At 31.5% G+C, this 60,948-nt stretch overlaps 2 protein-coding genes across 2 annotated transcripts in view; one reads left to right on the top strand and one right to left on the bottom strand.

Moving 5' to 3' along the window:
* Nucleotides 1-745: 745 nt before the first annotated feature.
* LOC139497438 (cell adhesion molecule DSCAML1-like) lies at nucleotides 746-30,096 on the top strand. The gene is made up of 11 exons (XM_071285661.1): nucleotides 746-1,607; nucleotides 3,539-3,632; nucleotides 7,147-7,266; nucleotides 10,525-10,635; nucleotides 11,897-12,175; nucleotides 13,251-13,508; nucleotides 19,767-20,063; nucleotides 21,989-22,285; nucleotides 23,672-23,977; nucleotides 25,170-25,475; nucleotides 29,780-30,096. The coding sequence occupies exons 1-11, from the start codon at nucleotides 981-983 to the stop codon at nucleotides 30,094-30,096; spliced, it is 3,012 nt and encodes a 1,003-aa protein (XP_071141762.1). The 5' UTR covers nucleotides 746-980.
* Nucleotides 30,097-51,269: 21,173 nt separating this feature from the next.
* The window catches only part of LOC139497191 (tubulin-specific chaperone cofactor E-like protein), a gene marked incomplete at its 5' end in the record, with an annotated part of 29,975 nt that continues 20,296 nt past the window's right edge, over nucleotides 51,270-60,948 (bottom strand). Inside the window, 3 exon segments of the mRNA XM_071285284.1 lie at nucleotides 51,270-53,049; nucleotides 54,417-54,585; nucleotides 55,796-55,932. Of these exon segments, the coding sequence (XP_071141385.1) occupies nucleotides 52,764-53,049; nucleotides 54,417-54,585; nucleotides 55,796-55,932 (592 nt within the window). The 3' untranslated portion in view covers nucleotides 51,270-52,763.

Genomic DNA, 60,948 nt, shown 5'->3' with positions numbered 1-60,948 from the left:
CTCGCACTTAAATAGTATTGTTATAACTCATTTATATATTGAATTTTATAATGCTTTTTGCAAAAATGTTTTTTGCAAAAATGTTTTTTGCAAAAACGTACACAATACTTTTTGTACTAGCATGATATTTTAGAACATTACTCGGTACTCTATTTCAAAATAACAAGCTTTTCAGAACCCTAGAGTATATTGATAGGAGATTAATAAAGGAACATAAAGAGCAAAAAACAAAAGTATAGGTCAATGTGCTAGTTTTCAAAGTATTATCCATAGAAATTTTGGGGGCAAAATGTTTTCTCTTGATTTTTTAAAGCTTGAACATTGACAAGTTTAAGTTCTCCAAGACTATTAAAAAATACCAAAGATTTTATATGTCTCTTTAAGATGGCTTATAATTATACATGTAAAAGATATGTAAATAGAATATTAGGGGGGGCGGGGGTAACGCATCCAAATAGAAAAAAACAGAGGATTCCGAAAATCTGAAAAAAATCCCCAAAACATGAGAAGCGAACATAATGAACTTTGATAAAAAAAAAAATTAATAAACTTGTTCATTGAGTATAATGTCTTTATTGTATTTATAACGAAAATTATTTTTTATATCTAAATGACAGAATTTGATTTCGTCGCCCTAATGTGTAATAGGAAATCAAACTACATTTCCTGCAGTGAACATGTATAATAACACTTGATTGTTAAGATTAAAAACATAAAATGTGACTGAAACGAAAACGAGAGAATATTCTATGTTTCGTATTATGTTGTGTCACATACATTAAATATGTAGTACTATAATGGCAATGAAGATTTGATTTGAATTGGATTGAATTTATTCTTTGAAGATCTACGGCAAGTGAGCATTTATGTAGTGTATATGTAGAATAATTGATAATAAATTATTTACAGTAAATCCAACCGAAATAGAGGAGGCTTGTAATAATTACTATCGACTTGTAGCATTTATAATTGACATTGCCATGACAGTTATACACAAGTATGTGAAAGTTTGCATATTAAAGGATTTAACATTTGAAGATTATCGTCTAAAAAATGATCACAAACTCGTACATCAATATTTTGGGTTAAACATAAAATGTTGTTCAGAGAAGTTTGTTCCACCGAAAAAAAATGGGCCAAAAAAAATTAAAATGAACGAATTTGATATACTGTTTAAAGAAGATCAAACAAAATCGAAACATAAGAATGAAAAAAAAAATTGGAAATGCTGCTGTGTCTATGTACCTAACCCTATAGAACTCAGTTCTATGGACATAACACTGACTCACAGCATTATTGACATTTGTGAAGAAGGCTTGGAAAACCATAAATATGAAATAAGTCGGATGAAGCAAATCAAAGATAAAAGAAATGAAATATTTCATATGTCAGATTCAAAATCAGTAGATCAAAAAAAATTTGAAGAAATGTGGAATAATTTATCTGATAGTGTTCAACTCATTGCAAACAAGATCAGCAAAGAAGAGGGAGAAAATGTTCAACAACAAATATCAGTCCAGAAAACACTGGTTAGAGTTTCAGAGGATGATATGAAGCAACTCCAACTATACCGTTATTACTGGAGGGATAAGTGTTTAGAATGCGAAGTAAGTGTTTTTTATATAAGGTTTGGTCAAAACAAGACTGTAGGTCACATATGGCAGAACGTTTATTCCCTACATTGCTTATTTGTATAGTTGACATGTTAAAACATATTTTAAACAAATGCAATTTCAAAAGGATAATTTATGCAAAAACGTAAGAAATGCAAACATTCAAATTCTAACCTCTCATTTACATTTTGTTCGCAATCGTCGAATATTAAAAAGGATTGTTGTATTCTGTTTGTTCATAAATATGCATTGGTTATGTTATAATGTTTAGCCTTTTGTCTTTTGGCATTGTGTCAACGTTTCGAATTAGTTTTATGAATATCCCCCCAAAAAACTGGTAGATTTACTAAATACAGAGAGATGACATGATTGTGTTTTAGGGACAAAATGTTGAACTAAGAACTTCAGTGTCGTCTGCTTTTCTGATATCAAAAATTTTAAATACTATATGATTTCATGTTTCAAATTGCTTAAACATTTTGAAATAAGCTTTTTCTTTAGAATTTTACTAAATATTAATACCTTTTGAAATCGGGTCAAAATATTACAACATTTGGTGCCTTTCATGTCCTGATAAGTGAAAAATGTTCAAAGACCATTAAGGTTTGTGTAATAGATCAAGTAATGAACCAAATTCAAGGCTGTATTTGATAAAAAATAAATGAACTTATCCTGCACAACTGTGTCAGGTTTTGAGACAGAAGAATTTGACATATTTGGAGTCTGAAATAAAAATAAAATCTTTATAAGACAAACTTTTTCTTATCTACCGTCTGTTTCAAAGCTCCCCTTGAAGTGTTTATTTATTTCCCTTATAGATAATATTAATGAAATTAGCACGTATACTTATTGATTGAGTTTGAGTGAAATAGTTAATTTAATATTCCATGATGCGTAGCCGAAGGCAATAGTTGTATCTGAGGGGACAATACACTTACTATTCCATGAATATCCAGTCAGTAAGTGTGTGTTTTATTTTTATCGAAAAACACAGCAGACAATAAAAGGCGGGGACTAATCAACTATTATAATCAGTATACATGCCGTAGCAAGGAAATCAAATATGCACTGTTAAAGTCAACGTTCTGTTCGAATTGTGACTGTTAAAATCGAGTTCGTCAGTCCAAATACACCCCTACACTTGGAAATTCCTGGTTACGGGCCTGGTATAAAAAACAGAAAACAAGTCATACTGGTTAACGTTTACTTCATAAATATTCTAAAATGCTAAGGCTATATCATGCATTGACGTCAACATTAGATACAATAAAATGCGACGTCATAACTTCCGCAGTATTATCAAAATCCTCCAATCCCGTAGTTGCATTTGAAATTCCGCGAAACATTATGACGTTTGCAGTCAAATAGTTTTATCTGGGTCAAAGAGATGGAAACAATAAACCTGTCCAATAAGTCAACACTTGCGATTTGTGTACTTATTTTATATGAAAAATGATACCTGAGGTATAATCAAACTCCGTAACCCACTTCCCAGTGAGTGCTTGTATTTAATATCTAACAGTACTCGTTTATTCTAACATTATACATACTACATCATCAAGGTGTCCTGATGAAACAAAATACTACTCAAGCAGGGTTTGATTGCAATCGACAGTACATAAGATTTACGATCACTATATAAATTACAATTTGAATGACGGTTTCGATGTGTCTGTGTCACAGTAAAAGAGAGGCAAAAGTGTATTCAAAACTCTTAATTCAATAAGACAAACAGCAGCATACAAAACACAACATAGAAAATTAATATTGAGAAACACGAACCCCAAACAAAACAGGGTTATTTCAGTTAAGTAGTTCTTGATATTTTTGTTGCACCTAATAAAAATATGTTCTGACTACTAGTAAATCAGACAGCAATCGATGCAATGTATTCAACTTAAAAAAAATAGCCTATTTTTTTGTAGCAACAACTGACTGAAGAGTTCGACAAAATCATTGACGAAGTTTTTAAAGAAATATTAAATGTGGACGATGAAACAGCACTATTAGGAAGTACAGGTAAAATTGTTAAACATATGAGTGATTTTTACGTTTTTGTTATCATTATAAGTACGTTCCTTATCGAACAGTGGCAGCTGAATTAGTTATATCGATTTTTCGTTTACCATACAGACAGCCTTTCTAAAACAAGATATGGTGACTTGTGCCTTTAGTTGATTCAGACTTTTCAATTGTGATATGACAAACATGTAGGGCAAGGAATGTACAATAGAATACTACAGTATATAAAAAATTAAATATGATTTCTATTTATATACTCCTGATTACTATTACATGCTTAATGCTAACACCTATATTTAAATGTAAACTGAAAGTAACTTAAAGCCAACCTTGATACCACATATTTAAGGAAATTATTATACGAATAAGTACAAGTAGACCAGAATCAAATGTCAAAATAACATTAAAGAATTCGCTACATATCCGTATAACTTACATCAACTGTTTGCCATGGAAATGCAGACTGCACTGATACAGTCATCAGTCGTAATCGTTTTAACTATTCAATTTATACACAGTCTATGGAAGAAGCGTATCGATAAAAACTTTTCTTATATCAACGACCGATATTGTCTAATATCAATTGTAAATATGCAGACATTCCATGTGGAAAATGTTGTTTTGGCAACGAAAAATTAAGAACATACTAACTTTAAAACTTATTGTTCAAATATAAACAAGAATTGAGTCTAAACATACATTCAGAAGTTAGTTAGAAGCTGAAGTTTATGTCCGTGTAAAATTTGAAGTGCTGTGTTTTTCTTATATACATAAATAGAAAAATGCTATTTTGTCTTATATCAATGCGATACTTTTAAAATATCATAGCGGTGTTTTTTTTATATCAATATTAGTACTTATTAGTATTTAAAATATACTGATGTACCAATATTTTGACAATGTCACCTATTATGTCTGTTTTGATCACGTATCGTTGTAAATATGACAGAATTTGATGAGATTGTCATACACGTGAGAGGTTAAGCGCTATACAACCAGGTTCAATCCACCATTTTCAAAATTTGAAAATGCCAGTAACGAGTCAGAAATATGACAGTTGTTATCCATTCGTTTGGTGTGTTTTAGCATTTGATTTTACTATTCGATAAGCGACTTTATGTTTTGAATTTTCTTCGGAGTTCAGTATTTTTGTGATTTTACTCCTTAGTAGTATTGCATGTACATAAGCAGTTTCAAGACCATTTCTTCAATTCAAATGGTTTTTGGTAGCATCTTACAAATTTTTCAATTGGTTTTGGAAGCAAAGCTTATTAAATAAGGGTTTAATAAACAATGTCGTAATCAAAAAGTTAAGTATCAATATGATTAGATATAGGAAGATGTGGTGTGAGTGCCAATGAGACAACTCTCCATCCAAGTAACTATTTGAAAAGTAAACCATTATAGGTTAAAGTACGGCCTTCAACACGGAGCCTTGGCTCACACCGAACAACAAGCTATAAAGGGCTCCAAAATTACTAGTGTAAAACCATTCAAACGGGAAAACCAACGGTCTAATCTATATATAAAAAACGTTGTTCACATATATAACATTTAGCAAAATTTATAATGAACGCACCGAAATAATATATATCCGATATGCTCGCAACGCACACATGGAAGAGTCTTAGGCTTTTTTATGGGTAACAAAGAAACTAACTTGTGACAAATATGAATCATACTGTCCTCGATTAGATTGATTCGACAAAATCTGACCTGTACTTTTTAATCTCCTTTGTATACAAATTAGACCTTTGGTTTTCCTGTTTGAATGGTTTAACACTAGTAATGTTTTTGTTCCTATATAGCGTGGTGTTCGTTGTGAGCCAAAGCTCCGTTTCTAAGGCCCTACTTTGATCTTTAATGGTTTACTTTAAACAAATTATTACTTTGATGGAAAGTTGTCTCATTCGAACTCGTGCACCATCTTCTTATATTTATAAATCTTTAAAATTTCCCTTTATAAATAACTGCTTTCCAGTCCTCCAACTGAACGATCTGAATTAATGAATATAGAAAAGATCTATATTCATTTCTAACATCAAAAGACATTTACATCTTATATTGTGTTCTTAACATTTTTTTTTAGTACTCATTGAAGAAATGAATTTATAACAAGCGATACGGATTGTTGTTTTGCACCAAGAAATGTTCGCGTATTTATACTATCGATTACTAGTCAAAAACGAAAGTCAAATCTCTGTGGCAACAATACATAGGAATGCCCTCACGGTCATCGCGATGTAAAAGAGCGTCCACGCGGCGAGCTGATTATATTCATAGATATATCGATTTATCAACGGGAAAAGTCTTTGATATCCAAAAAGAACTGTTTTCCTTCTCAATAATTTTTCTATATTAGTAATACATTCATTTTCTCTTTGACAAGATTTTTGATTTTCGTTGTATCTGTTGTCCAATTCATAGTCTGAGGCTACCGCAGTTGGTATTTTCAAAGTTCGAGACATCATCATTTGTACATTTTAATTTGTTTGGAATATTTATTTGAAATATATTTGAATATATTTATAATTTGGAGCTGTATTGGATTGGATTGTTTTAAGCAATGATATTTTTTGTCTATTTCGATATTACCAAGATGGATAGGCTATAGTCGTGTGACCAGTATATTAGAATCTAAAAGGTCGGTAGACTATTTGTAACCGCATTTAAATTCCGCCATTGCATCACTTCAAATAGAATTAGTCCGTTAAACCATGTGATTGAAAACAATAGACTGAACAGGTTGTTAACGCTTTCAACTATCAACAGGGTCAAGAACGTTTTCGAAATGATAAGTTCATGTAAGCGTTAATTTTGTTACAATTACGAAATTTTAGTGATATTGATCCTAAAACATTAAACCGGTCATGATCAAAGTTTTTGAATTATGTTTGCAGTTTTCTTGACATGCATTGTGACGTGTCATTGTATTCATTTTAAATTAGAAAACTATAGCAGTTATATTAGAAAAGTATCGCGTTCATAAATTTTTTATATTAAAAAATCTTCGCTATGATATAAGACAAATATCGCATTGATATTTTAAAATATAGCAGTATCCTTGACTTATAGGTGATTTTGTCTTAGCAAACAACTGAATTCATCCCAAATGCATTCCACTGAATTTGCTACATGATATTTATAGAATGTGTACATCTACAAATGATAAATCGTGCATTTATGTTTCATTTATTCAACAATTCAATTTTCTCGTTTAAATACACCTTGCGTGTTATTACATAAAATAATTCATGGATATTATACACCAGACGTATGTCGTGATAAATGTCACCCGGTTTTAAGAAAAGAGTCATAGCTTTATGCCCAGAAATCTGCCTTTCTTCGTACAAATGCTAACATTCGTCTGAAATTTCCCAAGATGCAATTCGTTGATATAAGACAATATCGCTCGTTGATATAAGAAAAGTTTTATTGAGTCGCTTCTTTTATTCGAATTTATTTGCAAAACAACATCTACGAATGTCAATATTTAACTCATTTTTTTTAGCAGAAAAGATTTTCTCTGAAGATGGTTTGTACGAAATTGAACTACATGGAAACGTTGCAATGAACAAATTGATTAACGAAAAGAACGAAACAGCCCGATCAGGAATTAAAGAAGGAAATTGTAAGCTTCACATAATTCTTTGATGCAATCTGTTTGAACAAGCTGTTTAAAGTTCCTGTATATTCTATTTTAACAAAGCTGCTGTTTAAAATAGTGGTGTAATGAAATATTGTGATTTTATCGTCATTTTTTTTGGGGGGGGGGGTGGTTATGATATCCTTTTCTAGATAATAAGGATGAATATGAAGTACATTGTACATGGGAGGATACATATTGTTTTGATTTGTTCGTGACAGTTTCCAATTTGATTATTTGATCATGAATTATAATACCAATTTAGCATTTTTTACAGCAGCAGACTTGTATATGTGCCATTAGTGTCTTTCATTGATGCTCTATATTTGCTATGTTAAAAAGTTCAAAATCTATAGCAAACGTTGAAGAGCTGATAAAACAAACAATGAAATAAAAATTCTTTTTCAAAAACAAAACGTAAAACAAACTAAATAATGTTTATAAAACTGATAGTGGCTTATAAAGGTACTTGACCGGGCCCAAAAATATATGAAAACATGTGATATAAGAACAACGTTGGAATGCCAAATGCATTCGATCACATTCCATTTGTCTATGGTAATATGTTATGTTAAACTGTTTCAGAAATGACATACAAGAAATGTATATCGCTTTGATTAACTTCTCCTTATTTTCTCTATTTCAATTGTTCTTTATAGAAAGGCTAGCGTTGAAAACCGAACTCGTCTACGAATTTGATGATAGCTACACGTTATACACATTATATCAAAAATCTGTCTTGAAAGATTTGGCAGTTACCAGGCAATATTCTATAGAATCAATATTTCGTTAAAACATAATTTCGGTACAATATGTGGTAGAGCTTCTAAAACGCGGACATATGCATATTATGTCTATATGTCTACAAAGTGGTGCGTCAATTACATCTATGGTTAACTGGATTTTTTTTGTTGAAATACATCGCCCTAAACTCGGAATTAAAAGATCACAAATACGATAGGAACATCTCGATTATCGTTATCATGTGTTACAAATCCGCAAACAATTTAAATGTAAAGAAGTCAGCACAATACACATGTACTATATAGATGATGTTCTTTCACTAAATAATTCAAAAGGACTAGGGGCTATAAGGGCCATTTTTGGCCCCACCCCCAAATTTCATTTAGTTTGTCATATTGTAAGTCTATATCATAGACCTTCTGAAAATAATTGAATTTTGGGTCTAGCTTGTTTATTCTGTTGCCTAGCAACCAATATAATGGAGGAGTTAAACTCATCAAATATGATTATTATACAGCTTTAATATATCTATATTTGAAATTAAACCTGCTTAGCATGTAGTGAACTTTACACTTGTACACTATTTAAATATTACATAATTGAATGCACATTTTTGCCAAATTCACTGTTGTTTCTTCCTAGCAACACATCTGTGCCCATGGCAACCGCAATTTGTTTTCTATTTTACAAGATTTAATTTTAAATATGTTGCAACAGAAAGGCAATCTAAGATGCAAATTGTAAAAAGAAACAAACTCCAAGGTAAATATTGAGAGGAAAAGCGATATTGAAACATCAACTAACAAAACAAAACACCGGCTATTGCTGATATATACAGATTGTGCATCTAGTGCTGGGTGGGGTCTCACTTATCAGCGACAAGAAGAATAATAAAAAGCCAAGAACACATATTTGGCGTTAAGAAATCTTAATATTAGTTATCTAAAATAAATATATACTGACACATGCATTAAAGGGTGTTTTTAAATGTCAGTGTATTTCCATTACAGTAGATATGTTTCAGGTAGGGGTAGGGGTTGGAGGGGGCACTCCTTTTTACAAGGTGATAGAACGTGCTTCTGGAAAAGTTCACCTTTTTAAGCTTAAAATAAGTGAAAAGTTGAGAAAACTATCAGATATACATGTATATGATAAGGACAATAAAGTTCCCATAATTTCGTTGACTGTCAACTTGTTTGGTGTTCCTGCTGTGTCTTTATCGACCAGTTTTTGACTTTTGACACTTAAGTATAACTCTTTTACATAAAACCACATGAACCAAATAAAGATGGGAAAAGGTGACTATGTTGAACGCATCTATCCCATCCAACTAGAGATAAAGGATACCACAAATGCAGTTAGGTCGCCCTCATATTTTGACTTACATCTAGAAATTGACAATGAGGGTCGGTTGAAAACAAAACTTAAAGACAAAAGAGATGATTTCAGCTTTCAAATTTTGAACTTTCCATTTCTAAGTAGCAACATTCCAGCAGCACCTGCATACGGGGTATGTATCTCGCAATTGGTATGATATTCCCGTGCTTGCATTTTCTATCCTGATTTTCTTGATAGAGGGTTGCTGTTCACAAGGAAGCTATTAAACCACGAGTTTCAAATGGTGAAGTTGAAATCATCCCTTCGTACATTTTACGGACGCAATCATGAGTTGGATGACCGTTATGGAATAACCGTTTCAGAAATGATATCGGATATGTTCCTTACATCGTATTTACAATCCCCTTCCTTTTCATGAATGAAGCCTACCGAATTATACTATTTACCAGATCGGTTATCTCATAAGCAACACGACGGGTTCAACATGTGGAGCAGGAGCTGGTTATCCTTCCGGTATCCGCGATCACCCTTTGTTTTTTGCGGGGTTCGTGTTGCTTATTCTTTAGTTTGTACCTGTTGTGTCATGTGTACTATAGTTTGTCTTTTTTCATTTTTATCCATGGTGTTGTCAGTTTATTTTTGATTTATGAGTTTGACTGTCCCTCTGGTATCTTTCATTCCTCTTTTACTATAAAATATTCAATGAGAATTACTGAAGTAAACGACGAATATTTTATGCATCACCTTTGACTACAATAATGTGTGTAAATATCTTCACACATTATTGACAATTTTAATCTTTTACCACATAATGTGAATGCATTATGTGGTAAAAGATACAAATTGTCAATGTGAAAAAAAAGTTTCTTTTCCATTCGACAGTCATAGAAATGGAAGGAAAGGTTAGTCATGAAACCAGATTTTGTTCATCTTTTTTGAAGGGAAAAAAATGCAAAGACCTGTTGGTGACCTTCTGCTGTTGTCTGCTCTATGGTCGGGTTGTTGTCTCTCTGATACATTCCCCATTTTCATTTTCCATTTTATCTTGTTTTCCATTTGTTTAATTCTAATGCATTTGAACATTTGATTTTGACATTTGATTTACTGTTTTGATGATTTTCTTGAGTTTTTGGTATTTTTGTTATTTTACTTTTTCAACAGCGTCCATACAAACTAGAATTGATGCAGACATAAATAAAATAAGTGAAAATAAGGCTGTCAAAGACAACGACGATGACAGTATGGACGCGACTACATCAACGTCCATAAAAGGTAAATCATCAAATGTTAAGAAAGTTCGCTGCTTAGTCTAAAAAATTAATAGCTTTCCATAGCACTAGTATATATTGAAAGAGGATCAACTGAGGAATCAAAAAAAGCTAAAAAAAAAATATAGGGGTTAGTAGGCTTGTTTTCGAGATATTAGCTATTTAAATTATGGCGTGAATATGATCTCTCTTGACTTTTTAAAGCTTTATCATTGCACAGTTAAAGTTCTCAAAAACTATTAAAGATAAATAAGATTTAATAAGACTTTTACAAAAGGCTTATAATTATACATGTAAAAGTTTTATTAAAAGAAAAATGGGGGTTCATGGGCAAATTGGCAACGCATTCAAATGGATAAAACCAGAGAATTTCGAAAATCTGACAAAAATTTCAAAACATGATAAGCAAACATTCTTTAGTAAGTAATCGTTCTTAAACTCCCATCCACACACATGTAAACTATTTAATGGAGTTGATAAAACTGATTTCGTAATAATGATATGCCAATTTATAATATGGCTTTAACATAAGAGAATAAGAGAATGATATATTTCAACCCAATATCCTTATCGTTTGTTGTTTGTCGCATGTGTCTCTGATAAGTGTGAATATATCCATCGAACAAAAATTCAGATTAACATTCGGGTTACTGGTCAATTTAAATTTAAAGCTAGTCTTCGAGGTCGAGTTAAGTATTCAAACCATAAGTATAACTGATTATTATCAGGTTTCGAAATGAACCTCTTGAGATACGTTTAAATGTGGGGAGTGAGCCTAAATTCGAATTTAATTTTGATTTAAATTAATTTGTTTTGAAAGAGTTCAAATTTAACACGAATTTGAGACTTTAGACAAAAACAAGTTTTGAAATTCGAGTTACTAAAAATGAGTTCAATCGCAGAAAAAGAACTTCCGCTCGGGCTTTCAAATAAGGGGCTAACTAAAATGCGTACATTATTAGGAACAAGCAATCAATATAAAAAAAAAAAATACACACAAACACATAAATTTGAGAACGTTAAGTAAAAGTTCTCCTACCAATGATTCTGTTTCATATATCTTTCAAATAAAATTTCAACCAAATTTCTCCTGTGTTACAAAAAAGATGAGAAAGATATATTGCATTTAAACAAAATAAACACGGATACAAAAGTCATTAGCCTCTCACCTCTTTCGTCCATTTACAGGTATTGCTTGTTCTGCAACTTGCGTTTACTTATTTATTAACATAACTTTCATTTATCTTACATGATATATTTTACAGATTCAAAACTGATACCAGTTTTGTTCAAAATTGAAGTACCAAATGACTGGGACACAGAAAAAGCAATCAAGGCTTTAGAATTGATGAGAACGTCAAGTACTGACGACAAAGACATAAAAATAAAGTCATATGCACTCTATGACTTACAGATAATAGCTGAAATAATAAAAAAGAGGTTAACAAAACCAATAATCATGAAATTTATTAACAAAATGTTAAAAGGAATTCAGCCTAACACTACGGAAAAAGAACTTATCAAAGTCTCAATATTAGCACCAGGTACTTTTCTTACCTTTTATACGACCACAATTTTGTTTGGGGGGTGGGTGTGGGGGGTCGTATAAATATTAAATGTAATAATTGTCGTCATCGTCTGTGTCGTGGTCGTCATCCAAAAACACATTTGGTTTCCGGACAATAACTTAAATTTAATGTATCTTTATGAAAAATTTTAAAGAGGTTCATTTCTTCTCCTCTAAAAAAATAGAAATTAATTATTTTTTTATTAAGTCTTAGAAGACATCTTTAACTGCATTTTTTTCGAATTGTTTTTTAAATAAGTTTGACCACATTTTTCACAACACTTTGTCAAACATTTAATCACAATCTAAATTCAGACAGTCTCAAGCGTGAATATTGTGTCCAAACTAGTCCAAACTGTTCAGGGTTCAACGTCTTTGGTCGTTTCCGGCTGGTCTCAGCGAAGCATTTATTTAAAAATACTGCATACTTTTCACTGATGTTATATTATTTTGTCAAAGGTTCTGAAAGCATCTTTCACGTAAAACGGCGATTCCTAACATGCAAAAAAAGATCGCAAAACAACACAGGGATATTTAAACTTATAAGTCGAAGAAAAGAACCATGTCGAAATTGATAAGATTTCACGCGTTTCAAGTCACTGTGAAATGAAATCAACATCTTGATTATTTGATTGCTAAACATGCAGTGATATCTTATCCTTAATCCACAATGAAGCCGTTCTACCATGTTTGAAGTGAAAATTTCAGCGTCAATTACAAGTTATGAGATATGAGCAGATCAATCACACACCCCTGAAAATTATGAATGATTTATTTAGTAAAGAACATTTCTTTGATGTTGTACTATGCATTGAATGAAGGATGTCAATTTGCACATTTTTATGATGTCCTTCTTTTAAAAAAAATGATTGATATTTCTTCGTTCAAGCCACTAGACAACCGTTTCATTTCCGATATAATGAAAACTGAAAAACAAATCTACACTAATGCTAAACCTTTTGCTGGTGTGTTTGGATTTTAATTCATTGTTTCTTTCTAATATAATTCAAAAAAGGATTATAAATTATTTAAACTTGTCTTTTTTAAAATAGAAAAATTGACACTGAAAATGACAACTCAGAAAGAAAAGATTATAAAAGGATCAAGTCATAATATTAAATGTGAAATCAGTGGTAATCCGGAAGCAACAAAAATACGGTGGACGCAGAATGGTATTGAGAGAAAAGGAGAAGACTCTGCTTCATTGGTCTTTGATGAATTTCAGCCTACTGATGAAGGATGTTACATATGCTACGCTACAAATGCAGCAGGGACTTCTGAAAGTGGTCCACTATTTATGTTATGTATAGGTTGGTAATATAACCCCCTCCTTACGTCATTTTTTAAAAAGTGATAAATTTAGTAAGTTTACGTTCAATAAAAACATTATAGTCTTTTTTTTTATTTTTGTGGTAATCAATTCAAGTTTCGAATGAAATTGAAAAAAGACACTTGTTGTAATTCAATATTATTAGTTGAAAGTAAATGATATCAAGATTATTATGTTTAACAACTTCAGAATATGCTATTTAAAGTTTTCAAATTTAGAATGTAGTATTTTATAAACTCTTTCACGATTCTTAGCCTTATGATTTTTACTTAAAATGAATGTTTTGTCGTCATCAATAAAGAACAAATCAAGTAATTATATATTCCATTTAATGAGTCATAAACAAAAAAGGACATAATTAAAATAACAGTTTATTAGTTTAAACATATTTTATTGTTCAAAACAAATGGATTAGACACAAGTTTTCCAACTTAGTTCCGTCTTCTCCATAATATACATGAATATACATTATATTTATATAGCACATTACATAAATTTGTATTTTTCTACTAAGCATGAAGGCATGAAAAATAATTAAATACATCAAAACTAATGTTACTATAACATTTATACACAAAGAATAATAGAAACGGCTAAATGGATATCAAACGTTCTTCTTTTAAATAATCAAACACACCCAAACGATTAGTCTAAAGGGAAAACACCTACTGTTATTAGTGTGTGTTTTAAATGACTTTCTATAATATTTACCTGTATAAGTTGTAAAAGTAACATGCAATATTGTGAATATATATAATTGTGATACGGACATTAAATTCTGCCGTTAAAAATGCGGATAAAAGGATTACAAGAACAAAGATTTAATGTAAGTATCGTTTTTGTTTTAACTTCAATAATTGAAATCCATTGAGGCGAAACATTATGTTACCGTTATGAACAATAAATCAATCATTCGAACAATGCATCGTCTGTACTTTAGACTAGTAAATAAAACAATAACCAGCAAGGTTGTTATCAGAGTGAGAAACGTTGAGTTTCTTTTATATATTTATGTACTGCAGAAAATATTACAAAATTGTCTTTTGTATCTAAGTTGTCATTACCAAACAATAACAAATCAATTGTAACAGGAATGTCTAAGTGGGTCAGTTCAGTAAGCAAAACATTTCTTTGCGATGCAAAGTTATTACAATATAATAAATAGTGTTCAACACTTTCACTAGTGTACCCACATGCACAATATGCATCATGTACTAAGTTGGCCTTGTTTAAATCTGCGCTCAGTGCACTGCACTTGTTGCGTAGCCTTGCATGTAATACAGATAGCAGTCTATCTCCATAAAAATAGTACCTAGGAGGTTTTACATTATGAAAATACAGTTGTTGCAATTGTAACTTGAAAGAAAAGAATGTAGGAATTTGACGAATATGCAAATCTAATTCATTCCACAATGTAATAGAAGAAGGAAAAAAAGACTGTTGATAAACTGATAGACGATTAATTGGAATATTAATGTTATGTCTATTTCGAAGGTTATAATTATTAGTATCTGATACATACGGAGGAACCAATTCTTGTAAATAATCCGGTGTTTGATTATTTACAATTTTATAAAACATGGTCAGTTTTTTAACTTCCCTTCTGACACTTAATTTCTCCCATCCCGTCTCTCTATAAATAGAGTTGATACTAGCATAACATGGTAAACCGGTAACTATACGTGCAGCTTCAATCTGAATCTTTTCTAACCTTTCGGAATTAATTTGCCCACAGTTGTCCCAAACTTCAGATGAATATTCCAAAATAGGACGAATAAAAATCATATAAATCTTTTCAAGATATTCCCTTTTTAGTCTAAATTTTAGTTTCCTCAGTACATTTACTTGTTTTGACGTCTTCTCTATCAGTTTATCAACATGTTTATTCCATTTACAGTCACTACTAAAAATAATACCTAAATGTTTATGTATATCTACAGGAGCTATTGAGACTCCACCAAAATCAAAAGTAAGGACGTTCTGCATATTCCTAGTATTAAAAATCATAATATCTGTTTTATTAGGATTAAATTTTAGCATCCACTTCTCAGACCAATTTTGTAAATTATCTAAATCAATATTTATTAAAGTGTTGAGACTTGTAACATCGGGTGCAGTATGGCCAATAGATGTGTCATCAGCAAAAAGTCTACTGAACCCACTTAGATCATCTGCAATGTCATTTATGAAAATCAAAAATAATAATGGACCAAGTACCGACCCCTGGGGCACACCAGCTCTTAAACAGCCCAATGTGGATAGTGAATCTTTCATAACCACTCTTTGAGACCGTCCCGATAAGTAACTTTTCAACCAACATAATAAATCCCCTTTAATGCCATATTTTTCTAGCTTATATAAAAGACCTTTGATCCAAACTGTATCAAAAGCTTTACTTATGTCCACAAATGTTATACTAGTAAGTTGTTTGTCGTTTAGTGACTTTAAAATATGGTTATACAACTCAATCAATTGATGGGTTGTGGAATATCCAGGAATGAATCCTGATTGAAACTTGTATAATAGATTATGTGAATGCAAATGATTAAAAATATTTTTAAAAACTATTTTTTCCAGAAGTTTGCTCACACAAGATAATAAAGAGACAGGTCTATAATTTGAGGGCAAAGATTTATCACCGCTTTTAAATAATGAAATAACATGTGCAATTTTCCACTGGTTTGGGAATATTTTATCACGTAATGACCTATTGAATAATAAACATAATGGTTTTGAAATTTGATTTCTGACAGCAAGTAACATTCTGTTGCTTATAATATCAGGCCCCACCGCTTTTTCAACATCAAGTGTGGAAATCATATCGTGCACGTCTTGTTCACTAACTACAATCGATGACAGGAAATCAGCACAACGATCGTTAAAAGCCGGTAAATCCTTATCTGGATTCTCCAAATTAGCTATAGAACAGAAATATTTATTCAAAATTTCAGACTTTTCAGAGCTCTCATATGCCAAATTATAATTTTGATTCGGATCCTTCAAAGGTGGTACGTCATGAACAGGCCTGTCGCTTTTAATGTGCATATTAATAATCTTCCAATACTGTTTCGGATTCGCTTGTTTGATTTCATCTAAATTTTCATTTAAACTGGCGTAAAAGTGTTTTTTAGCCTGCTTTTTCATGTTATTTACTTTGTTTCGCTGTTTCTTAAACTTAAGTTCAGCGAAAGATGATTTCAAACGTAGAAATAATTTACGAAATCTGTCGCGCTTGCGCATTTCACGACGCAAGTTAGAATTATACCAAATTTTGTCATCACATCGCACTACAATTTCTCGTGTAGGTATACACTCTGATGCTATGTCAAGGAGTGAATTAGTGAAATTAGTGCAAGCAACATTAATGTTATCAGCGTCAGAAATCAAATGCTCCCAATTGGTCCTTGATACCTTTTGATTCATGAGGTCAAAATCCCCATTTTTATAATCCCAAATCTTCCGCTTATAAGTACGACTACTAGTAAATCCGCAATTAATTGTGACATATGTTCCATCGTGATCACTGATCTCTCTATCAATAGGTACCGTGTCTTTATCGACAACAGGTATCGAATCTGTCACTAAAATAGGATCAAGCAACGAAGTGTTACCTGTACGTGTATCAAAGTGCGTCGGCTTATCTATAATGTTAATGAGGCCGTTAATGAAAACAATATCTCTTATATTTGACGATATATCTGACATGAAATTTTTGTTCAGATCACCCAAACAAATTATACTATTATTTTCATCTAAGGCCCTTTTCAACATCATATCAAAATATTGCCAGAAACAAACTGAAGACTGTCGCTCTGATCTATAATTTATATTAATCAGTATTGATCGAAGTTTCGTTTTTAATTCGAACCACATACTTTCTACTTCATCATGTTCTAAATCAACACGACGAACAATATTGATTAAACTTTTATAATACATAATAATGCCTCCGCCGTTGGCATTCCGGTCTTTTCGAACTGGTTTCTCAAAACCAATTAATGATAAATCGAAATCAGTAACGTTAACATCTAAATGTGATTCGGTAAAAAATACTATATCGAAATCTTCAATTATGTCAGTAATATAATTCAGTTTGTTTCTTAGGCTTCTAATATTACCGTGGAAAATTGACAATGTTTTTTCGGGCGGGTCTGGTGTGCCTCCTGGACCAGGATTACTTTCTATATCGCCACATATTAACAATAAGCTATATAACAACATATAAAATGATACAATATCAGAAAATGATTTGTATTTACTTAGTATCAACAACTTATATTTCTCCAAATTTACACATATTTCAAAAAGTACATCAATAAAACTAACAGTATGTTTAATAACTGTTTTTACACAACCAGAGCTCAGTTTGCAATAAAACAGTCCTATTGATATTCTGTGTGCAACAATATCACTACCCATTGTCGAATACAAAGTATTCTAGTATTAAAAAATAGGACCGTTTTAAGACATTTAAAGAATACAAACAATAGCACTTCGAATGATCAAAATTGAGTTTTTCAACGGCATTACATGCTGTAACAATTATGTACAAATTGAGGTATAACAACGTAAAAGTTGTACACATTGAAAAAAAAAGGGGGGTGATGGTTGCGAAATTGAACGAGAGAAGTTTGTAATAATCTGATAAATATCATTTCTATTGATGAGATAAACAAAAGTTATATATGTATTATTGATGTTCAGGTGCAAAGAACAAAAATTATTGTATTATCAATTACTATTGTCGATAAAATGAATAAGAGGCAGAGTCTAGTAAGGTTTGATATTAAGGCCATATGTTATTTACTACTAGTCACGCTAGAGTAAGCATGACACTTGAGTTTAAATTAAACAACACAAAATAATTTGTATATAGGTTTTGAAACTGAGAACTCTACTCATACATTTACCACAGTATTTACACACTCAACAGTGTATGTAAACAGAAGAACGTGCTATGTCATATAATAACAATAACAGTTTATTAATTGATAAAAAGCAATAAGTAATCAATAATAATTTCCAAACAAGTGCTAAAGGTGTTTACCTTGTTGACAATCAGTTTGACATAAAAGGCATCGATCTAGTGAATGAAGTTATATAAAGGTGTGGAGGTGTGGTTCAAATGCTAACAAAAAGATGATGCTGAGGGTCATAATGTAACTTTCTTGTTTATTTTGTTAGAAATTACATATAACATAAAATCGGAATTCAAAATGGTGGCTTTCTTAGTTACGGTCAGACAGAACGTGAAAAATAAATTGTCAACGAATTGCATTAGAATCTGGATTATTATTCAAATACGAGTAGAAAGTTAATTGATACGGTAATAACCTTAATGTCTAGTGCTAGTTTTTGAGGCATACCTATCAATTTATTTCGTCTGGATATAGTTACCAAGTAATTCTATACAACTTTTTTTTTAAATTCAACAGTTTCAAATATTATCTGATTCTAAAGAAAGGGTATATAATGGTTGCAAAAAATTCATTTAATACGACATAAAAAAAATATCAAAGTTTGATACGAGTTAAGGATATTCCCATATTTGCCTACAAAGGTTTTAAAATATCATAACAAACAGAGCGCGAAAAACATCGTTAAAGACACAACAGTTGCGTGTCCACATTTTTGAAGTGTTTTTGTTTCTTTAATAACATCATTGTCCTTAAAATTATCGCAAAACATATGATGTTTTGCCTTAATTTACTTGGTCATATATTTTATGGGCTAGGTTCAAAATACATCTACTAAACTTGATAAAAGTGTTGCTATTATATTGATTGCTAGTAAAGTGAATTATCATTTAGCACCAGATAGGTCAAAAACCTATCTCCTTGCAAAATAGATTAAGTATCATCACCACTTCATATTGTGATAACTGTTTTTAATCATGAATAGTTTGGTAGTTTTACAATGTAAAAAACGTATGGAAATTTATTGTCAGCAGGAAAAAAGTCTGTTTATAACAAGCAATAAATTAAGTATATGAATAATTATGAAAAACAACCTTTCATATATAAATAAGGCCGTTCGTTTTCTCGTTTAAATTGCTTTACATTGTAATTTTGGGGCCTTTTATAGCTGACTATGCGGTATAGACTTTGCTCATTGTTGAAGGCCGTACAGTGACATATAGTTGTTAATTTCTGTGTCATTTTGGTTTCTTGTAGAGGGTCTTATTAGCAATCATACCACATCTTCTTTTTTATATTTCATATATCGAATGAAATTGCAGAAAAACCGATAGTGCATATACTTTCTGAGCAATTGCAGATGATAAAAGGATCCAATCATATCATAAAATGTTTCATTTCGGGAAAACCACTACCGAGTACACTGTCTTGGAAAAAGAGAATACATGGAGATGAAACAACTGTTGATCTGACAGGAGAGAAATATTCTGGTGGAACTGTTGACTGTCCGGAATTGACGATCAAAGACTTCGACATTTCAGACGAAGGCACATATATATGTCAAGCTATAAATGAAGCAGGGGAAGGGTGTAGCGAGGAATTATTTCTAGAATGCATTGGTGAGTGCTGAAGAAAGTTTTTAAACTTCAACTGATATAAGACGTTATGCTGAAGTGTTAAAGATAAACTTAACATAGATACCTGGAATAAAATTGTGGAAGCCAGAGGTGCGTTTCCTTTAAAAAGAAGACTCCTAAAATATACAAACCTACTGCATATTCATTGTATTATCTTCCTAGTTTCAACTGTTCAAAGAAAATATTTTAAATGATTGAATGCGTATCTCTAATGTCTTTTTCAAAAGTTTTTTTTTATCATAATATTGATATATTTGTTTTAAGCAGCGGACATTAAGCAATTAACAATCACTAAAAAATCAATCGTTACAGGAGTATGTTTTGTTTCAATTATCTTATTTTATTCATTCAAAATTGCCTTTTCGGATTCAACTTTATCTTAAACACTCAAACCAATCGCCTGTGATAGAAAATACCTGAATATGCGCAGGGCTTAAAGATAAAAAAGGAGGACCTGAATTAATATTCATGTTAAAGGTCAACGAGAAGTGGGAGAGGGAGAGTATAAACCTGAGTTACGTGTGCTTGTAAATGGAAAAAATGTGTTCGATAAAAGGTATTGAATAAAATTGGAAATCAACATCAAGTTTAGAAAACCTGCATTCATTCTTACCGCTTAATTGCATGGTCTAAGTTAGATTATTTTTCAATTTGAATTAACTGTCATTTTTTTTTTCAAAGTTGAAGTTTTCATAGTTAACCAATTTGTAATAATTTAAAGACATATTGTGCATTATAACTCAACTTAAAAAGTAAATTACAAACTCTTGATATTTCCTAACAAAAGTATCCAAAATATCCAATCTAACGCGAAATAAAAATAAAATCAATAAAGACACAAGCTGACATTTTCTAAGTGTATTTGTTTATTGTTAATACCATTGTCCATCTAATCATGAAAAAAAAAAAACGCAGGATGTCTTGGTTTTTTTTACTCGGTAATATATTTTATGGTCAAGGTTCAAAATACAGTTCATAAACTAGTAAAATGTGTTGCTATCATATCATAAGAGAATTATTTTTTAACCTTAGATAGGTCGAACATCTATCTCTTTGTTAAATATCTTAAGTATCATAACCACTACATATTGTGATAACTGTTCTTAATCATGAACACTTTGACAATATATTAATGTTTGAACACAAGGAATATATGAGCATATGGAAATTTATTGTCAGTCGGAACCCATTCTTTTCAAGATAAGCTTCTTGGTGAGTATATGCAAGACTTATACAAATAAACCTTTCATATGTCTATTGAAATTGAAGGAAAACCGACAGTGGTTATATTTAATTAGAATCTATAGGTCTTAAAATGTTCAAAGTTATCAAGGAATGTATGTTTATAAATACAATTGGTATTATATAAAAGAACAAAAGGAATGTAAAATAATATACCCCTTAACATGTTTAAGGAAAGCCTTCAATATGATTAAGGTTTTTTTGATCCAGTACAGCTTTATAATTGAATTTTAAGTTCCAATAAAAAACAGAAACGTATATGCCAATAAGCAAAGAAAATCATCAGTGACGCTCGAATAAAAAAATGTTAAAAAGGCCAAATAAAGTACGAAGTTGAAGAGCATTGAGGACCGAAAGTTCCTAAAAGTTTTGCCAAATACAGCTAAGGTAATCAATTCCAGAGGTCGAAAAGCCTTAGTATTTCAAATATTTAAAGTTTTGTTAACAGTTAATTTATAATTATGAACATATCAATGATAACTCAAGTCAACACAGAAGTGCTGATATTGTTTACGGTCAAGACAAAAATGAAAAGAAGGGAACAACGTGTCTGATAATAATATTCAATATGACATGTTTGGTAAGCAATTGAAATGATAACAGGCCATATCAAATATAAACACAAACAGATATAATTATTCAAAATGTCTCCAATGTTATTGCAGATAAACCTGTTGTTGAGATATATACTGCAAAGCCACAGGTTACTAAAGGATCCATTCAAATCTTAACATGTAAAGTATTCGGGAAATCACAACCGAGTACACTGTCTTGGAAAAAGAGATTGAATGAAGTTGAAACAACTGTTGATTTAACAGGAACAAAATATTCTGGTGGAACTGTTGAATGTCCGTCTCTGACGATCATAGACTTCGACATTTCAGATGAAGGAACATATAAATGCCAGGCTATAAATGAGGCAGGGGAAGGGTGTAGCAATGAACTACACATAGTATGCATCGGTGAGTTCTGAATAATTTTTTTGTAAACATTAATTGTTATTAAAGAATATGCTTAAGTTGGCTCGGGTGTCTTCCTCCATCTTGGATTTTGAAGAAGCAGATAACTTTGGTCTAGATATTTCATGAAATGTGCAAATTTTGAGAGTTGTATGTAATTCATGTAAAATATTTTTGATCTGAGTATAGAAAATTGTGTGTTTTATTATAATTACAGCTGTAATTTCTCAAAAACACCTTTGCCAAATAAGGGGAGATAACTCAGATAAAGTATTTTTTTATTATAATAGAAAGTGTTATGAATTTCATTATTTTGATATGTAGCAAGAAAACAAGTTTGGTGTCATCAATTTTTCTTTTTATTATCTGAAAGCATGCTATAAGAGCAATATTCTCACATTTTATCTGAAAGATCTGATAGAACGTTTTCTTGTTAACACACAAAATTTTCCATGCATAATCTATACAAAATGTGGCATTTTTGCACAACCTGTAGCGTGAAAATAGTCCGATGACCCATACTTTGTAATATATTTTTTATAAAAGCATGATAAAAACTTCATTTTGACAAGTTATCAAAACATTCTGTCAATTTTAATTAAGACTTCCTAGCCACCTTAAGTATGAATATTCTTCATAGTTTAACTCATCATAGATCATGTAAATACAAGGTTTACAATTGCATACACAAGACGTGCAATTAGTTTACAAAAGAATCATCATTAAGGATTGAAAAAAAAAATAACGAGATAAACTCAGGTTTATAGTTGAAGAGCTAATCACTGAAAGGGTTTCCATAATGCAGATTGGAAAAAAAATCCTACAGTAGAAAATTCTTAGTAGTTCTTAATCCTCAAAATTTAAATAAAAACATTAATTTATACTTATATCGATCAAAATGCATGTAATCACAGATGTGGGTAATAATGACACGGTGATATAATGCAATAGGAAACATCCACCAGCCGTGGTATTGGGCTAGTGGTGTGAATAGATATCGGGATTAAAATACTCTGTACAATTAACTAATTTAAAAAAAAACATGACGACTCTCTGGGTTTAGGTTTATTACATTCAAGTTATTAAGGAATTTAGGTTTATAGATCAGATTGATATTGTATAAAAGAACACAGGGTGTTTAATATAATATATCACTTCGAAAATGCCTCTGTAATTACCGCCCAATTTGATGATGGTTTTCATCCAGTACAGCTTTATAGTTGAAATTTAATTCCAAATAATGATCAAGAACATTTTGCCCATGATAAACATAATTTTTTACAGTCTAGACAAAAAAAAGATATGATAAGCCATTGGAAAGTGACAGGCCCTATCAAATATAAACACACACAGATATAATTACTCAAAATGTCTAAAATGATATTGCAGAAAAACCTGTTGTTCAGATATATACTGAAAAACAACCGGTCATTAAAGGATCCAACCAAATCATACAATGTTCAGTTTCGGGAAAACAACAACCGAGTTCACTGTCTTGGAAAAAGAGAGTAAATGGGAATGATCATGTTGAAACAACTGTTGATCTGACAGGAGAAAAATATTCTGGTGGAACTGTTGGCTGTCCTTCATTGACGATCAAAGACTTCGACATGTCAGATGAAGGAACATATACATGTCAAGCTACAAACGATGCAGGGGAAGGGTGTAGCAAGGAATTGCTTCTAAAATGCATCGGTAAGTACTTAGCACAGGTTCTAAACTTAAACTGTAATAAATGATGCTGAAGTATGACACATTTTTATGAATAAACTCATTATACATACATGTAAAAATATTATGGACTCCAGACGCACGTTCTGTCTGCAATAGACTCATCATGGAGATTCGAAGTAAAAAAATTACAAAGATAACATAAATTGTATCGAAGAGCGATATGACCTAATTTGTTGTAAGGGTTTTGCAAGATACAGCTTATATGCCATGGCGTTGTCAGTTTATTTTTGATTTATGAGTTTGACTGTCCCTCTGGTATTTTTCGTCCCTCTTTTATATCATATATTCCTGTGCACGATAAAAAATCCTTAGTATTATGAAATCTTCAAATTTTTGTAATAATTTATTCCCATTATGAGCACATCAATCATAATTCATGTCAATACAGAAGTGCTGACTACTGGTTAATTGATATATTTTTAGAGGAAACCTACACCACCAATGGCATATATCTAGTGGTTGTAGATAAATGCATCATAGACACAATTCCAGAATTAAAAGTTGTACGCCTGACCTGAGTTTCCTCTTCAAAAGATGCATTAGTGACGCTCAAATCAAAAAATAAACAAGGCCATGTAATGTTTGACCTTGAAAAGCATTCAGCCACAGATCCAAACGGGGTTACCCAAAAGCAGCTAAACTTACGAGTCCTCGAGTACAATATTTTTAGTATTTCGAAGATTCAAAGCTCTTGAAAAATTCATTTTCAATTATAACCATCATAGTAATAATTCATGTCAACACAGACGTGATGACTCTCGTTGCTATTGTGTTAATAATTTCTTTTTTTTAAATGGAGTCATCAAGCAATGTATTTTTATAAATATGATATACATGAACGTAAGATGTATAATTAATATACCACTTTAAAAAATGCCTAAAACATTATCATGCAATGTAATTACTGGCTTCATCCTGTGCACCTACATAGTTGAAATTTGAATTTCAAATGTATCTTACAATGATTGTCCATTAATTGTCAATAAAAAACTTGTTGTTTTGCGACCAACGTATAACTGATATGAGGCACGCACGTCTCTGTCTGATATATTCAATATTATACATGTTATAATCAACTGAACCAAATGACAAGCTTCTCTCATCTAAACAAAAATAGATTGAATCCTTAAAAATGTCTAAATTGATATTGCAGAAAAACCTAATGTTCAGATATATACTGATAACCAACAGATCATTAAAGGATCCAACCAAATCATACAGTGTACAGTTTTTGGAAAACCATTTCCGAGTTCACTGTCTTGGAAAAAGAGAGTAAATGGAGATGAACAAGTTGAAACAACTGTTGATCTGACAGGAAGGAAATATTCTGGTGGAACTGTTGATTGTCCGTCATTAACGATCAATGACTTTGACATGTCAGACGAAGGAACATATTCATGTCAAGCTATTAACGAGGCAGGTGAAGATTGTAGCAAGGAATTGCTTCTAGAATGCATCAGTGAGTACTTCGCACAGTTTTTAAACTGTTTTTTTTTTAATTATGCTAAGTATGAATCATTTGATAGATGAACTCATTATAGCTACATGAAATAAAATTATGAACGCCAGACAAAAGACTCATCAATGACTTTCGGATAAAATCCGTTTACAATGCCAAATAAAGTTTGAAGTTGAAGTGCAATGACCCAAATCTCTGAAAAACTTTGCGTAATTTAGCATAGATAATAAATAATAAAAATCGAAAAAATCGAATAAAACAACAGGGTAAAAACGCACTAGAAACAAAGGTTTATCTCCAATAGGAGAAGTATTATGGTGGAACAAATAAACTCATCATAGATACCAGGTAAGTCCGGTAAGGGCCTATTTTGGCCTCAAATTTCAAGTTCATCTAACGGAAGATTTTAGACACTTTTTAAACACTTGAGTGTCTATTTCAATTGATTCGATTAGTTTATGTGAATGATTTTAACTGATTTAGTCATTAAAAACCCTCAGATTCAAACTTAGATATGAAAAATCTATCAAATATGCCAAAAAATGCCACTTTTCAGATGGTTTTTGTCAAAAATAAAAGTAGCCGCATCTGTGTTCATCCTCAACCTTTATGTATATTATGTATTATCATCAACTACAACTTGCAATTAAATATTATGAATGAACACGAATGCGGCCACTTTCGTTTAAGACGAAAACCGTCTAAAATTTAACTAAAATGCTAGAATTGTGAAGATTTCAGTCATTTAGCATGACTTAATGATGGTAGTACGAGATATATGTGTATTGTATGGTAAAAAAAACAGCCAATATTTATGTAGCAGAAGCATTTTACTTTCCAATAGATAGCTTAAAGATTACATTTTCACAATTTTGTAAAACTGCTATATTTTGGGGCCAAAAAGGGGTCTTACTGAACCTACTCCTTTAGTATATTCGATTGCCCTTTTTTGACCATCATTAACGTTGATAAGGAAGATGAAGGAACATCTATATGTCAACCTACTAAAAAAGGTATTAATGACAACAGTTAGAAGTTGCAACTATCATACATTTGTCAGTATTGTAAATGTCTACACAGTTTCTGAACGTTTACTTTTATTAGTAGCCGTTTTAAATGATATAAGGAATACAAATAGTTATCAACGCTACCAGGATTATAATTTAGGACGCCAGACGCGCGTTTCGTATATACAAAATATTGTAAAGTCTAAGGTTTAAGTATATACTGGCGGGTTTGGAAACGTAACACTCGATTATTAATTTAGTTTTTCATTTTAAAAGATTCTTAAAATACACATGATATATGAAATACTAAATTGAATAATAAGTTAATTCATTTCTTCATCGTCTAAGGTTAATTTGAAATTTGTAGGTTTAATTGACTACGTCACGCTTAACGTTTAAAGCATGTGCTATGCACTAAAATCATAGTTTTCTCTTAATTATTGGTCGTTTTCAGTGTCAAAGTTTCAGGGATTTAAAAGTAATTTTATGGCGTGAAATCGTTCCCAAAAGAACATGCACTTATAAATTCTGTCTATAAATTTCAAATGACTTAATTTCAATATTTATTTCTCAGTTAAAAAAAGTAAAATGAACAGCTGTTTACTGACTAATGATATAAGGAATACAAAATATTGTAAAATAATTCATTGTTAACTTAGAATTGCATGAAAACAGTACTGCCCTCCGTTAAATAGTTATCAAAGGTAACATGCTTATAATTTAGTACGACAGACGCGCGTTTGTCTACATAAGACTCACCAATGATGCTCAGATAAAAAATAGTTATAAAGCCAAACAAGTACAAATTTGTAAGGCATTACGTTTATGTAGACATATTACCGGGTTTGTACTAACATGAGCACAAGATGGCAGGGGTGTGGAAATATTTGTTGTGAGCACTTGTCCCCGGACAAGTGAAACTTAAAATTTTACTTGTCCGAAAATTTTTTTACTTGCCCTGATGATCCCAATAAATATTGAAGTATTTCTTGTTAGCTAATATATGATTCTTACTTAGCACTGCTGTGCATCACAAACAAATGAAATCTATTTGTTTATATGTGTAAAAAATTAGGAAAGTAGAAAATTGGTTGACATCAATATGGTACAGAAACCTAACAGCAAACCAAACAATGAAATGACATGTAAAGGACAATTTTGCAGCAGATTTTGAATAAAAATTGTAGCTAATAGGTACATATACTGAATTTGAGGACAGTGATTGAAGAAATGTAAACTAAATAATAGATAGACTATTGATTTTGTGGTGTTTCTCTCAACTGACACACTTGTTTTTTTCTTGATTATTTGTTATTGTTTGATGGGCAATGAAAGCGTCCCTTTGACAACAAATAATGTTGACCTTTGATCTATAAATTAGACTTCATCTATAAATAAGACAAACACTTAATTTATTTTCCGAATTTCCATAGATAGCCAGGGGCAATCTGATATCCACGATGTCTGAAATTCTCGCTTCCGTTTTTTTTTTTTTTAAATACTCTGTGTCCTCCATTTGCATTTAAGGTTTTCTACTCGACTCATGACTCTTTTTGTCTTGCTTGCCCACCTTTTTATTATGTATTTATGAATCTGAATCTTGATACAAAATTTAAAGAAATTACACTTCTTGTAAATGATGGATAAAACCTAATCGACGATCCCGGGTCAATGGACAAAGCCAATGCAATGTTACGCGACTCGGGTTCGCATACTTATTTTTATTTATTTTGATAATCGATTTATTTCCGGTATCATGTAATATTTATCGTCATAAACATTGATGTTTTTACTTGCTGAACATTGGTTTCTTTTACATAAATTAAACATCTTTATACGTTTTGAAATTAATTTTATGTTTTTGTTGGATTTGAACTTTGTCTTGTAAATTTTTTTACTTGTCCTCGGGCAACCAAGACAAAAATAATTACTTGTCCGGTTGTTCAAATGTACGAGTCGGGCGAGTCGGGCATAGCATTTCCACACCCCTGGATGGGTACCACATGTGGAGCAGAATCTGCTCAGAAAAAGAATTTTTTTTTAAATTCCTAAATAGAAATAGCTGCTCACAAGGAAGGTATCAAACCAAGAATTCCAAAAAAGTTTAAATCATCCTTTATTAATTTAACAGACGGCAACACGAGTCGGTTGACCTTAATTGAATGTGTGTTTCACAGATTACGATGGATGTTTTCAAATGGCCGTACACATAATCCCATACTCTTTCCTACTTATCATCGGGTTTGTAGTTATATGAGCAACACAACGGCTGCCACATGTGCAGCAGGATCTGTTTTTATCCTTCTGGAGCACCTGATATCGTCCAGGTTTTTGGTCGAGTTAATGTTGCTTAGTTTTTAGTTTTCTATTTCGTGTTTGTTGTTTACAGATATTTGTCTTTTGTAATTTTTTCCGTTTTTTGAATGTTGTCAGTTTTTTCATACTTGAATGAATGTCCAATTGGTATTTTTTGTCTTTCTTTTTTCATTTTAAAAGATGAATAGGTTGTTGTCATGTTTGTAAAATCTTCTTGAACTCCTATAACATATCTGAATATATACTTTAATCTTAAATCTCCTTCAGAAAAATAATCTTAGTAAGTCACGTGTTTCCAGTTTGTTTTTTGGGGGAAAAAACCAACACAAGAATAGATGTTTAAGCTTTGACTAACGTATTCATCAACATCATGTGTATACATAAAGAGGGCACACGATACCAGATGGACATTCAAACTCATAAATCGGGAATAAACTGATAGAGCCATAGCTAAATAAGAAAAAAGACAACAAACACACAATAGAACACTACAAACACCATAGAAAAAAACTTAGCAACAAGAACCCCACAAAACTTGGGTGATGTCATGTGATTCGGAACTGTAAGCAGATTCTGCTCTACATGTGGTATCCATGTGGTTGTTTATGTTAGTACAAACCTGGTAATAAGTATACACCTGTATGTCGTTGCATGATACCAGTTACTTCAACAGTGTGTCAGTTATTATATATTAACTTGTAAAAAGACCAATTTCAGAAATACTTCATCAGAGAATTGGTCCAAGACTAACTTATTATAATTTTGAATTTAAAAAGTTAATAATATACGACAGCTCATTGACAATAATATGTATTTCTAAAAAAGGACTAAGCTTTTTATGTTGGGGTGGCTATTTTCTTAAAGGCAATCTAGCTTATTTATTTTCATTCTATTGTTAAAAATACTTTTTTTCATACCAAGATTTCAAGAAGTTGTAATATATAGGTACATACTTACTCTTAATACATTTCGATATTGCAGAAAAACCGGAGATCGTTATAACCATCTCGGCTGATGAACAGCAGGTCAATAAAGAATCCGATTTCACGCTTGCATGTACGATTTCTGGAACAATCGATAAAAATGAAATATCTTGGATAAAGAATACAAAAAAGGTTGATATCCAACAAGAAAAGTATTCCGGTGGAACTATCAATTTTCCGTCATTGACCATCAAAAACTTTGATAAGGAAGATGAAGGAACATACATATGTCAAGCTGCAAATAAAGCTGGTGGTGGAAAGAGCAAGGAAATATTGCTCTCGTGCATAGGTAAGAAACAATTGAACCAAAAGTAAAATCACAAGAATACTGAACTCCGACGAAAATTCAAACCGAAAAGTCCCAAATCAAATAGAAAAATAACAAGCTCAAACACATAAAACGAATAGATAACAACTGTCATATTCCTGACTTGGTACATGTATTTTCTTATGAAGAAAATCGTGGATTGAGCCTGGTTTTATAGCTAGCTTAACCTCTCACTTGTATGACATATGCGTCAAATTCTATGCGTGATCAAAACAAACAGAAATCCTCATTTTTACGAAAATGTTGTTTTCCGAGCCAGGAAATTTAAAAACTATTCTGATAAATATATCGATCCTTTGAAATAACTTATTCTAAAAGGTTACCTATTCAACACTGTAATAAGATCATTGAATATTGTGTTTATTGGTTATTATATTGATTTTGTTATCTGTAAATGAAAAGCTAACTAAATATTATTGTTATATACATATACACATTCTAGAACCTACAATCTGTCGATACCTGTATCTTGGCATTGCACAATGTCATGTTTTTCTCAGACAGTTATTGACGTCTTTACACTAAATCGATTGAATGAGGGAAGTGAACTGATTGCTATTTAGTTTTAGATGCATCATTTTTTTAATAAGTTATTAGAGATTCACCTTACAAGTAATTTGTAAAAGATGTATTGTAAATCGTAGGCAAACAAAACAGTTTCATGTAATTGCTATAAATTCAGTTAAATACGTTTTTGTTAAAGATTATAAAATCTGAGCAACACGCTTATACTTGTTCTTTGGCTTTTATAAATGAATGCAAAACCAGATCAGCGGTAACCGTTACTAGTATTTAGATTATACTACAACACCAACATTACAATAACAATACTGTCAATTTAACATTTAACCTTTAATTGAATTTTATAACATGCAATTATCGAAACTATTCTTTACCTACGTCAACATATTGAGCACTTGACACAAAAACAATATCGTAAAAGTTGTACTATTGTGTCGTTTCGTGTAATACTATATTTTGAACTATTGATGCATGTTACTTTTTGAAAGTTTTAATATTTCGGAGCATATATGATTGCAGAAAAACCTCCAATTAAGAAACAAAAGGCAAAAACGGGGCTAAAAACATTATTACGATATAATGCATCTACTAAACAAGAGGCGCAAACAATATTGTGGATAAAGAAAGGGACAGGAGGCGAAACACTGGTTGACATGAATAACAAGAAGAAGTATTCAGGAGGGACAACTAGTCGTCGATCGCTAACCATATATGATACCGATACATCAGACGAGGGAATTTATTTTTGTAAAGCATCAAATAAATCGCTGAGCTGGTCAACTGCAGAGATTCACCTTTCATGCCATGGTCAGTTAAAGTTTTTCCTGTAAACCAACCTATATTCGCTGCTACTTTATTTCGTGTTTAATCTATTCTATCCCCATTTAATATTACGATTTTCAAATTTACAAGATGTAGTTTATCAAGAAAGTATGCATGTTTTACATTTTACTGACGATTTATATTCGCGTTATTTTCTTTTTGCGAAAGTTGAGAAATTAAATCGCTCGTGAAATTAGTGGGTTTACAGGAAAATGTATTATTAATTGGCGTACAAACAATAAAATACAGTGATTTAATTAATACATCTGGTTACTGTTTCGTGCCTATGACAAGAGAAGATGATTTATTTGAAAAAGGCGATGCTATATGAAAAATAATTTTCATGGATGTGTTATTTGGTTGAAATAGAAATGAGTAATAATGAATTTCAGATATTTACGTAACACTTACACTGCATGCCAATAATTTCCAATTGATAGGCAAACTCATTATATAATTAAAACATTTATTTCGTAATACAAGTTCTTGCAATCATCCAGGTAATAGGTCACAATGGATTGAGTAAGATTTCTAAGCACCTCATTCTTTTATAACTAAATCATTTTAACACCGCATAATCACTTATCGTTTACGTACCTGCTAGTTAACTGTAAAACAATGTTGACGTAGTGAACCAAGCCAAAACACTAGAATATACATAGAATGAGTCAAAAAGCTAATGACAAAGTTCTCAGGTTGAGAAATATAATTTCAACAATACAATCATAGCACAGCCATCTGACAACTTAACATTTTGTTAAAATACTTATATTCATGTTAAAGTGGTTGATCTATGATATGGAACACAACTCTTTACCAAAAAAGTATAGGAAGTCACTTGTGCAGTAATATAGAAACACCAACCAAAAAGTATTCTGTTTAGTAAAACTTGTAATAATGATGAAAGAGCGCCTAAGAAAATTGTACAAGTTCGACTACAACAAGAATTAAATTACGGGATTAAATTTCGTCGAAGATTCAAAAATCAAAAGCTAGTAAATTTAAATTCATACAAATGCGTTTGACAGCAAACTTTTGTGATAGTTTTTGTTTTAGGTATGACTATTTATCTCATTCGGATAAAATCTTTAAACATTTAGGAAAATTTTAATTGGCAAAAATTAATTGAATAATGAAGTTATAAGGTTTACGTTCATGGTTGACAGGCCGAACTTGTTCGTCGTCAAATGGTTTCCAAATGCAAATGGGATATGCTCTAAACATCCATCATAGAATAATCATATGCCAACAGATACGCTACATGATCACAAAAAAGAATTTAGATATTGACAGATCGTCAAAACATTCAATTCAGCGTCTGCGTGTTAGGTAACCTGGATATTTTGTACACCAGCATTACACAATTTTTTATGTAGATGTGTCAATTCGTTCCAAGGGTTATCGCCCTAGATTAAATATTACTTTTCTATCGCTTCATTTATTATTGGGACCATATATTTTTTACTTTAACACTTAAGGAATGACTGTAATATTTTTTCAGTCTATGAAGAAATAACATAAAAAATTTGGTGCACACTGAATAACGCGCGTAGCGGGTTATTTAACAGTGTGTCTACATTTTTTATGTTATTTCGAATAGACAGAAAAAATATTACAGTCATTTCTTATAATTTAATTCTAAATTCCATTTTAAAACGTAGAAAACCATGAAAAAAACGTTGATGACACCACAGTCACATGACTAAATTATGTCTATGGGCTGATAACAAAATAACGTCAGCCAATCAAAAAACGCGTTACATCCAAAATTAAATTATTTGAGGAATGACTGTAATATTTTTTCTGTCTATGAAGAAATAACATAAAAAATTTGGTGCACACTGAATAACGCGCGTAGCGGGTTATTTAACAGTGTTCACCACATTTTTTATGTTATTTCGAATAGACAGAAAAAATATTACAGTCATTTCTTATAATTTAATTCTAAATTCCATTTTAAACCGTAGAAAACCAAGAAAAACGTTGATGACATCACGGTCACATGACTAAATCATGTCTATGGGCTGATAACAAAATAACGTCAGCCAATCAGAAGACGCCTTGCATCCCCAATTAAATTATTTAAGGAATGACTGTAATATTTTTTCTGTCTATGAAGAAATAACATCAAAAATATTACAATCATTTCTTATGATTTAATTCTAAATTCCATTTTAAACCGTAGAAAACCATGAAAAAACGTTGATGACGTCACGGTCACATGACTAAATTATATCTATGGGCTCATAACAAAATAACGTCAGCCAATCAGAAGACGCGTTACATCTAAAATTAAATTATTGTAAATTACACATAATATGACTTTTTTTTAAGGTTGTACCGTCTAAGAATACTTTTCTTCATATGCATATATAGCAGAAATATTAAAACATTTATCTGTATATTATAATGTGCTAAATCAATGTTCATCGCATAATTATAAAATAAAAAAAATGTTCTAATAAAGTCCACTCGATGTTTATTTATAGCATGTACATGGTATATATCAAGTTAGGGAATTGTTGCAAATTCAAAACAGGGGGAAAAGCATAAAAATTGCGTTCAATCTCATTTTCAATGGTTTGTCTCAATTCAAAGTAAAGCGAATCTGAGTTCAATAGATATAAAAAGATGTGGTATGAGTGCCAATGAGACAACTCTCAATCCAAGTCACAATATACAAGAATATACCACTTTAGGTCAAGGTACGGTCTTCAACACGGAGCATTGGATCACATTGAACAGCAAGCTATAAAGAGCCATAAACCATTACTAGTGTAAAACCATTCATACGGGAAAACCAACGGTCTACTCTATATAAAAAAAAACGAGAAACGAGAAACACTAGTATCAACATATAAAAACGACACCTACTGAACATCAGATTCTTAACTTAGGACAGGTGCAAACAATTGCAGCGAGATTATAAAGTTTTGATGGTTCCAAACCATGGTTGACTAATAACAATGAACAGGCTTTTATTGTTTTGTCTGATTTCGCAATATTATAATTTTACATTTTTGGTCTGACGATCAGCCAATCAATTCTTAATATGTAAACATTCAAGAATTAAACAATTCACAATGTATTATCTGATAAACTAAATACTGCTCGGTTTGGGAGTTTTATTAATACGACCAGTAAATGTTAAATTATCGATTACAACATAGCATTTTCTCAAAAAAGAAGACTTACGTTAGAAGTAAACTTCTGTTTTTCAGACTTAGTTGTTAATGAAGTTCCTGAAACCTCCTCAACAGCTGAAGGTTAGCTAATGGATGGTATTTTGTTGGAGTTATCATCAAACCTTAAATTCATATGAAGCGAATGACTGGTGTGACCAATTCTTAAACTAATGCATGTATATATCACAAACTTAGTCTTCCGTGCACAATATTATAATTTTTAAGGCTTCCATATCATATAATCGTCAAAAAGAATTTTTTCTCGGTCTGTTATGATATGAAAATATTGCAGCTAATTAATTGTCGTGTTTTTAAACTGTAGTTTATCGATTGTCACCTTAAGTAAACAATAAACAAAGAAGCATCGATATTGAGCACGTTTATAACATAATTATACAGTATAAAAGTTTATTTCAATGACTGATCGATGCGTATTATGATTACCGGATTTTCGCGAGAAAGGTCACGCTGAGTGCACTTAAGGCAAAGAACAAGATACATTTAATATCGAAACCGAACATATTTCTTCTCCAACCATCAGAATTGAACCATTCGCAGAATCACGGGTTGCTATTTATAAAACACAAAAAAAAAAATCAGACTATAATTACATCATACTTTATAACATCAAAACTAAATAAACGGAATGTAGGCAAAAAGTTAAGAGATATTATCGTAGCTTCTCTGTTTTGGGGGATCATCTTATTTTGAGCGATAATACTTCTAACATTTACATTTTGGATGATAATTGGAAAAAAATCTACGAGCAAAATCTTTTTTTGACAGGTACTATGATTCTGCACACTACTAAAAAAAGTTTGCAGTTGACCGTCACAAGAAACTATATTGCTATACATATCACATAGAAAACGATAGTAATCGTTTTACAAAAGTATTCGAAAGCAAACTTCCAAATCCTAAAATAATTATTTCATGTACTTCATGTACTTCTTTGAAAGGTGACGTGCTACTGATTATAACTGACAAAATATATTTGTTTCACACATACATTCCAAAGGCAGAAGCTACGGTAGTAGATTTAACATTTGATCTTGGTGCACCGCAAATTATTTCCTATAATATATATGTTGCGGTAAGCTGCTGATTTGTGATGCAGATAAAGGTGTACTTCTTTTTAACGAATGCCGCCTGTGAATAGTTGTTTTTTCATAGATTGTCAATGCTTCCGAATGAACCTATTTATATTAAATGTCGCTTTATCGGAAAATAATAGAGTTTCTTTGTTACCTAAAGTGTTATTGTATTTATGCAAAATAATCAATATTTTTCTAATAAAATGTATTTAACGTAACTAGAAAGTTTTTAACATTTCTAATTGGCTGACTTTTAAGTAAGATTTATTTCACAGATAAATAGGAATCTTCCTTGTTTTTTTATCCACCATGGCATCAACAAATGCGAATTATGCGTGGAAATTTATATGTCGACAACAATACGACAGACGCAAAGTATCAGTGAATGTCAGGTTTGTCCTTCCGGTACATCTGCATTCCTTTACAAGGTCTAGTATGGTTCTTTTTCATCAATCTTGTTTGTTTCTTTGTAGCATCTACTTGTTCATCTTCAATTGACTGTACGTCATTTACTTATGTCACGTAAAATGGGCAGTGCATTTGATAGCTTTATTAAACACACAAAAACGATTATAAAATGAAAAAAAATATATATTTTATAAGTTTTTAACGTTGTGGGTATAAAAAATACAGCAATTGCAACGGAGTTTCGTCTATCTTATTTTCCCTACAAATTACGAAAGGACTGTTTGGTGCCTAATGTTTAATCATTGTTACTAATAATTGAAATAAATGTTGATGATTTTGTTGTTTTAGTTGTATTAGTGTGTGTACGGTTTTTGATTATCCTTCTTTTTCCTGCTTATTTTTCAAAATAGATGTACATACTACCATGCCATATAGCAATTTTCACTTATTCTAAGGTTTCCCGATTTTCTACCGTACCAACTGTAGTACGAACTGGGAGCCATCATTTAACTTTTGAAAATAATTAATGTATACACTTATCATCAACGTATGTTTTATGAATCATACGCTAAACTATTTTGAGAATTTTTAGCTGTAAATTGGTACTAATTTCATGTGATTAATTCTTGTATTCATAGTGAACAATATTGTGTACTCGATTATGCTTTTAAGCAACCGTTGCAAGTGACCGTTGGTACGGAAGGTTAATAGTTAAAGAGTTGTTTGACCCTGACACATCACAGACAAAAAGAGGCTAAATTACCAGCATTCTAAATAAAGGAAACAGTAGTATACCGCTGTTCGAAACTCATAAATCGATAGAAAATAACAAATCAGGGTTACAAACTAAAACTGAAGGAAACGCATTAAATATAAGAGGAGAACAACGACACAACATAAAAATGTAACACACACACACAGAAATGAACTAAGCATTAGCCAAATTCCGAAGAGAATAACAAATATAACATCAAAACTAAATACATGAATTTGGGATAGAAAAGTACCTTAACACGTGTCATTGTAATGTGAATTCACATTCAAATATAAGAGGAAACAAACGACACAACAGAAACACAACGTTAAAATGTAACACACACAGAAACGAACTATAATATAACAATGGCTATATTCCTGACAAGGTACAGGACATTTTTTAAAGAAAAGAAATGGTGGGTCGAACCTGGTTATTATTTTTTATTAAAATTCTCTATACATTTTGTTTCAAATAACTTTATATCAATATAACATAATTAAGTTTTGTATTTTTTGATGGTTTTTAGAAAACACGATCATATAAAATGTATTTTAAGGTAAATTCATGGTATACTGCCACCCAGGATTGTATTATTGCAGTAATCAATCAATCTAGTTATCTGTAGACAGATGTGCAATCGTATTGTTGCGACTGTTTATGTATTTAAAGAAAACTTGCTGATTTGTAGCATTATACAAAATATTCAAACAAATACCAAATATTTGTGTTTTAGAATTATCGTTTGCAACTAAGCCATTTAAGGGGAGATAACATTTTTAGTAACAAATATATAGTGGACTGATATGGATTTTTTTTTTTATTTACTTGTAGCAAGAAAACAAATTCGGTGACATCATTTTTTCTTTAAACATATTATAAAACCTGTCTTCTTACAATTTATTTCAAAATAATGCACAATAAAAGTTTTTTTCGTGATCATTCTAAGCAATTTTGGGCAATGTTCAGCGACTCATAGCTTGAAAACTAGCACGGTAGAACCATCCTGTTCGTCATATTTTTGAAAAGAGCATAGTAAAATCTTCATTTTGGCGAAGTAAAGGAAAATTCTATCTCGGGAAACATATACCTACGATATAGTTTTAGTTTGTAACCCGGATATTTTTTTATCGATTTATGAGTTTCGAACAGCGGTATACTACTGTTGCCTTTATCTACCTTAACAAAATAAATCGAATTGAGTAACAAAAGAATAATGATCAAATAAATACAAAGACAATAATTTGGTGGGATGAATCGACCGTGCAAGGTCGTTAAAAACTTCCATCATTATGTGTGGGGTTGGCGTTCTTGAATAATAGATAATAAAAAAGGAATAAAAGTATTGTTATGCTTACAATTTTGTCAATATGTAATTTGCAGAATGTAAGAGTGAAAAGTTTTTAAGTATGAAATGAATGAACGTGTGATATAACAGGTGCAGATAGTAGTTCCTGTAACATAAACCTACTTCTGTTCTATATAGATATAAAAAGATGTGGTATGAGTGCCAATGAGACAACTTTTCAACCAAGTCACAATTTGTTAAAGTAAACCATTATAGGTCAAAGTACGGCTTGTCATCTTGAAATCTTAAATATCAGAGAATTACTTCAAAAGCACATATTTTAAAAGTGATCAGCAATCCAAAATCATCAGTCGACTTGTTATGGTAGTCATTGTCCTAGATTGATAGTAACCTTAAATAGCAAATTTCTCAACAAAACAGGATATGCAAATGTGTCAGAAGTGATGGCCTTGTCAGTTGTTTACAGATGAGAGTTATTGCCCTTAAATGTCTATGTTATTACGTTTTTTTAAGTGTTCGGCAAAGTATGTAAGATAGAAATAAATTGAAAAAGTAAAATGATCAAGAGAAAAAAGATTTATGAATTATATTCTAGTCTTTAGAGCTTCTAGCTACTTTTCATTTCAATAACCTGATAGCATAGAAATAATCTGCCATTGAGCTATTATGCATAGAGCTATAGCTGATATCGTGTTCACTTGGCATCCTTCCTTTATTGAAAATTATTTATGCCCTTTGTCTTAAAACAATCTCTTTTAATCACTATGCTATATACATTTTAGAAACATGTCCCTTTTTGAAACATAACTGTAAAAATATATTTTCGCAGTAATTCGAGTGAGAAAAATAAGAAAACCTAGAGTTATTAAATGTATTTAAGTATATTAAACATATACACCTGAACAAATTACCTAGAAACATTTACCAATCGATGAAATTGAACCTTAATTTTGAGCCCAGATAGCAGTTGTAAATGGTGCAAGAAACATTGTTTGAACAAAATGTTTACTTTGACCATTTAGCAACACGAAGTATATGTTAAATCGAACGTTATGTATTCATGGAGACTTGATCTTGTTGGCTATATGGCTTCAAAATTTTAACTCAACGTTACTATATGAAAGAAAAATAATTCTTTAAAGTTCAATATTATATTCTTAACTCCTTTATACGATAGTAACAATATTCTACTTACTTACGCAACATCATACAGTAAGTGACGGTGGTACAAACATTTACACTTTACTTTCACGCAATCCTCCACAATCCACACGTATCAACCTGTTTCATTCTGATGATTCTTTTCTCTACATCAATAATGATGCATGTTTGATGAAGAAAAGCATTAATCATTTTAAGGTATTTCGTCTTACTCAGAGATAATATGCTCGAATCGTCATCATATCCATGTATGTGAGCACCAAGAACACCAATGAGGTTAGTAATATGTGTACGACACAGTTATCTGTAACATCTTAAAGATACCGTTAAGTGTCCCTCTTTATATATATTCTTGTGTAATTGACAAGAACACTAGCTAGCTATAAAACCAGGTGTAATCCAACATTTTCTACATATGGAAATCCTTGAACATAGTCAGGATTATGACTGTTGCTGTCCATGTGTTAGATGTGTTTGAGTTTTTGATTTTGACATTTTATAAAGGACTTTCTGTTTTGAATTTCCCTTGGAGTTCGGTATTTTTGTTATTTTAGTTTTTTCGGGGTATCTCATGTCTCTTTTTTTATCAAACACAATACAGTAAAGATGTTACACCTAACAGTTTAAAAATTCCGTACAAATTCCAATCTCAAAAAGTTAAAAATCAATCTAATGGTTTTTTTTTGTCCCCAGATAATCTATTGTTTGTGACAGGTTTGCAGTTTAAAACAACACTTATATAAATATCGTTTTATTTGTGTTTTCATTTGCCTGTGCAAACCTTTTGTTGGAAGATTATGTGCAAACCCTTGTAATCTATTCTCATTTTGAATAAAAGACAACATTCAACTTCGCTTAACTTAACTTACAAGAATGTTTAGGTTCCGAATAGCCCATGCAGTATACATCATTATAGACACTACCTTATCATTACGTGAGAATGGAAGATAATATGTAAACAATAGCATCAACTCTCTCTGTAGATATTAAGTAAACAATTGTAGACGAAACGCGCGTCTGGCGTAAATACAACTTTTAAATCCTGGTATATATGATGAGTATTTAACAAGTCGGTGAGAAGAAAAAGTAAATATAAAACGATATAAGGTAAAATTGTTTTTCATTTGACGATCACGCAGAATTCATACACATATAATGAATATACAGGGGGAAATATGGAACTGACATTGTGTCATTGAAAGATGGATGTTCCTAACATCCTTACATGACACTTTTATTGGGTGTGCATGTGCATTTTTTCTAGCTTAAAATTATATTAGTATCATTCATTTTTTAAGAAACCTTTATACACTTTTGACTTAAGCATGTTTATTCAAGCCTTATATTTCAAGTTGTTTCATTTTTAGAATTCTTGTCCTAACAAATGTACATTTATTCGATAATGGGAAATAGAAATAGCTTTAGTTCAAATTTTTTGTATTCATTATGTGTATACTTTAGATTACAGAACGGTGTAAATAAGACAAGGTCAAAGTCCTTTAACGTGAATTTGTGAAACATAAATTAATCACAAGTATATAGAACAGTTCAGTCTTGATGAAAATCTTAAGTTTGTTACACTGATATGAGTAGATTTTCCAAAACTATAACTTGTCCTCCCACATAAAATTAACTAAAACAAAAACAAAAATAAATGACTGTTGGTTGCTTAACGTCCAGTGGCAAATATTTCATGCATGTTCAGGACGACAGCAAGTAAGGAAACCATACATAACAAAACAATAAAGAAGTAACATCAAGCAACTTCTCATACCCCCTCTACAAAAAACAACACACACACAAACACAAAACCTAATTTACTAACAAAAGAATGTATAAATAGAAAACAATATATAATACCACAAAAGTGTTTTCTTAGATTAAGTTTTAGTGAACATCTTCATCTTGCTTTTGGAATTATCCCCTTAGCCAACTGGTGCATGCCAATTTCTCCATTCGGAAAAACATTTTAGAATAATTTTTTTTAAATAAATGCAAAGATGGCGAAAACATTGCAGTGGCAGGGTAAATAGAAAATTCAATATTATAATGATAGTCCTAAGTCAAAAATAGCAGTGGTTCTGCATGAAAATTGACAAAACAAAAAAAGTTAATGTGCAAATTCTTCCAAAAAATTAAAATTTCTTTGGATCTGAAGGTGTGATAAAATTTGATGTTCGTTTTAGTAGTCATTTCTTCAGTCGAAACAATTCCCCTGAAATCATTGAAAATAAAATAGTTGTCCCTTTTCTTTCATAATTCTGTTTTGACCACTGAATGAATCTAAGGCGTTCGGCTTGTGTTTTATGATACTGCCTTCACCAGAAATACATAGAACTAAGCGGTGACAAATCGTAATTTAATCTATAAACATGTACATGAGGAACTTACAAAAAACAATATTTTAAGCAAAATATTGTTAAAATCCTTTCAATATTAATCCGCTATAACGCAGTTGTTTTTCGAATGTACGAATGATTTATTTGATCTCTAAGACGGGTGGTATCTTGCATATTAAAAAAAACTAGGAATTCAAATGCAGAAGTATGTTGAGCAGTCACCCAACTAAACAAATGACCGAAAAATATCTAGAGGGCATAATCACACCGCCAACAGTGCTCACGGGGATTCATACAATGTGTGTTATTTAAAATGTCAACACTTCCATAAGTACATTTTCTTATTTTTGACAAGCCATCTTGAATTTGACATTTTGATAAAATGCGCAGGAAAATGTCTTTCTGAAAATATTCGTATGGTTCCATCTTTGATCCGATTGATACTATACACTAATTGATGAAAGGAGTGAAAGTCTTTCCATAGCAGATTTTCAAAAGTGATGTTGCATTGATCAGACCTCTTTATTTTAAAACAGTCCGATGACCAAACTAATGGTTCGATAAAAAAAATAAAAAAATAAACACCTGTAAACTGTAAAATTTGACAAATGAGTTGATCACTTACTAGACACGTCAGATATATTAAGATATCTGCTTTGATTGTTTACTTTGAGTATATAACACTATTATATATGCCGGTTACTTGCATGAGATAACATTTTACAGTGTTTAACATGTTTAATATGCATGTAAACTGCAGATGTAACAATTTCTATTTTCTTTAATTCTTTAATAGAAACAAGAAGGATATTTTCTACAATGTTGATTACATGTCACGTCACTTTTTTCTTCCCAGTAAATACAAGTTTTATCTCGCGGTATTAAATTAATGGCAACAATGTTCAAATGCCTCTGAAAAAAACTTGCAAACCCCTAGTTTCTAAGATTCATTCCAGAAAGAATATATATTTTCTTTTATTCATACTGTTTTATATATTTAGTAATATTTAGTTAGTGCATTGTGAACTACGAATAAAATAAATAGCCCAGGAGCAGTGTCTGACATTCCCATTAGGTAGACTTGATATCATCAGAATTTCAATTTATCTTCGTTATAGTACGGATTTCTACAAAATAAAACTACTGGACTACTTGCCAATTACAATACAATGCTTTACTAAAACCATATCCTTTTACAATAGTTCTAAGCAAGATATATCTCTACACTGGTCCGGGGAACGTTGTTTATCTTCATAACATTTCCCCCTTTACATTAGTGATGTAAAAGGATATAAATAAAACAGATAAAAATATAGTTTTATATACAGAATTTCTACGTTGTTTAATATCATATTTAGTACATGTACAGGAAATGAATTTACACAGTTTTCTTATATACGGAAAGACAAACAATAATTAACTTATCTTTTGACTATTTATCCAATATAAATTGGGGAAAATCTTACAACAAGGAAGACGCTTATAAACATTTTAGCATATCTTGCATATGGAATACTATTTGGATATAATCAGTTCCTCTCTTCTGATTTTAGTCAGAACTTTTGAAGCATGTCGTGAAGATAATGTTTTTGAAGAACAAATTGAAAAATGGAAGAAACTGGTTTTTATTATTCGCATTATTATTGGATTTTTGTCGAATTTTATAATTTTTACAACTATATGTGTTATTAATGCAGATAACTTCATAAAGGGCGTGGCAGCTATAGTTCTATTTTCTGTTATCCTTGTGCATATGTTGCTGTTATATGGTACCGAAACTTACTTATGCTACAGTTTAAAGGAGTATTCTGACATCGACGCAACTGTCATCGAGTTTATACTTGTTTACCGAGTACAAGAAACTATTTTCGATATTTTGATATTTTTTTATAGTCTGGTTTTATCTGAATGGAGTATGACAGAGTTGACAATAACTGTGATTGTACTCATGTGTATTGATGTTGTTTTAAACATTGTCCAGTATGGGAAAAACTTGTATCATGCAGTAATGATGATGGAGGAAGATGAAGATGTAGATGAAAACAATGGCCAGTGCGCATGTTTATTACTGTTTTCATTTTGTCCATTTTGTGTAATTTGTTTGATGCAATGATAATTGATAGTAATTATAAAAATTAATTTCGATACTTTTCGAACCAGCCAAGATATCTAACATTAACATAATTAATATTTACTACACCTACAGAAATAAAATTATTGATTTATTGATGTTTGATTGCATAAAGAAGAGTGGCAAACACAGCTTGCTTATAATTAAAGGACGATAAAAAGACAACAATACATTCAAAAGGTAACTTTTGCAGTGCGGTCTAATCATTAGTTTAAACATATTTTATTTGTTAAAGTACAAATTGGATAAGACACAAGTCAAACAGACTTATGAAGTCTTCTCCATTTAACATTTATAGCAATATAATACAAAAATATATGTATGAGCATGCATGTATAGAATGGTATATCTATTTAGTAAATATATAAATATGGATCAAAAGACGGATAATTGAAGAAAAAGAAAACAATAATAATACAGAAAAAAAATTAAAAATAAAAATATATAAATCATTATTTAGAAAACAGAAACACAAAAAAAAACAAAAAAAAAACATCTAATCATTATGAAGGACGAGCGGTTTTGAAGCCACTACAAAAAGAATGGCTGTAGGATATAAAATCGGCATATTTGTTATTGCAATATAATGTCTACAAATGTGCAAGTCAAAATGCTGATCATTGTGGAAAGTCGTATAGTGACCTATAGTTTTCTGTGTCATTTGGTCTTTTGTGAAGAGTTGTCTCATTGACAATCATACCACACCTTCTTTTTTTTTATATCATCATAGATACCAGGATTGAAATTTTGTATTTGCGCTTGACGCGTGTTTTGTCTACAAAAGACTCACCAGTGACGCTTAAATAACAGTAAAAAACCCAAATAAAGTACGAAGTTATAGCGCATTGAGGACCAACAATTCCTAAAAGGTTTGTCAAATACGGCTAAGGTAATCTATTCCTGAGGTATTCAAACCTTAAATATTTAAAAAATTTTGGCAAAAAGTTTTGTAAACCGTTGATTTACAATTATGACCAGATCATTGGTAATTCGTGTCAACAGGAATATTGCCGGGACTACATTTTCTAATAGGAAGTGTTGGGATATATTTTCAAATAATTGCAAATTGACGCCCTTCCAGCATGGTCTTTACTGAAAGACGGGAGATATGAAGGAAAACCTTGAGGGGACTTATGAGAAATGTATGTTTTGGAAATAATACTAAACATACATCATGTTTGACTATAATACTAGGCGTGTTTAGCTACTTTCATTAGTAAAGTATAACAGCAGAACATTTTCACACAAAAGTGTTTTGTTGCTATCCCCTATGAATGAACAGTCTCTTTAACAGTTGCATTACACCATGCCGTGCTGAATTTTCCGATAATGAGAAAACGGTCATCAATTCAAAGAAGGGTTTTTTGTCTTCATTTGCTTCAATAACAGTGTTGTAATGGTGTTTATATATCTCAACTTGTACGATTCGCTCGTGTATGTAACAATGTTTTAGATTTTAACGAGAGAAATTTATGTATTACTGAAAAATTATTACACCAGGGTTTTCGATATCACAAACTAGTCAAAACATTTACTAAATTTTATCATCGGTATAAGGACATCATTCGTAAATATAGCTCAAAATGCAGACTTCTTATACGTTCAGGTATTTCACATCCAATTTTTTATGGAAATATTCTTTATAAAGCACAAAGGTGTCAGTATTCACCTCAAAAACTAACAAAACCTTTGAATAGACTTATTAAGAGGGGATATAGTTACGATACTGTTGTCAGGTCATTAAAGATTGCATATTTTGGCGTTAATATTGATTCACTTATAGGGTCTTTGCATCGGAACTAAACACATTTATTCAAAAACCAGTTGTTGGCATAACACGGGTTATGTTCTTCTCATATATGTTATGATGGTATGATACTAAACCCCTAACGGAAAGGATTGTGCCTGATGTTCATATGATGAAATCATAATCTTTCAGTCAGTTTAATTGAAGTCTGGAGCTGGCATGTCAGTTAACTGCTAGTAGTCTGTTGTTATTTATGTATTATTGTCATTTTGTTTATTTTCTTTGGTTACATCTTCTGACATCAGACTCGGACTTCTCTTGAACTGAATTTTAATGTGCGTATTGTTATGCGTTTACTTTTCTACATTGGCTAGAGGTATAGGGGGAGGGTTGAGATCTCACAAACATGTTTAACCCCGCCGCATTTTTGCGCCTGTCCCAAGTCAGGAGCCTCTGGCCTTTGTTAGTCTTGTATTATTTTAATTTTAGTTTCTTTTGTACAATTTGGAAATTAGTATGGCGTTCATTATCACTGAACTAGTATATATTTGTTTAGGGGCCAGCTGAAGGACGCCTCCGGGTGCGGGAATTTTTCGCTACATTGAAGACCTGTTGGTGACCTTCTGCTGTTGTTTTTTTCTATGGTCGGGTTGTTGACTCTTTGGCACATTCCCCATTTCCATTCTCAATTTTATTGTAAGCCATATGAACGACTGATGGAAAGTTCTAAATATGTTTGTACTTTTTTATGATTTACCTACTCAATGGCAATCATACCACATCTTCTTTTTCATGTTAAGTAAATATCTTTTAAAATTTTAAATACTTAACAAAAATTTCCGCAATCGTTTAATGAGTATAATTGGCGGTCATCAGTATATGAAAAGTAAAATAACAAAAGTACCGAGCTTCAAGGAAATTTCAAAATCAAATGCTCAAACACACTAAACGAATTGGAAACAACTGTCCTGACTTTATACAGTATTTTTTTTGGGTTAAAAATGATGGATTAAACCTGGTTTTATAAAGGCAATAGTAGTTTATTGCTGTTCAAACGTCATAAAACGAGAAAAACAAGTCTGGATAGCAATCTAAAACCTAGGGACACACACCAAGTATAAGAGTAACACTTCATAATTACCATGATTACACGCCGAAAACACGTATTTATAATCGTCCCAGATACGACCGGGACGAGTCTCAAACACGTTCAAGGGACGTTTTCCGTCGTAGCGTGCTTTTCAACTACGTTAGACAAACGCCAGAAATACGCTAACATACGATACTTGAACGCCCGATAATCGCTTATGTACACCTCTCGTATGCCTTAAAAGCGCTTTAAGCTCGTTGTGCACACGATACAGATGATTGACGAGTTGAATGCGTCCATATTTAATAGCGTATTGGCATCGTACGTGATTTTTATCACGCCTGACATACGTCGGTGCTATACGCTGGTGTGTGACGCTGGTAGTATGTTGTTTAAACATTTCCTGGAGTTATAACGTTCATCAAGCGTATACCTTTGTAATTTCAAAGTACTTCAAACTTATGCAACGCACTTTTACCGATTACTTAGCGTTCATCTTGCGTGCACCTAACATATGAGGATTTGTAATTGTTCTCTGTACGTTTGGTGCACGTCGGTCAATACGCAACTAGTGTACTACAATTTTGAGTAATATTTGATTGTCTTACTGTTATGATGAGTCTTCTGTAGAAGAACTGCTAAACAATTCGATTATTTCAACAAACTGTACACGTATTTCCAGTACGATTTTGAGTTAAAAGAGGGGCAAATAATACAAAAGGAACATTCGAAATCATAATTTGAAAATAAAAGTTGACAACGCAATGGCTAAGAAAAGAAATAAGAGAAACAACAGTAACAAAACAGCATAGAAAACTAAAGACTAAGCAACACTAACCGCACCATAAATTTGGAGGGATCTGAGGTGGTCTTAAAGGGTAAGTAGATAAGTAGATCCTGCGCCATATATGACATCAGTCGTGTTGCTCATGTATGTTCTAAGCCAATGATTTGTACATAATCCATTATTTTCCTCATTTAATTCATTTGACATTCGTCCTTTTGCGGCCTACAAGTTTTATAGCTTTTAATGCATTGTGTGGTTTGCTCTTTGCTATTTTATTTTAATTTTACTCAGACTAAATCGAAATGTTGACAACACCTAAACAAGGAACATTCATATTGACCAAGTTAGATATACTGTTCACAGCCTAAACCGACAACAGAAAGAATTTTGCTATGTCTAGCTTCCGTCATTATTTTAAAGAAGACAATAAAATACAAAATATTGAAAGGTTGCTGTATTCCTAAATAATTGAATACTCATATTGGTGAAGAAAACGATTTTGTAAAGTATGGAAATCACAACACTATAGAATTCAGACGATACTAAATCAGGAACATACATCTAGTAGCATTGTGTTTTATAGTTCAACAACCAATATCACAAAAAAACTTCTCAATTTAATCAAAATACAATAACGAAATTTTCATGATGATTGTAGTTTTAAGGTTTGGTTGGCTTGCTTGCTTTGTTTGTATGAATGTTTGCTCAAGTATTATATTCAAGATTGACATCATAGGCAGGACTTCAGCTTGTATAAATTAAATACTGCATTACATTTAACTATAACTCCTTAAGTGACCTATAGTTGTTAACATCCATATCATTTGGTCTCAGATGAATAAATGTCTTATCTGCAATCATACTGTCGAGAATACCGCGGGAGTCAAGACGTCGCAATTTACCGTTATGTATCTAGGGTTGACGTCAGTGTGCGACGTCGCCTTAGCAGTTATGTTATAATGAAGTAAACGTCAAACTGTATGGTTGTATTGTTTTCTGTATACGATATTAGAAGTTAGCCTCGACATTTATGGTGCCGTGACCAAAAGGGAAAATGGATACAAAGCTGAAAGTCGTTCGTTCCGGACATAAAGGAGCAATTACAAGACTTTGGAAGAATTTTGGAGACATACGAGACACTTCCGAAATAGAAATTGAGGACGTCAAAGCTATTTTAGATTCCGTGTTACAGAAAAAGGATATTATTTAAAATCTGTATGATAGAATTGTGGACGCAAGCTCGGATGAAGAGTCTGACGTGGTGGATGAAATTCAACAAACAGATGAGTACATGTTCGATTTAGATTCAAAAATTCGTCAAATTAGAAAACTCATTAATCCCTCCCAGTCGAAAAGTCATAATTTACCCGTCAATACTACCGTTTTTCAAGCTAGTAACGTTACTCCCTCTGATACACCCATGCATACCTTGATTTCACCTACAGCAAATAGTGTACCCGCAAGCGACTCATCTCAATTGAACCCACGCCAATTGCTCGTCTATGCATATTCCAAGTTTACATTCGTCTTCTAGCACAAATAATCAGTACCACAAATTACCAAAGTTGAACCTGTCTACTTTTAAAGGGAATATTCTAGATTGGCAATCCTTTTGGGATTCATATGAGACATCTATTCACACAAATCCAACACTCAGCGACGTACAGAAGTTTAACTACTTAAAGTCACTTCTACAGGGAGAAGCGTTTCAGACCATATCAGGTTTTTCTATGACAAACACTAATTACGGCAAAGCTATTTCGTTGTTACAATACAAACATACATGCAAGCTCTACTTGAGATTTCGCCGCCAATTTATACTTTAGTAAGCCTCCGCAATTATTATGACAAAACTGAAACTTACGTACGAGGTCTAGAGTCACTCGGACAGACTACAGACACTTATGGTTCACTACTTGTACCGGTTATTCTGAACAAGTTGCCCGCAGAAATACGCCAAAACCTAGCAAGACAACACGGACCGTCAAGTTGGAATTTGAAAGATTTGAGGAAGAGTATACTTAACGAAATTCAGATCATGTAGGCGGGAAAAAATACAGGTACATATCTCGAGTCTTCAGAAAGTCTCTTCACAACCGCATCTACATGTACATTTCATACAGGAATAAAATCACCGCGAATACACACAGCATAAAACGCGAAGAGCCAACCCCGGAATATTACTGAGAGACCATGTGTTTTTTGTAAAGAGATACATGCGCCAACAAACTGTACCAATATTAGTGATAGCACAGCCCGAATGTCTATCGTAATTCGTGATAATTTATGTTTTAACTGTTTAGGAAATCATCATGTCAATCGAAACGAACTTGTCGACACTGCAACCAGAGACATCATTCCAGCTTATGTAGTGCGAGTAATAATGTTAACAGCGAAGGTTTAGCGTTCATTACAAGCAATACAAATAAACAGATTCAATCTACACCCGTCAATCTTATAAATGACACTGAAAACCAGGAAGATACTAAAGTTTTGCATTCATCGACACAGATGCGTACAAATGTGCTACTGAAAACGGCGGTAGCTCCTGTATGGTCAGGTAATATATCTATGGATACGAATGTTTTATTTGATGAGGGTGCACAAAGATATTTTTTAACAGGGCATCTAGCGAAGAAATTGAATTTGAAAATTGAAGGAATTGAAGTTGTACACCTATCGGCATTTGGAGAGGACAACACGAGCACAAGAGAACTACGCACAACCACCGTATTTATCGAAACCGAAAATAGTCGTAAAATTCCAATTGAAGTCCTTATTGTTCCTACCATAGCAGTTCCAATACATAATCATATGCGGTACGTTAACCGAAATATGGATTATCTGAAAGGATTAAGACTCGCTCACCCAGTTACCAAAGACGATTATTTTGAGATATCATTACTTATTGGTGCCGACTACTATTGGGACTTTATCGAAGACATAGTAATACGAGGAGTTGGACCAATCGCGATGAAGTCAAAGCTTGGATACTTACTATCAGGACCCTTACAGCCGGGTAGGGTACTTTCGTCTACGACATCCAGCATCTTAAACATACTGGTTTCGAATAAATCAGAGGAATTTGGCTTAGAAAAAATTATAAAGGAACAGACACGTTGCCAAATTATCGAGAGAGTTGAGGAAGCAGAACCGACAGGGAAAATATCAAAAGATGGACTGAATGATACGTATCTATTGAACTGTTGTGACTTATTATGGACTGTTACGAAAATATTTGATTTATTGACTTACTTTCAAAAACTTATAACATGATACTATTTCATTGAAAGAAGGAACAGGTACACAGAAAAAATGGACATACTGTGATTTGTGTATACGACATAGATTCATTGGAATTTAACCGAAAGATAACTAGTCTGGAAGCTAGTAACTGTGCTAAAGTTTTAAGTTTAAGTTTTGAATTTGAGAGACAGTAATTTTTAATTTTTTTTTCTTGATTGTGATTTAATTTTGATATTTACTTTTCGCCGCCCGGAGAATGTCGAGAATACCGCTGGAGTCAAGACGTCGCAATTTACCGTTATGTATCTAGGGTTGACGTCAGTGTGCGACGTCACCTTAGCAGTTATGTTATAAATAAGTAAACGTCAAACTGTATGGTTGTATTGTTTTCTATATACGATATTAGAAGTTAGCCTCAACATTTACCACATCTCCTTATTTTTAATGGCAAAGTACGTAACTCTTTTTTTCAGCAAAGTTTTGGCCACATTGTTACAGTTGATTCTACGTCACATTCATAAACCCTGAACACTAAAACATTCCATTTTACCTTAAAACAAAAATATTTTCATTCTATTTAATTTTATTCATTCAATGAAACTGGAAAGTTTATGACTCAAACAAAGTAATAATTTAATGTCTTCTTTATATATTAGACAAAGTATCTCACAGATGCTCATATCAATAATCAAATATCAATTCATCAATTATTTATAATAGAAAGATTAATTAACTTAACACAATCAAAACAATTGTTTAAACCAAAGGTAAACAGATAAAATTAATCTTGTGTAATATAGAGCTAAATAAATAATTCATCAGCATTAACAAATCAAATATACAAATATATTCAACGGAAAAAAATTGGTTGATTGGGTTGATTATGTAGGGAATCACTGAAGCTTGACTGAAGTGGCGCCCCCCCCCCCCTAAGGTCAGTCAGTGGGTCCCCTAAACAAAACGTTCTGGTGGTTCTGCCACTGGTTAGCAATACAGTTTGTCAATTACTTTTTCAATATTTGTTTTAACTTTGCTGGTTCTGTTCCCTAAATGATTTTTTGTAATTTCTGGGATTAGTACATATAGTTAAATCTAAAAATTAAGTTTGTTAAAGTTAAAGTGAAAAATCAAGCGTAAAAGATCTCAATTTCCTATAAATCTTTTAAAATTATGTTTATGGGAAATTTAAGAATAGTTTGTTTAACCAAAATAAAAGTTGTTTCTATGAATAAAAGTGTTGAAAACAGCAATAAAGAAATCAGTTATCACTAATCACTCAGGGCGTTTTTTGTAAAATATGTTGTGTAAATTATAAAATGTTTTTTAACCCAAGACTGTAAACTCATATTTCAAAAATGTAAATAAATATATTGAAAAATGAAATATATGAGATCAAAAAAAAAGAGCATATATGACAGTCTAATAACAGCTGGAGTCTCTCTTAAGCTATATATAGCTAGGTTTGTAGGAATGGACAATGTTTAATGAATAAAGAAGCACATTTATTGAAGACTAAAAAAATAAAATGCTACATAATTTTGTAGAGAAATAATATCAATGTTTCACAAAAAAAACACAATATGCTTAAAAATGTAAAAATGAAGAATCCATAAACACACAAATAATGAAAACACGAAGGCTGTGTATGGCAAAGAAACATTCTCAAGAAAAGAAAATGTGTCATTTATAGAATTTAAATTGATATGTTTTAAATTACAATGAAAAGTAATGCATTTGAGTTTTATAACAGCTAGAGACTCTCTTAAGCTAGGTTTTATAGGAATGTACTGTAAATTCAGAAATTATTGCAATCATTTATTATTGCAATTTTTCCCTTTTAAACTAAAATGCTGTTTTAATTTTTGTGATAATGAGAAAAATCCTCTTTAATTAATATCAAAAGCTCAAAATGCAAATTTGAATTATTGCGATTATAACCCTGCATTATTTTTAAAATAATAAAAACGTCACTATAATTTCTGAATTTACAGTTCATAAATAATGTACTACACATTTAAATAAGCACTATCACTTTACAATGTTGTAGAAGAAGTGTCAATCATTTCACAACAAACGCTATATTTTTGGGTGGAGTATTCTGAATTGGAGATTTACCCTCCTCCCCCTTGTCAACATATGATCCTAGCATTAAGTAATGTAGGAACCCTTTGTCCTTGGTGAAGTCATCTTCCTCGTCAAGGTCAATATGGACTTGATCCCCCTCCATGATATCAAATCGGCTCATTGGTAGATTTTCACATCTTGTTGACAATTCTTCAAAGACTTTATTTTCCTCATCATGGAAAGGGCCACATGCCAAATGAAACATCTTGAAATTTTTTACCCTGGAATACAATAAACATTTCAGGTAATAAATACTTTTAATGAATATATACAATGTATCCATGACAAAAAATGTTATAATTATATACAGTTGTAAATAGAGATTTCCCTTTTAAATGTTACTGATTAAATTTTACTCATTTATTTTTCAAATTTTATTACGAAGTGTAAATTACTTATGTTGACTGACTTATTCATGTTATTCATTTGTCAACATGAGGGTCTAACCAGGTTAACTAAACAGAGAATAAAAGGCAAAGAATTGGTAGGGGTTTAATCCTCCCTTGAAACCAAGGTCTTGCCTTATTTATGAAACTAATAATTTTTTAAAGAACTTTAACTGTATGAAATGTTAATTGGAAGAAAAACGAAGTCCATAAACAATACAAAAATGTACCCACTTCCCAAATATTTAGGAGGGTTGTCCGTAAAGTTTGAGGACTATCTCAATAAAATATTATTTACCTGTCCGAAATAAATAAAACAAGTATATAACTAATTTCATGATTTACTGATAAGTGTACAAAATTTTATTTCAGTACCTGCTTGAATAATCCCATTTTCATCAATTTTAGAATCTTAAGAATCTCTCACCCGGAGCACTCAAACAAGTTCCGACGTTCGACGATGTCAACATTTTAACTTTTCTCAAAGTAGTCCCCTGCCACAGCAATTCATTTGAATATTGATCTAACCGAACTAGGATATAGTTCAGGATTAAAGATATGCAAAAAAAATTGACCTGACATGCTATTTTTACGCAGACTACAGCTTGTCCATGAACTTTACGGGCAACCCTCGTATACATGTACATTAAAAGCTAACATTTTCAAAAAGCGTAAGATTTCAAATTTTAACAGGAGGGACAAAAGAGGGTCTGAATGGGGGGAGATTTTGACTCCCACCTGAAGAATCACATGTATGTAACAGTACATTGTATATTAAAGTGACATTGTTTTCTTTTTTGGTAGGATTAGGTGAACTCACATATTATTGGCAAACAAAGTATCAACACAAATTCGTACTCTGAAAATATATGAATTCAAAGTATACATATCAACTTCTTTATTTTGAATAAATAAAGAAGATGTTGTATGAGTGCCAATGAGACAACTCTCCATCCAAGTCATAATTTATAAAAGTAAACCATTATAGGTCAAAGTACGGTCTTCAACACAGAGCTTTGGCTCACACAGAACAGCAAGCTATAAAAGCCCTAAAAAAATGACTAGTGTATTGTATATATAAATATATTTAAAGAAGATGTAGCATAGACAACTCTACACTAGAGATCAAATGACATAGAAATTTAGAACTATATATAGGTCACCGCACAGCCTTCAACAATGTATGCTTAAAATATACTCACGAGGCATACAAACAAAACTTTTTGGCAACAAACAATCTGAGCTTGCCAACAGGTTCTACAACTCTAACCCTGGATGTAATCATCTGGTCTTTATACACAAGTGTTAGATTGATCCATTCCTTGAAACCTCTTGGAACAATCGTTACGTTTCTTAATGGTTTAGGCTTTCCTGGAATTGTAAATCATAGAAATGTTAATAAAATAAGGTTTTAATTTTATCAGGTTTATACATTACTCCTTTTTCCAAATTTGAGTTTCATGATCAGATAAATGCTGAAAAAAGTGTAATAATCAGGTAAAATAATTATATATTTGTTTTCAGCATCATGACAAAAAGGGCATTCAAATGTTAAAGTAGGATGGTAAAAAAACTTTTTTTTAAATTGAAAATACAGTAGTTTTCAGTTTTTCCAATGAAATAATTTCCAAGAAATATTAAATATGTGTAAACAGGTTTTCTTTGGGTTTTTTTCTGTTGATATGTTACTGTCTCATATATCGTATACTAAACTTCTTACTCCTAACTACAAAATATTCTCCTGAAACAGTTATCATGGTTATCTATAATTTTATTTTTTCATATCACTATATATAATAACATTTTTAAGTTTCAGAGTTATACAATTTTTATCAGTTATATATATGATATACATTTTGTATATCCAAATGCTTTCATCAGCGTTGCTAATTTTAATCAAGCCTTCAGTCTAACTGTTCTTTCAAGATTAATATTGAATTCTGAAGCAACTCAGTTGTTCAAGCAATTTTTCAATTCAAAAATATTTCTATTTCAGCGAAATATAATATATAATAAGTTTTTAATTTGGAAAAAGAAACAAAAATTTAAAGCCAAATGTATGTACAGACTTAAGGAGTTAGACCTGAGTTAAGGGAACAAAAACAAAAAATGTAAAATCATTGGTAAGTTTGTGTAATTCATTTTCATTTATATATTCTAAGCTTTTAGGATACATAGATTATTTTCAATCTGTTTCACATAAGTGCTTAATATACATTGATGAAACTTGACTTTTGCAAAGGTAAAACTGATTTAAAGAGTTATCTCCCTTAACTAAGGTCTTCCCCCTTAAGAATGTTAACCTTATTGCCTGCATCCACTATAAAGCTAGCAGCAGTGGCATAAATATATATCAAATCTTATTTTAAACAAAACTGAATTGAATATAAATACAGTGGAACCTGTCTTATCCGACCAGAAAAAAATGTCAGATTAAGCTTGGAATACTCAGTTTTTTCCGCAAGGATAGGCATGTTTTGGGAACATGAAAATGTGTCAGATAAAGCAGGATGTTGGAATACTCAGGTGTCGGATAAGAAAGGTTACACTGTACATGTAATCTCAACTGTTCCAAACATACCATGTTTTTTCTCCAGCTCAAAATATCTTGGAGGTTTATTTGGATTGTCCATAAAGAATCGTAGATAATGCCATTCTGACTTGTCTCTTTCATTCACGGTCACCTCACTGCCATTCAGAATGCTTATGTTTGGAAGGCTGTAAAATAAAATACCATACATGTATTTATTATTTTAAAACTATTTATCATATATTTAGTACAAAATACAGCAATTTTGTCTATCTAATAAAGGTTCTTTTTTTCCAGTCTGTATCACTTCCCCTATATCGCATACCCCGTATCGCATAGCTAAACTCGTATTGCACACCCTGTATCGCATATCAAAACCTGTATCGCATATATACCTAGCGTGACGTCATAATCCAAATGACATCAATGTTTGATCTATGACGTCCAGTTGCAGTGTTTCCTGGCATAGGAAAACCAGATGCTCCGCAGGGCGCAGCTTTATACAACCGCATAGGTTGAACCCTGAACGGATTTTGGATTGTGATAAAATAGTTGACACAGCATAGGTTTTGGACACAGAATGAATGTGGTCTAATGAACTTAAAATAATTTTTTTGTCTTTGAGCAATCACTATGCTGTTGAATATTAATCCTCTCAAAAAAATGTTTGAAGAAATTTTCTTTTTATTTATGAAATCTGAAATGAGAAAAATTAAACCCCCCCCCACCATTTTTTTTCACATCCCCCTTTCCCTTTTTTCAAAACTGATCTCAATTCAAATTTCTAATGGAGTTTGCAACAATAACTACTCATTTAAATACATCATAAAATATTAAAATGTAACAAAAAGTGCTTGTTATCACTGAATGGTAAAGAGTGTTTTAATTTATCAGTTGGTAGTAAAAGTGAATATACATTGTAGCAAATTTACCTGACCATATCGGGAAATAGGTATTTAGTCGGATCTTAACACGTACTTGTGATTTGTTAAAACCGGTTTTTGATAAAAATAAACGAAGAAATGTCGAAATGTTCAGGACTTAATTAAATGCGTATTTCGGTAAGATGGTGGAAGCATACGGTTTTTATTGCGTCTTACACTTTGAGAAGCGAATAATCGTTAACTATTTCATTCAAATATTGTGTAAAAACGTTAATTATGAGCTATGAAAGTCAAGTGGCTCGAGCATTTTCATGAGGAAGTTTTAAAAAATTGCAAAGAAATATTTTTACAGTGGGTTAGCTTTCAATAGTCTTCACTATCTATAGATTAACAACTTTTGGTTATATTTATAATATAGAATCATCATTGAAGGTGGAGTACGCTTGTGCAGTTAATTAATTATATTGATGTGCCATTTGTATGCAAGAGTGACATTCCGTTGTATTATGTGCCAATTCGAAAAAGTGATGCGAGTATTGTCTCCCTTTAACAGGTTCATTATTTTATAATTAAGTTTAGGTTTCTGATATAATTTTGAATAATTAAAAAATGTATCAATTCAATATATTTCAGTTTGTGTTATTGTTGTATCAAAAACATTGATTTACGAATATAATTTCATAAATTTGAAACGTTTAAAATGATTACATACCAATATAAAGAACCGTTCATCATTTTTGAAAAAGACTATGAATGAAAATCGTGTCATTTATCTTCCCTTGATGATAGATTGCTTGGGAAAATGAACCAGAGTTATCTAATGGTAATCACAGAGAGGGATCAGCAAGCAATTTTTAATTGAAGCTTAATCAACGTTAAAACAATTTCCCACTATAAACGAATGTTACTTTATACAAATATAAGGACTTTGTAACCTAAATCTACATTTTTTTTCAGATATTATAATTTTTTATTACAATAGATTAATATGCTATACATTGTGCATTGTATAAAACAATGATTTAAGTTGATTCAACTACTATTCTGGACAAAGAAAGATAACTCCAATCAATTGAAAATTTCTTGCTTTTGCACAATATTGTGCAATTAGATATTTCTTGCTATTGCGCAATACTGTGCAATTGAAAATATTTGCTATTGCACAATACTGTGCAATTGAAGATTTCTTGCTATTGCACAATACTGTGCAATTGAACATTTTTTTGCTATTGCACAATACTGTGCAATTGAAGATTTCTTGCTATTGCTGAATACAGTGCAATTGAAAATTTCTTGCTATTGCACAATACTTACTATAATAATTTTGGATCCTGATTTGAACCAACTTGAAAACTAGGCCCATAATCAAAAATCTAAGTACATGATTAAATTCAGCATATCAAAAAGCCAAAGAATTCAATTTTTATTAAAATCAAACTTAGTTTAATTTTGGACCCTTTGGTATTTAATGTAGACCAATTTGAAAACGGGACTAAAAATTAAGAATCTACATACACAGTTAGATTTGGCATATCAAAGAACCCCAATTATTCAATTTTTGATGAAATCAAACAAAGTTTAATTTTGGACCCCGATTTGGACCAACTTGAAAACTGGGCCAATAATCAAAAATCTAAGTACATTTTGAGATTCAGCATATCAAAGAACCCCAAGGATTCAATTTTTGTTAAAATCAAACTAAGTTTAATTTTGGACCCTTTGGACCTTAATGTAGACCAATTGGAAAACGGGACCAAAAATTAAGAATCTACATACACAGTTAGATCCGGCATATCAAAGAACCCCAATTATTCAATTTTTGATGAAATCAAACAAAGTTCAATTTTGGACCCTTTGGGCCCCTTATTCCTAAAAACCTGTTGGGACCAAAACTCCCAAAATCAAACCCAACCTTCCTTTTATGGTCATAAACCTTGTGTTTAAATTTCAAAGATTTCTATTTACTTATACTTAAGTTATGGTGCGAAAACCAAGAATAATGCTTACTTGGGCCCCTTTTTGGCCCCTAATTCCTAAACTGTTCAGACCTCAACTCCCAAAATCAATCCCAACATTCCTTTTGTGGTCATAAACCTTGTGTTTAAATTTTATTGATTTCTATTTACTTATACTAAAGTTATTGTGCCAAAACCAAGAATAATGCTTATTTGGGCCCTTTGTTGGCCCCTAATTCCTAAACTGTTTGACCTAAAACTCCCAAAATCAATCCCAACCTTCCTTTTGTGGTCATAAACCTTGTGTCAAAATTTCATAGATTTCTATTTACTTAAACTAAAGTTATAGTGCGAAAACCAAGAAAATGCTTATTTGGGCCCTTTTTGGCCCCTAATTCCTAAAATTTTGGGACCAAAACTCCCAAAATCAATCTCAACCTTCCTTTTGTGGTTATTAACCTTGTGTTAAAATTTCATAGATTTCTATTCACTTTTACTAAAGTTAGAGTGTGAAAACTAAAAGTATTCGGACGACGACGACGCCAACGTGATAGCAATATACGACGAAAAATGAAAATTTTTGTGGTCGTATAAAAATCCTTTCCCACCAAAAGAAATGTCCTATCAGTTCAACTAAACTTCGATATTTTTCCAAAAATTATTACATGTCCAGTAACTTAACGAGCAATTCTTATATATAAAAAAAGAAAATAGACACAACAATATGTCGAAATTTCTCAGTGAAGTTTTATTTTTTATTTAGTCATAATTTTCGTGAAGTTTGTTTGATGAATTAACCACAAATGCAAATTTTTACGATATAAGAATCATATTATAATTTGGTTGGAATAGATAACAAACTTTTAAGAAATATTTTTTTTGCTGTTCACATCGTTCGAAAATTAAAATGATCATGAATAACATCATCGCCAAATAAACAATAATACTTTAAACATTTCTACATCTTATGATATTTATTTGATAACTATTAATTTTAAGTTGAAATAATAGGACAATATTGTTATAGTTTAGGAAGGGTCCTGATCCCGAAATCCGGGCTTAAAAGCAAGAAATCCTGAGGTCCCGAATTTAAATAAATTTAAATCCCTACATCCTGAAATTCGAAATTCTATATTTATCACATATTTTCTACTTCGAGAAAACAGAAGGCATATATATTTTATTATGTTTAATAATTTCAACAAAATTTTAAAAATCATTTGAAGAAGTAATTTTTCAAAAATATGTATCACAGTGGCTTAAATATGATGGTGCTTTAGATTGATAGGTTACCAGAAATGAGACTCCGGGGCACGATACGGATTTTTTCAGGGTCTTATATGGAGGTTCAAGGGCTGATATGGATTTTTGAGATCTAATATCGATGATGGCCCCAAGGACAACTAACTAACCTTATGTTCTGGTTATTAATGGCCATGCAAAAACGTACATATTAGTACAAAATGTGTGATAAATATATTTATTATTTTAAACTAAATATTAATACACTAATTGTTAATACATGATGTATATACAACAGCTTTTGAATAATAAGTACAAATGTAGTTAGGAGCTGTCTTTTACAAAGGATTATGACACATCTTAAAAGGTTAAAGGTTGCACTTTGAAAATACAGCAGTTTCTCAAACCATGCAGGTCTCTATTCATGCTATTGGGGATATATATAATATTCATAGATAATTCAATCTCTATGTTTCATCACATAGAGACATAACTTGGGACTGTTACCAGTATAAAATCATAGTGATGCAGTGAAAATTGAATTCTGAAGTAGGCACAAAGTGGAGGTAGGGGTAGTACAGAATTTCAGTATATGTTTAAGCTTAAACAAGTTCAGGACTTATAAATGTTGAAAATATGCCTCACATACATGTATATGTTTTTACGAAAACTTCACAGTAAAAGTTGCACAGTTTAAGCAACAAAGGGAGTTTATATATAGCGTTGTCTATATTTACAGAAATACAACATATTGTTATGCGTTTACTTTTCTACATTGGCTAGAGGTATAGGGGGAGGGTTGAGATCTCATAAACATGTTTAACCCCGCCGTATTTTTGCGCCTGTCCCAAGTCAGGAGCCTCTGGCCTTTGTTAGTCTTGTATTATTTTAATTTTAGTTTCTTGTGTACAATTTGGAAATTAGTATGGCGTTCATTATCACTGAACTAGTATATATTTGTTTAGGGGCCAGTTGAAGGACGCCTCCGGGTGCGGGAATTTCTCGCTACATTGAAGACCTGTTGGTGACCTTCTGCTGTTGTTTTTTTTCTATGGTCGGGTTGTTGTCTCTTTGGCACATTCCCCATTTCCATTCTCAATTTTATAAAATCAATCTTTTTTTG

Source organism: Mytilus edulis, chromosome 12, assembly GCF_963676685.1.
Source record: "Mytilus edulis chromosome 12, xbMytEdul2.2, whole genome shotgun sequence".
NCBI classification, from domain to species: Eukaryota; Metazoa; Mollusca; class Bivalvia; order Mytilida; family Mytilidae; genus Mytilus; species Mytilus edulis.
This window is presented reverse-complemented; position numbering and strand designations above follow the sequence as displayed.

What these genes read in the sequence shown, in the direction of transcription:
- LOC139497438 (XM_071285661.1), top strand. Translation starts at nt 981, where the DNA reads ATGACAGTTATACACAAGTATGTGAAAGTTTGCATATTAAAGGATTTA. An exon ending in AGGAATTAAAGAAGGAAATT is followed by an intron (nt 7,267 to 10,524) that starts GTAAGCTTCACA and finishes CTTTTTCAACAG; the next exon opens with CGTCCATACAAACTAGAATT. An exon ending in ACTATTTATGTTATGTATAG is followed by an intron (nt 13,509 to 19,766) that starts GTTGGTAATATA and finishes ATGAAATTGCAG; the next exon opens with AAAAACCGATAGTGCATATA.